This window comes from Corvus hawaiiensis, chromosome 23, assembly GCF_020740725.1.
Source record: "Corvus hawaiiensis isolate bCorHaw1 chromosome 23, bCorHaw1.pri.cur, whole genome shotgun sequence".
NCBI classification, from domain to species: domain Eukaryota; kingdom Metazoa; phylum Chordata; class Aves; order Passeriformes; family Corvidae; genus Corvus; species Corvus hawaiiensis.
Genome location: NC_063235.1, coordinates 3,944,654 through 4,001,385, shown reverse-complemented (window position 1 = coordinate 4,001,385; position 56,732 = coordinate 3,944,654). Strand labels below are relative to the sequence as shown.

The window sequence follows — 56,732 nt, the reverse complement described above, 5'->3', positions numbered from 1 at the left end:
TTGGCGTGACCTGGGCAGTGCCACCACTGGGGGATCTCCCCAAAAACAAAGTTAAGCTGGAAACTAGATGAGAGGATGGGCAGAGCCACTTATTTTCCATTGTTGGTCCCAGTCAGAGGAACACTGGACAGATCCCCTAATTTCTCCACACTGCTGCAGTTGGGAAAGTCCAAGCCAACAACCTGACACTTGGCTGGGTACAAGTGCAGCATGGAGTGTTTTCAAGACTCCATAGACAGCCCCGGAGCTGTCAGCTACGGGAAATAAACTTCTGTGCTATTTATGGACATCTGTTGTGCTCTGATTCAGGGGTGGAAGGCTGCAGCGGTGCCTAAAACATTTCACTGGGAGGCAGAAGCAGCTCCTGGGAAGCCACAATCAGTCTGAATTTTCAAATAATACTATTTGAAAAAATACGTTTGCTCTTTCAGAGAATGAATTAAGAACTTGAGCAAAACTGCTAAACATAAAAATTCCTGAACATCTGGAAAGAATTAGTCAGGAAGATGCTTGGGACAGGGAGCTCAGGCAAGTTCAGGAGACACCTACTGCAGATCTGTGTCCCCAGGAGGAGGGAAAGGGTTGGGGGGAAAAGCAGGAAGGGAGGATTGAAATAAAGCCTCTGCAGGACAGGCAATGAGAACAGGCTCTGTCCACATGCAGTACAGGCAGCCCTAGAGGGTCTGTGGGGGGTAGGGGTTTAGGGGCCAGTCCACATTGGCAAAGAGCTCACCAGGTAGCTGCTCGTGCCTGTCCTTGCAAGGGCAGACAAGGGCCCTGTGCTGAGCATATCCCACGTGGGAAAGCTCATCACTGCTGCAGGCCAGATGTGTCCCCGCTCACTGCACACCCATCAGATCAGCAGAATTTGCCCTGCTTTGGAGCTCAACTGCTCAACAGGGCAAAAGCTATGACAAAGTCAAAAGCACAAGAGAAACACTGAGCTGGAAGTGGGGAACAGAGCAAAACAGCCAGCTAACAGGGAGTGGAGAATGTCTGCTGTATTTCGGTGCAGGTAAGTACTCAGGCAGACCATCAGCAAAGTCACAAAGGAGTTCTGCTTCAGGCCAAGGTGAAAGTCTCAAAGAATAAGCACAAAAACCATAGGGACTTGTGAAACCCATGCTTGGTTTATTAAATGAATCACAAAGCTTTTTATCACATATTTCTGCCTCCAAGTCACTTTTTACACTTCAGTTCAGGTGCCAAATCTTTTGTCTTTTCCATAACTGTGAACTCTTGTAATACACTCAGTTTTGGAATCTGTTTCAAATCCATGAGCTTATGCTGAAGCAAAGCTTTTGCATTTGTTTTGGAAGTCTGGTGTTACCAACAGCAGGTCCCCATATCTGAGCAGAACTGCAAAGGTCCCACTGAACCAGAAGCCAACACTCACCCTTGTGGGAGAAAACAAAACAACCATATACAAGTCAGGTGCTCCTTATAAATGTTTGTGGGTATTTGAATTTAATAACTGAATTTAGTTTGTGTTTTTCCTGTAAGTGAAGAATAACTGTTTTCCAATGGAGTTAGCAGGAGGTAAAGCTGAAAATCAAAGCGTGAGCTTTGTGTTTCCTGACAATTTTCCTTTAACCTTTAAGGGAGCTCCAGCTGCACTTTATTGCATTCCTCAAAGACAGATCTCCATGCAAGAATACTTTAAGAGCTCTATTCCAAAAATAAAGGTACTTGGATTTATTTTTATGGTTACATATTTTTTACCAGTTGGTCTCAGAGCCCTTAGGGTTGCCTTACCCACAGCCCCACTACGGTGCAGCACAGCCTGGAGTCCCTGACCCCACATTTGGCTCCCCAGGCAGCTGGAGCAGCAGGTGCTGCTCTCACTCACCTGCCTCCTGTCCCGGTACCCAGGAAGGTGCTGAAATCCAGCACCCAGAGACATCCCCATGCTGCACACAGGTGTCTGACTCAGCCATGCAGGCTGCCAGGCAAGGAGGAGCAGGAGGGGCCTTTCCACCTGCCTGCTGACAAGTGCACCACTGAAAGACTGAATGCCCACCCTGGCTGTGTTCGTGGGGGAACCTTCAAATCCCCAGTGCCTCCCAGGCAAATGGCAACTGAAGGGAGCTCTGCGCATGCAAGGAACCATGTCCTTGTTAGCAATGGGGCCCCTGGCAGCCATCCTGACAGAACATCCAGATCTGGAATGGAACAAGCCCACAGCTGATCCCACTTAGAGCGCTCTGATGCAGAGACTCACTCGCACCCTGCAGAACACTGCAGGCAAATGCAACAGATGAGATGGCCCATCAACCAGGAACAGCACAGAGCAATTAATCACACCAAAACTTCAATGAGCACCTCCTTCACCCTATTTCAGTCAGTCAGAGTCAGGGCATAGCCACTTTCAATGCAGGAAGTTCCCTAAGCACTTTCATCTGTTGTCAGCACAAAGACAGATGTCAGGGGCCAAACATCTGGGAGAAGCAGAAGGGCCACCACTGAACTGTGCTGAACATCTTCCAGCATTTAAACCCATTTGTTCATTGTGCAGCTGTCCTGAAGAGAGGCTGACAGCAGAGGGGTGTTGAAGGGTTGTATAGCATGTGCACATGTAAAGACAATTCTGTATCCAAGCACACCGTGATCTGTTGGTTTGTGATGATACATCAAGGCCTGAGCAAGGATGACATCCCTGATTCACTCTGAGGCATCAGCCTTGGCACACTTCAAACCCTGTGTAAGGAGCACAAGGCTGTACAGCCACATGAGCCCCCACCAGGACCCTGAGCCCTGCCAGGAGCAGAACCCACCTCACCTCCACCCTGGGCAGAGCACCCAGCGCCAGGAGCAGGGCAGCAGTTTTCTCTGCAGGTGGTTTTCTTTACACTTAGAACTGTGCGTGAAGCCTTACCTCATGAAGCCCCTATCCATGATGGGAGCACTGGCAGCCTCAGCCCCAAGCCAGCACTTTCCCACCCCTGGCACCCCGATCTGCTCCCACCCCATCTGCTGCCCCCACCACCGCTCTTCGCAGGTCACGCAGTGCCCTCAGGTGGCCGCAGGGACAGCCCAGGTTGGAGACACAGAAACGTGAGCACAAACACACCCACAATGTGTCCAATGCAATTCTTTATTGGCTTTCTCTGAGAAGCTGCAGCTCCTTACCAAATACGTTATTTAGAGACAAACATCAATATCCCACTGCTTCCCGGGAACGTTCAGAGGATCAGTGCCATGGCCAACAAAAGGTGTCCCTGAACTGGCAGCAGCTGCTACCAGAGAGTGATGTTTTAAGACTGATTTCAGTGGGCTCTGGCAGAGGTAACAAAGCAGTGTACTGTTAACATCCTTGAAAACTGCCCATGTCAGAACTCAGGCATCCATGTACCTCCATAATTACATTTTCAAGCCAGATTTGCTCCTTTCTACTCCATGCCCAGGTGGGATGAATGCAAACACACTGCTCAAGGACATGAGGCGACTACTGTTTGTAAGCCCTAATCTGACATCTTTTCTTTATTTGTAAGAACGGACTCCAAATATCTTTCATGGCACCAGCCTGAAGGACTCTGTTACACATCTGCAGCATGTAAGTAAGTATCAATATTTTTTCCATGATACAAAACATCCATGTCAGGAGTAGGAAAGGACAAGTTCCACAGCTGGAGGTGACTTTCTTTTATTCTCATGGCTTTTTCAGCTCAGCCCCTTCTTCAGACACAAAGGCCATTTCCACTCGAAAATGGCACAATTCAAGCATTTCATGCTGAGGCCAAGAATCAACTCACTCAGCTTCCAAAAAGCACCAGAAGAGCTCCCTCAGTTCCTCATTCCCTTTGCAGCATCCCAGAGCACGCCAGAAGCTGGTTAGTGCCAGTCCCTGCTGCCCTGTCAGGAGCCAGGTGAGCAGCTCACCTCCCGATGGTTGTCCACAAACAGTGAGACCTTCAGGAGCGTATCTAAGTTGGAGAGAAAACAACAACCCTGTCAGCTTAATGTACTTTACCTGTATTCTGTACTCCCAAAAACCTAACTTGTTTCTAAAGGCAATAAAAAAAAGCGTAGGTAAAACTGACTGAGCAGTGAAATGGGTCACTGAGCCCTTGCTACACTGTGAGGGAGGATGGTGCTTCCAGCTGCGTCCAGGTGTGATGGTGAGTACTTTCAACTGAAGCTGACCAAGATTTCAGAGAAGGTCACAAAGATCAACCGAGTGGGGTCACCCACTGCTGCTGAGACCAGCACAGCCAGCACGGCCAGGTCTGTGTGCTGTTCCCAGGGGACATCAGCACGGAGCCCTGGGAAAGACTCCTCGGGTCTTTGTACACGGAGCTACCTTGAATGACGTCTTCTTTGTAGCGTTCCAAAATCCTCTCCCAGGACTGCGGGAGGGCTTCCATGTCTGCCAGGCTGCCCAAGCTGAGGCGCTGCAACAGCAGTTTGCTCTCCAAGTACCTTCGTGCCTGGTAAGGACCACAACGAGAAAATGGCCCCTCCAGCGCTGTCCTAACACCCCCCAGCGCTGCCCAGAGACCCCAGCAGGATACAGGTGCCGGTAGTAGCGCTCCACGTCCTGCAGCCCCTCCAACACGTCGGCCAGCGAGGGGCAGCGCGGGCCGCGTCGCAGAACCCCCGCCAGCCCGAGCTCGGCCGCCCGCTCCTCGTACAGCCGCAGCACAGCGGCCGCGGCGGCCCCCGCGGCGTCCCGCACGGCCCGGAGCTCCTCCCTGCCGGCACAGCGGGGTCAGCCGGGCCCTCGCCCCCTGCCCGCCCGGCCCCAGCCGCCACCTCACCGCCGCCCGCCGAGCTGCTCCATCAGCGCCTCGGCCGCGCCGCGCTGCTTCTGCCACAGCCGCGCCCGCAGCTCCGGGAAGGCGCCGAGCGGCGTCGCGACCCACGGCAGTCGCCGCACCGCCCGCATCTGCGCCGCCAGCGCGGCCAGCGCGCCCAGCAGCGGGGCCCAGGCGGCCAGAGCCGCCCTCGCCGCCGCCTCCGCCCGCGCCGCCGCCTCCGCCCAGGCCCGGAGCGCGGCCACCGCCGCCGCCATCGCCGTCATCGCCCGGCGGCGCTGCGCAGCCGCGTCACGGTCCCGCGCCGCGATTGGCCGGCCGGCGGCGGCGGTTGGTTCGAACGCGCGGCCGCGCCTCGGCCCCGGCACCGCCATGGCTCCCGCCAGGAAGAAGGGCGGCTCGAGCTCCCGCAGCAGGAAGCTGGCGGCCTTCCTGAAGGATTTCGACCGCGAAGGTAGGAGCGGGAGAGGGGGAAGGAGAGGAAAGCGGAACGGGAGCAGGAGAGGGAACGAGAGCGGCCCGGGCCCGCGGCCAGGGCTAACGCCGCGTGTCCCCGTAGTGAACCGGCGCCTGGAGCGGCTGCGGGCGGACGGGGAGTGCCTGGTGAAGGAGATAGAGAACCTGTACGATATGGCGATCCTGCGGCTGCCGGTGGAGCTCCGCCAGATGAACTGGCTCGAGTACTACGGTGCGGAGCGGAGCCGGGAGGTGCTGGGCTGGAGGGCGCGTTCCCCCGTGGATGATAAACCCCAATGGGAATAAGGGAAAAGCTGGGATCTACTGTGCCTGCAATCCTCAGGGAAGCAACTTACGAGCTGGTCGGGGGTGCTGCTCCTATTCTCTAAGGCTGGAAACTGGTTTGTGCTGGGTTTTGCACATCAGTGGTGACAGCCCTACTGTGCTGTGTGAGCTGTCCCGGACATGTACTGATTTCTCTGAAATGTTTTCTGTCTAGCTAAAGAAGGAAGTGGAAAGACGCTGGAGGAGGTGGCCATGGTAGGTTTCCAGCACAAACATAAAGCTCTGTAGAGCCATCACACTGCAGCAGAGGCTCCTCACGCTGGAATAACGTGCTGGAGCATTACAAGAGAAACAGTTACATCAATATTTTCACAAATGTTTCTTTAAAACTTAACAATAAGAGATGCCCGTTGTACCAAACGTGGGATTTACATGGTCCTGCTGCTCCATGTTGATCTTTTCTTACCTGCTAGATTGCACTCCCAAATCCCTGAGAGCACACACACTTAGCAGTAAATGAAAGCATTTCCAAACTGGTTGAGCGGCAGGGCGTAGACAAGGCACACCTGCAGCTGCCAACCAGGCACTGAGTCCTGAGGCTGTGCAGAGCTGGTGTGCTGTCATCCCCAGGATAGCATGAAAGGGCCCAGTTTGAGCACAACAGCAAACGTGGAGCTGATCTGGCTGTAAAATTATTGGGGATTTGCTCTACAACTTTGACTTACAAGAACTTTGTGCTGCCAAAAATCCTAATGGTGCCACAACTGTTTTTAATTTTAGGCAGACTTGGAAATAGCAGAAATAGACAAGCTGACAGCAGGAGTTATCAATGCCCCGTTTGAAATCGTCAAGAAAGGTCAGTTTAAGCATTGTGATGTGATTGGTGAGGTGGAAGCATGTTGCAGTTACTTAATGTGAATAATAATTCAGTTTTTGCTCACATCCCTCAGTATATTTAAACCAGGAAAATAATCCTACTTTTATCCCTAGTACCTGCAGTACCTCTAATTTTTATTAAAACATCAAAAATAATTTGAAGTAGTGCTCTGTCAGCCATTTGGATTGGATTGGAATTTGGATTTCTGAAGCAAATTGTTGCCAAAACCACTTGTAGTTGTTTGCTGTTTGCCTCCCCTGCTAAATAATAATTTAAAGTTACTATTTACTTAGATAACACTTTCTCCTTCTAGTGGAGAAATTCAAAAGGAGTGTTGAAGCCACTGAGGAAGCAGAGCCTCCATCGCTCCCTCTGCCAAAGAAATCCAGAGTTGACAGCCAGTGTCCTTCAGAGACAGAGGCTGAGAATGTGAATCCAAGAACTGCCAAGGTGAATAGCTGTTCTCTGGTATGACTTTATTTTCAGGACACAAATTCCTGACTAAGCTGATGACTAGGATGCTCTGAGGGGGACTTCAAACAGCTGTTGCTTCTCAGATAATTCTAGCAATGGGAGAAGGTCCGAAAGGCTTGAATGGTGTTTGTTATGGGCTCTTGTGCCATGAAAAGGGACTGAGTCAAACATTTTGTGTGGAATCATCTGTTTGTCCCACGAGAGGGAAGTAACTGATCTAGTGAGTGATATATCCTTCAGGTGAAGGCATCCACCAAAAAACCACCCATGGCCAGAAGACCCCCCTCAGCAAGAGTGAAGCGCATGAGCAAGAGGTAATGGGGATGTCTCTGTCCCATCTCTAGAAATGGAGAGTAAGAGTGTAAATATCTCTCTTTCCTGGGATGGACTTTGGTTCAGTAGAGCGGGGGGGAGAGTTGTGCCACACTATAGGGAAAAATTGATGTGAATGAAAGATGGACAACTGCCTTTCCTGTGAGGACCAGCTGTCCCCAGTTTTGGAGGTTACTGGTTAGTAATAACCCCTGGGTTTAGTGGTGATCACCTTCTTCAAGCCTTTGACAAGTGCCTGTACATTTGTTAATGTTAAAGATGTTAAAGATCATCTTATGAGCAGATGTTTATTTCCCTTTAACAGAGAAAGCAAAAATAGCTTTATCACTCCAGCTACTGGCAGAATGGTTGATATCTGTGCTCGGGGAGGCACTTCCATGGTTACACCCAGATTTGATTCCAGGTTTGTATTTTGTTAGATTTCTCTGTTAATTTGCTAACACTGAAAATAAATATATTTCCCTTCTGTTATAATCTGCTTTATGTCATCTGATTGCAACACAATCTTTAGTGGCTCTTTGAACCTAAAATGAAGGACTTTGACTAGAAGTGCTGTGAGCAAATATTACTCACTCATAACTTGTTGTTTCAGGGTGTTCAAGACACCGGGTTTGCGCACGCCTGCCCTCAATGAGCGCGTTTACACCATCTCTGCCAACGGCAGCCCCCTCGCCGACACCGGAGACGCCGTCCTCACCCTGCCCCTCGGCGGAGGGGAGGTAATTCCCCACCCTTCACCTGCACAGGCAGGGCTGGAGGGGTGTACAGGCTAGGCTGAAGCTTTGAACTTCCTGGTGCCTCACCAGCTTCAGTTCATCCACTCTTGTCTCTTTAGCTGTGTCACTGCAGTTTATCAGGGGAATGACTGAGCTTAAAAAGAACCTTAAGAGACTCTTAGCCAGAAGTGGGAGCTGCTCAAGCTGGTTGAAGCAGAATAGAAGGAAGTCTTGCTGTGCATTCACTTTAAAACACTTAAAGTGCATTAATGCACTGCAGGAAAGGTGTGAGATGAGCTTCTGGTCCAGCTGAATATAGTTCTCTGTCAGTCTATCTATTATGCTTAGATCTTAATTTCTTTTATTTTTAAATTTTTTTACTGCCTCCAGCTGCTGCAGCTTACCAAACAGAAAACCTGAGATTTGAGTTTGTTTCCACAGAGCATACGTTTGACAGCAAAGGATTTGACCAAGAAGAATTTTCTTCAGCTGAACCCCAAGGCCCGAGGGCTCATGAAGAAGCTGTCAGTAAGTCTGGGTGTTTTTGTCAGCCATGACCCGAAGCTGTAAGGCAGTGCTGTCCCTCTGTCATCAGTCAGGAGACTGTTAAGCTGCAATAGAAACTCCTTAGTTCCCCCCAGCCCCTTGTCTTGAATTTTGGCTCATGTCAGAGGTGAAGAAGCAGCACGGAGCAGGGAAGGAGAGGTAGGAGCTTTACATCACATCTGGCTGAATACACAGTGGGGAAAAGAGCTTTTGTCAATGCTCTGAAAAACACAGTTGTCCTTTAGGCTGGAGCTGCAGGTGGTTGTGGGCTGCACCAGTGTCTCTGAGTACTGACTGATTTCTCTTTCCTTTCAGGTTTGTCTCGCACAGGCTTGCAACGAGGCAAAAAAACCCCTAGAGGGAAGTCAGTGAGCAGTGACATCCCTCTGTAAATATATTTTATATTTAGGACTGCTACCTTCATTTAGTTCTTGCTCTAATTTGTATCTTCTTTCCATTGATATACAGAATGGAAGCTAAGAACTAGTTTTTCTACCTATAATATGTAATGGGATTAAAATAAATGGAATTTTTTTCTTAATTTGGAGAAAAAAAGTAGTCCTTATTTTTTATTTCCTTTAAGGTTGAAACCATGACACAGTTCTCTTGGGCTTGCAGATTAGCAAGTAGGCAGAAAGCCTGTTGATTGGCATGTTAAGAGCCGTGTTCAGAGTAAAGAACTCTGCTTCTCTTTGTCTAGAATTTTTTTTTCTAAAAATAAGCCTGTTTCTTTGTTAGCTGGTGCACTGTCCTTTCCAAAGATGCCCTTTGTCCTTGATTTAAGCTTCTTTATGGGGCTAATAAACGAGGATGTTGAGCCTTTGGAAGCTTTTCTGTATTTCAAAAGTTCTACTTTTGGCAAAACCAGGCCTGCAGCACGGTTAAAAGGGAGACAGACAAGCTGCAGTCAGAGCTCTTTGGTGCAGCTTGTGGCATGGGAGAAAGCTTGTAGAACAGCATTCATACATGAATTTCCTTTGGAGAGCAAACATTTTACTGTATGGAAGACCTCATGTATATACCATGGATTTGCAAATCTCTCTTAGAGGTTTTGGCAGGTTCTAACTGCAGGTGGCAATATTATATACCACTCAGCTACACATACACCTGCCTTGCTATTCTGTGAACATATTTATCGCTATCCTGAGCTCCACAGGCTCTGTGCCGGAGTGCGAGGTGCTGCGATCTCTCAAAAGCATCTCGTTAGCGAAGCCGCTCGGCAGGATCAGCCACACACACTCACACACGCATGCACGCACAAACGCACGGGTAGCGTCAGTAGTACGGGTCAACGGCAAAGAGGCAGGAAGGGTCACTGCATTGAGTTCCAAGTGATGCCTTTTCCTGGTCTTAAGAGTCATACACGGCTAGAAGGGGAAAAGGGATTTTACCTTGGTATTTATTGTAAGGATCCTTAGGTGCACATGTCCAGGTCATATGCACCGAAACGCACCCCACCGAGTCTCCCTCAAAGATCAGGTATAACATCATAGGTTTTACTAATTAGCAGATCTATCAAAGATTCCTCAAGGAGAGGCTCCAGTGAGCCCCCCTCCCCAAGGAACCTTCCCCTGGATGGTTCTATCTTGGTTTACAGAATGTGTTCTGGAGAGGACCTTGGCGTCTGGGGCACACTGATCCCTAGCTACGAAGCTTCTAAAATGTTGAGTCTCTCAGCTTGACAAGCAAGTCCAAGAATGGAGGCAAAAAGCACTAAGAATACAGAAGTTGTAAAAAGGTATAACAGGGGTATAAAAGAAAAGGCAAAAAATCTTCATGGCATCACAAGGACGGAGGTTTATTGCATCCACACCACAATGGGATCAAGAGGCAAAGACAAGAGACAACGGAGAGCTCAGGTTTAAGTACGGGAGCGGGGCGAGCGCCAGGGCCCAATGATCTGAGGGCACGGGGGCGGTGCACAGGCGGGACCAGGGAATGGGGACCAGTGGGAGAGCTCTGGGGCAGTGGCGAGGGGCAGAGGCCAAGGGGGGGAACCTGGTGTGGAGAACTTTCTGGGGCATGAAACAGCCAGCCAGGAACGCAGAAGTGGGGTACATTACCAGAACAGAACAAAGCATCCTGGCGGAGGCTTCTTTTCTCAACGTGAGCACGGCATAAGTCTCTGGTGCCAGGGACTGTCTTACCAGACAACTCTTTGTCCCTTGTACCACAGGCTAACCGGCCACCACACATACTAATTAAAAGTGTGAAAAACGAGGTTCACTCTCCTGTGAGAATTTAAAGGGTTTAATATAATGACAATAAGAGACACATAAAATAAAGCAAAGGGATAACGGCTGGGTGCCTTGGCGCTCTGCCAAGAGCACACCTGATGCCCGAGGTGAGTCCTTTTTATACCATTTTTACTGTCTGTTCTCTATTCATATTAAAACTTTTCCCGGAGCTGTTCTGCATGGCCACTCCTTGGGTCCGCCTTTTTAGAGCATGCGTAGTCTTCTGCCTTGCGGTTTTATTTCTTTTGATTCTTGGGGTTGGGCCCGCTAGGTAAGAGTCGATGGTAGGGTGGATCTCTTAATTCTCCAGACAGTCAGGGCTGATTGCAGCTTTGGGCCTCTTTGCCCCCCGGGCAGAGCGGTGATAGCGGCTCTCGGACTCTCCTGGCCACCCGTTCTCCAGGCGGAGCAGCCTTTGGGCCCTTTTGTTCCCTGGACAAAGTGTTGATCAGCAGCTTCTCGGGCCTCATCTTCTGCTTGATTGGAGGTTATCTTACTTGCTCACACTTGCTAACATTCTTGCTAAAAAGAGAGAAAACTACATCCACACAGCAAACAGCATTTCTAACATTATATAATATCTACCTTTATACTTTGTGAGAAGCCAATATTAAAATATATGTTTATAACAAAAGCATCAATTAGTTGAGCTGTAAATAAAAATGTACGTGTTTATGGATGTATAAGTTGAGATTCTGCTTTAAATACATCTTTACCAGGAAAATGAAATTAACTAGAATTTTTAGCCTGCCTAGAGAATTCTTCTTTTAAATTAACACTGTCTGATTTTAAAGGTCTAGTTAAAATCTTTAAGATCAGAGCTCCTGCCCTGAACCAAAGCTCTTCCAAAAGAAGTTTCCCTTGGGAGAGAGCAGGCTGCAGAGGGAGAGCTGCCAGCAGCACAGGGAGCAAGCATGTGGCCATTTCACCAGGGCTCATGTAGTGCTGGGTAACTGCAGCCTGGCAGGGAAAAAGCATTCCTGCTTCCCCTGGCTGTGCCAGAGCTCTGTCCTGCTCCAGGCAGGAGTGCCTGTGACCTGGGGAGCTTGGCATATGTGCTGAGCTGTGGCGTAAGAACTCCAAATTTCTGCCCCAATTCATAATGGAAATGTGGGACTATTAATCTGGAGAAATAATGAACCGAGCAGGAAGCCAGTGAGGCCCCTCCCTCGGGCTGTGCTGGTTCTGAGCTCCCCGCCAGGGGCTGTGTCAGGCCCTGACCAGCGGCTCCCAGCAGCCTGACAAACATGCACTGCCAGGTTTGTCATCCTCAACATCTTCCAGATGGCCATTGATTCAATGGCATTGAAAGACATAAAGAGATAGCAATTCCCTGCATGCTGATGGAAGGGAGGATGGTTTGGAACAAAACAGAGGTGTCTCCAGGCAATTTTTTTCATGCAGGAATTCTTGATTTGAAGGTGCAGAACGGCACACGCATCTCTCCCCCCTGACCTGTATAATTCCACCAAAAATCCATGTTTCCTGGGTCAGCTTGAAAGCATAAGGAGGGAAAATATCCCTTAGCATCACTGAAAGAGGTGTGGATGAATTCATGAGTCTTCTCCTTTTTCTAAATCAGTGACTGGGGAGCTGTACCTTCAAAGGTGAAATGAAATACATCTCTGGAAGTTGCATCCACACCTCTCCATACATATCTTCCAGGTGTATGTCAAGGATCTCCTTGAGTCCAGGAGGCAGGCTGGGTTGTGGCTTTCACAGCCTCACAACTTGAGCCTCTCAGGAGACCAAAATCACTTCATCCAATTTATTCATAGATGGGAGCTTGCTAAAGGCAGGATTTCTCTCTCAGCTGAGTTGCACCTCCAGTCCATGATGGCTGTGAATTTCATTTGCAGTGAGATAATATGGAAACTGTTGTAGCTGCGGAACTGGGGGGGGGGAGGTCCTGCTTGGCTGTCACCAGAGCTAGAGAAAGCAGGAATGTCCTCTTAAAATCCAGAGGGTGGAAGCAGAGCCTACAGGGTGCAGCTTCAGAGCGATTTCAGCCTGGTCTCTGATAAGAATAGGGAATAAATTGTCTAGCTCAGAAAATTACTGCCCATAAGCCACCGAGCTTTTCATTCCCCTCACCCAGAAGCATTATTACTCTGAAAAGCAGGATCAGACAGAATTGCTAATTTTAACATTGCACACGGACACCAAAATCCCAGGCACCCTCCCTTGTCTCTCCAGGGGAAGGTTCTGTGCTTGCTACACTGTAATGACACTAATTCCCTTTAATAAGGGTGAGACAGCAAAGCCATGTCCTCAAATTCAGGAGTGATTCCATGTGCTTGACACCCATTGGAGGATGCCAATGGGCTGGGGCTTCTGTGCAGGGTTCCCAGCAAGGGTCACAGCCCTGGATGTGCTCAGCAAGTCACAGTCACACTCCTGCAAGTCTGGGGAAGGGGGTGCTCAGGGGATGGGGTGGGAGATGTTCAGGGCATGAACAGCCCCAAACTCTGCTCCCAAGGCTGCTGGAGCAGAGGCCATCCCTCCGGAGGGCTCCCTGAGGGAGTGCCTGGAGCTGCAGCTGTAGTTCCTGTCAGTGCTCCTGTGCTCTGCTGCCGTACCGGTGTCTGTGGCTGCTCTGTCAGGGTCACACAGCCCCACAGCCACCAGACCAGAGCAGCTTTCCAGGGAAAGGTCAATAGTTATGGGTCAATCTTCCCTATAAAGTACAAACCCTGCTTATGGTGCAGAGTTCAGGGCTGGGCTGAGCAGGACAGCCAATGGGCTTCATACATAATTTGAATTTTATTCCTTTGCTGTGGGGGTAGTAGCTAGAAATGTCTATAAGGTCTCACCTGCTGTTGCTGAGTCCTGAGCTGGACTGGGACCTGATTACAGCCCCTGGGGGAAAGCTCTGTATCTGATGCTGTCACATGTTCCTGTGTATTACGCTATTTCCCAAAATAAAAAATTTGTGAATTTTCTTCCCTCTTATCCCTGAAATAGTCCGAGAGCCATGAAGCAGGATGGAGGAGACAGTGACCAACTGCAGCTTGCAGACCCAGGTCTCTTGCTGTCCACCCTGCAGCAGAGATGGGGCTGTGGTGGAAGAGGGGTAGGACCAGGGCTCTGCTTCAGCTGGAAAGCTGATCTCCCACAGAGGGTGACCTTGTGGCCCGCGAACCCAGGAAGCTGGATCCTGATGGCACTTGATTGATGGGATCTGAGGAGTCATTCTCTCTCAATGTCAGTCAGACGCCTCTGCTGACTGCAAATGAAGGCACAAGAGACTGGATAGTAATCAATGCCAAATGGAAGGCACAATTGGAAATGCCTTTGTCTGGAGCATGTGGCCAGCAGGGGCCCTGGCCAGTGCAGCACTGAGCGAACAGCTCAGGCCCACTCAGACACTCCTGCTTTGTCGTTCTGTTCCTTCATTATTGCTCAGAAAGGTGATGGGATGCAGCTCTATGGGAATCTGCTGGACAAAGAAACCCTGCCAAGAGCTGCCAGCACTGAGTTTGGTCTGGCGAAGCTGCTGCTGCAGATCAAAATGTCCTGCCACGCTTCCAGAACAGGACAGGGATCTGGAGCACAATGGCTTCACAGTTACAGCCCAGGGTGCAGAGACAAGAGTACATGGAAGCACAGTGGGGAGCAGAGCACTCAGAGACCACGTCGCAGCTGCCAGGTGTCAGGGAATGCCGAGGGCACGGGGCGGCAGCCAGGCCTTACTGTGCCTTGTTTTGCCTTGGCAGAATGGGAACCTCCAGGCTGGTTCAGCACGTTCCCCAGGCCAGCACATTCAGCTCTTGGGGCTCCATGAGGGGAGAGGCTGGGAGAACTGAGCATTGATCAGGGGCTGCAGCTCAGCCCTGAGCACCGGATTAATTTGTGCATGTGTGCCCAATTCCCTTGTACCTGAATGCCCAACTCAGGTGTGAGCACCCAAACAGGATCTGGGTGAGGGCCTAGGTGCAGTGTCTAGCAAAATGGGAATTTGATGGAGAAGTTTTTCTAAAGGAGCTGCTGTCCTGTGGTCCCTGACTGAGTTGGGGGCCCAGCGAGGTACCACTGATCCTGTCCCCATGGCTCCCCTTTGGTGTTACCAGGGCTTGGGAAGATGTGCCAGCACAGCCCCAGACATTGTCTCAGGCTTGCTGTGCCCAGTGAGCAAAGAGATCCTGGGCAGAAAAGGGGTTTTTGCTTCTACTCTTCCACCTGCCACCTTCCGAAGGTTTCTGGGGTGGGGGACAGTGAAGCGTCCTTCAACCGCCGTGTTTGAACGCGGCCATTCTATCCTGTCCCATGGCTCAAGGAGAGACAGTGGCTCTGCGAGGTGGGACTGGATCTGCCCACAGAGACCCAAGTGACAAATCACTAGTGACATTGTTGAGGGGAGCATGTACATGCAGTGATGGGGTTATAATGAATTACGTGCTGTTAAAATTGATGCAGGACTGCTGTAAGGAATGTGCATGCGTTGTGAGGAGTAAGACACGGGTGTGATGAATATTGTCCATCAGCTGTGATAAAAAGCCTATCATCCCAATACATATTTTCAAAAACTAATCTAAAGCTGAAAGAGATTATTAAAAATGAGGAGAGGAAATTGTCTGGTATATATTTAGACTCCCTTGCTAGGTAAGATGAATTCCAGAAGTCAAAATACTGCCTGTGGGGTGAAAGGGATCGATGCAGAAATTGTGGTGGCTCATGATAAGAAGATGAGGCTGAAGCAATTCTGCTGCCGGGGGAGAGTGTCTGGGGAAGGAGAGCCCTTGCCTGGGACTGGTGTGCTAGGGACAGGTGTGCTGGGGTCCAGGAAGGGACACAGTGCAGGGACTGCCCTAGAGCCGTCAGCCCTCCCCCAGAGAGTGGAGCAGGTCTCTGCCTCCAACCCGGGGTCTGGCTGGTCCCTTCTCTCCTCAGTTTCCTTCCTGATCCTGTGGCCACTTTGCAGCTGGGCAGTGGGGACATGAGCTGGTGAAGGATCCTGGGATCCCAAGAGGAAGAATGCTTGTGCAGAATGAAGTTTATGAGTGGCCATGCCTGGAGATGCTCAGGAGAGAAGCCTCCAGCGCTGGTGCTGGGTGGGCTTAGGCTCTGTCCCTCTGCATTTCATTCTCTGACATTAAGAGGATACTTGTCCCTGTATCCTGAGTGCTGTGCCAGCGTGGGTCTGAGGAGATGAGCATGGCCAGCCTGCAACCTGCTGTGCCCCAGACATCTGGAGATTTGAGTTTTGATCTTGGCTGTTCCCTCACTCTTTCATTTATCTCTCTATGCTGTTCTTGATGACAAGATCATTAGAAACCCAGTTGCTGTTGCTGAGCTCTTCCTCCCGAGCTGTGTGTAACCGTGGACGATGCCTGCAAGACAAGAGGTTTAATTGTGTTCTGCCAGCAGTCACGGGATGTCAGCCAGGCAAATTTAAAGCCAGGCTGGATGGGGGCGGGAGATGTACCTCCATTACTCACCAGCCTGGATGAGGTTTAGCTTTATTGTATCCTGAAATAGCCAGAGCCTGGGAGGTGCTGATTGAAGCCATTTGAAAACATGACAACATCCTCGGGACAAGAGGTGTCTAATCTAATGAAGCCAGAACGCATTAGCTAAGAGCTGTGCAAAGCGAGGAAAACACAATTAAAGCATTCCTGAGGACAGCTGTCGACCTGCATCAGGGACACTGGAACAGAGATATTGGTACAAGTCTAATGAAAATAAATGATCTGTTTGAAACATTCCTCAAGTCAATGACAGGGCCCCAGCCACTGCTGGGCTCAGCCTCGGAGGGTCCCACCAGCCATGAGCTGGTGCAGGCCTGTGCCTATGTGGGATTCCCTGGGCAGAGCCAGTGGCACCTGCCTGTGCTGAACTGGGGGCATGGCAGGATTTTGTCTTCGCAGCAAAACAGCCCCGGAGCATATCACCACCCCATCCCCTAGTGATGGAATAAGGGAGCCACTGGGATTAGTGCCCATGCATGGCACATGAGGGCTTTCTCCAGACAAATGCCCTTCCCGAGGCTGGCAGTCTGATACCTTTCTCGCAGTTTGTTAACCAGGCAGGATCCCTTCCGTCCCTGCAGAGTTTTGTAAGTTTTTGTCGCTAAATAACCCCTTAAAACCCTTCAGGATGGTGAGATGCAGGTGAGGCTCTGGCCAGGTGGGCAGTAGTCCTGCTCAGAGCCCTGCTGTGTCACCACCATGGTGTTGGGGAAGTGGAAATGGAGGAAACACTCCTTTTCCTTCAGTGCCCAGAGTGGATTGTGCTTTGTGCTCTCTCCTCCCAGCTCTGCTGTATCAGAGCTGCATTTAGGATCTGGGTTTCATGTTGGACCTTTGAATAGAGACACCTTCCGCTCTCCCTTTAGACTCTTGCTATTATAAATAGTGATTAAACCCACCCACTACTGTAAATCACTGGCAAGAGGAACTTGTATCAAATCACTCTTCTTTGGCAAGAGTTTAAATTGACAGTGACAAGCTTATTTCTAGAAGAAAGTTTTATTTTGGGGAGTTTAATTTATTGTGCCACTTCGCATTTTGATGCAGTGTGATGTGATACCTAACACATCCTGTTTCCCGTGAGGCAAAGCAGGGATTTGTGCATGGCTGTGAGACAGCGTGTGCCTCACAGATCCACCCGGCTCTCCTCAGGAGATACAACACTGCTAACAATTATTTTAACCAGATCAGGGAAACTCTCATCGTTTTGGGGGTCCCTGAGCCTGTTTTTCCCTAAGGATGTACAGCATTCCTGCTGTACATTCCATTACCCTGGAAGACTGTATTTACAGTCACAAACAGCCATTTATCCAACACACAATTGCCATCACCCAGGAACACCTAAATCTCACAAAAAGCTTTTTCATTGCCCTCTTAATCTTTTTGCCTCCTAGTGTTTAATAGAACTCACTTAAAAATATTTAACAGCATAAACCCCCAGGGCTGAGTTGCCATCGCTATGGCTGCCTGAAGGGACAGCCCCACTACCTCCATGCTCAGGACTCCAGGAGTGCATGTCTCCTCTATGCTCTAGTCCCTGGCCCTGCAGCCACAGGGCTTTGAGTCAGACAGGCCCTGGCAGCACTGGCTGCTGCCCCACTGCTGTTCCATCACACCTGAGCCGTATTAAGCTTCCAGCGAACTGAGACACAGTATTCCCCTGGGAACGTGTCAGCAGGAACAGGCTTCATTATACAGAAAGGACTTGCAAGAAAAACCTGAATTGCCCAGTCCTAAGTTCTTTCCAGACGTTTCCCCAGGATGCCTCTGGAACAGATGATTGAGGGCTACCACAGGGAGGAGATGCTGCTGCTTTATTTCAGCCCCATTATGGAATTTAAATCCTGTGGGAGTTAATGGAAATGTTTATGGCTGCACATGCACCAGTAAGCTGGGCTTCCACCACACAGGACAGAGCAAGGGCAGCTCCCCACATGCTGCAGGTGCCAGGGGTTTGTCACAGCACCCAAGGAGGTGCCCAGCAACAGAGCAGGCAGGGGGATAACCCTGGCTCTACATCACAGAGCTGGCACTGCCACTGTGGTGGGGACAGCACTGACAGCTGTGCAGCACCACCAGAAGTGACTGTTCTTCAGAGAGTTCTATGAACAGTGGTGCAACAGTCCTCCTGGCACGACCGACTCCTGAAAGTCTGGTCTGTCAATAAACCAGAGCTCATTAAAATGACTTTTTAATTACTGACATCCTCTAAGTTAGATATCATCCTTAAAAAAAAGGGTGTGGGAGCAGGTGCCTGGGGAGAACACTGTGTAAGTGCTCTTCATTGTTACAGAAACTCCAGACACCTCTGAACAATCTCCTGTCTCTCCTCCTTCCCCTTTGCTCCTGCTATTGGGGCTCTGAGGTAGCAGAAAAAAGGAAGCTCTAGCTCCCTCAGCAGTGGCTATGCCCATGCCGTGACTGACTCTGGGACACATCTAGACCTGTTGACACAGTACGGCTCCTCTGCTTTTGTCTGTGCCCCTTCTGGGGTGGCAGCTGCCCAGGAGTAGCACCGAGTGATAACAGCTGCTTTGTCTGACGCTGAAGGTGCTTTTCAGCCTCAGGAAGATAAAAAGGCTGAAGTTATTTATAATTGTGTAATTAAAAGGCTCCTGTGCCTTCCAGGTGGCTCTTGCCACTGTGCAGACGGCCCCACTCTAAGTGGCAAGCCGCAAGTGCAGGTGCAGCTGAGGTTACCTATGGCGGGGTTGGTGGGTGCTGCTGGCTGGCACCCAGCCCTGTGCCAATGTCACCCAGCCCTGTGAAAATTTCACCCAGCACTGTGCCGAGGCTCTGTGCCAAGGCTGCCTCAGCTGGGCCACAAACCCCAGCATCTCTGTCACCATGGGCACCCCTTGGCTGGCCAGTATGGGTGCACCCACCTTGTCCCGGCCGAGGTGGGTGGTGCACAGCACTGGGGACAGCCCAGTGTGGTACTGGGAACCTGTCCTTCCTGGGGCAGGAGGAGCAGCACAGGTCTGGCTGTGTCCCAGCCTGTGCAGTGCTCTTCAGGCACACCGAGACTGCGGGAGATGAATAGAAGGAGGAAAGAAGCACCCGTCCTGGTGACACTTGAACTGACAGATCGTTGATTACCATGTGTCATAGGTTAGCAAGGAGAGTCCCGGAAGGGATGTCCTTGCTGAAGGGTGCTTACAGCTTCCTCTGGGACCTGATAGAACCTATCAGCTGGCCAGTTTGAATATGGACAATTCTCTAAGCCACTTAAAAGTTGTGACCGCCTCTGTGATCCACACTTAAGAATAGATGAACTCCCCCCCAAGCTCTCTCTTGTTTCCGGCACTGGGACAGGTGGCTGCAGGCCCAATGCGGGGGCCAGCGGGCCCGGCCCAGGCCCTGCTCGGGCCAGGCCGGGCCGGGCCACGGCTCCAGGATGACCCCCCCAGCAGGGCTGTGGGCAGCCAGAGCGGCTCGGAACCACCCCCTCTCCACTGCGGCCAAGATTTCAGCAAAAGCCGAACCTCTGTCCGGCAGAGGTCAGGTAACCAACAGCGATAAGGGACATTCCAGCTGCAAGGCCGAGGTGAGATTAACCCTTTTAGTGCTGTGAAGAGCTGAAAACCTGAGGGAAGAGAGAGGAAATGCTTAAAGCTGAAAGTCTGTTGTGAAGCTATGCTATAGCAGAGTACCCGTTGTAATTTCATGAAGATATGGGGGGGGGAGTGTTCAACTCGTAAGCAAAAGCACCTGTGCCGAGATAGGCAGATGCTGACGCAGCTGTAATTTCATGAGAAGTTTGGACAGGGAGAGATGGACCAGATGAGGACTTTTGCTCCAAATGGGAAAGGAGAAAACCTCAGTCCCTAGAGATGCTCCCAGAGATAGTCCTAACGATGAAGATGATGAAGACCCTTTGCTCCCAGGGAAGGAGAAGGGCCTCTGTTTTTTGTTTCTGAACGGCTCAACCTTAAAATTGTACCCCAAAAAGCTTCAAGAGTGGATCCTCGAAAGCAGTTGTGGGAAAAGCTGCAAGTCGGGGGAAGGGACTCACACGCAGGCAGAGAAACTCCTCTTCCTAAATGGACTGAACAATATTTGGAAGTGGGCGGCTGGCTCATTGTGATAATGTTTTCATAGCATGAGCAAGAAGATACTTCTCTTTCTAAATGGACTGAAAAAGGTTATTATGGAAGTGGTAACAGACTGAACATCTTAAGGGTTGTCTTTTTACATTGTCAGTGGGAGAAGGGAGGAAGGTGGGGGGAGGAGGAGAGTTCTGAAGGTGGCATAATTTTTTTTTCCCCTTCTTTTAGGTCTGTTAATAAACTTCTTTATATTCTTTCAAGTTTGGTGCCTGCTTTGCATTTCTCCTAATTCTTATCTCACAGCAGATAAACAGTAATGAGTATTTTGGACCAAACCACTACACCATGATAGATGGCACTTGCTCTTCCTGATAATTAGAAATTATTCATATTCAAATCTTGCTCTTCCTCCAGACCCAGGTTCTTTCTAACATTCCCTGGGCATTGCCCTCCTCTCACCCATATCCTTCCTGTATGGGCAAGATGGGGACACGTGGCAGCAAGGCCGAGCTCATCTGACCCCAGCACTCTGCTCTCACAGCAGCAGTGGCTCATCCTGGCCTCCACAGAAGAGATGGGTCTGCGCAGCCTCTCTGCAGTGAATGTCCAGGAGAGGAAGGGGGAAGGTGATGGATTTCCTGTCTGAGGCTGCTGCATGGGAGTGAGGGGCAGGAGAAGGAGCCCTCACTCCTCCCTTGCTCTCCCCAAAACAGGGACCTGCTGGTGGTGCCAGCTGGATGTTGTGGCAGCTGCTTTCACCAGTACCATGCAACGAATGTTTTATTTTAAAAATTCCCCATATGATCAGCACCTGCCAAGTGCTGAGCCCGTCCTTGACAGCACTGCTGCACATTGGGGTTCCCTGTCTGAGCCATAATGGCTTATTGACTCCCCTTTCACCAGAGCCACATCCTCTGGTACAGTGTGGGGCTGAGCGGGGTGCAGGGCTGGTGCAGAGTGTGCAGGGCTGGCACAGGGGTGCCAGCCTCCAGTGCAGCCAGGACAGGAGGTGTCCCACAGCTTCCAGCAGAGACGGTGCCAGGAAGGTCACAGAAGAGAGACAAACCCATCTCCGCATCTTACAAGGAGGCACAACTGCCAATAACTTGGCAAAATCTGCCTCTGGTTGGCTGTGACTGGGAATCCACTGTTCATCACTCTGCTCCAGAACTCTAATTATTTCTTTATAGTGCCAGTACAGCCCCAGCCAGGCTCCAAGCGAAGGCTGCCTGAATTAATTGATTGACAGAAGGCAAATAGACTTCACCCATTCTAAGCACCCATTCAGTCCTTTCCCAGCAGCTGTCACTGCTGTCACCACACCAACCAGGGCGCCTGTGCCTGTTCCTGGGCATTGAACAGCCCGGAAAAAAGAGATGGGAACGAGTGAGAGTCACATCTAATCATTTTTAAATATCGTTGTTTGTGCTGAGTTTGCATTTAATGTGCTGGCCATACACAACTTTCATTTACTCAATAAAACAATTAATTACATGCTTTGAGTGCAGGAACTCTGCAGCATTTTCCCCCTGCTCAGCAACATCTCCACACTTACACACTAGCACCTGTATCAGACTGACCACTACACTGACAGCTCCACACTGCGAGCATGTCCAAGGTTATCCGGTCCCAGGGGTGATGGGAGGGATTCCCACCTGCCTGAACAGCACCTAGGCCCACAGGCCAGGCCATGCACCTTTCTGACCACACAACATACACCAGCAAAGATGCTTTTGTCCCCCCTATAAAGTGTCAGTAGCAAGAAACTACCCCCTCCAGCCACTCTACAGCCAGAGCACAGGCTCCCACCTTAGCATAGGTGTTATTTAACAAAACAAGGCATCACTTCACACCTTGATGCTACTACAACTGTCCATTACACTCCACATGGCACCCTTGATAAAGCAACATTTCCCCCTGAAATGACCCACATAGACAAACCAGGGCAGGATTACTGGTTGGTTTTACTCAGATATTTACTTATCTCTTTATTGCCAGCTTCAACTGTAGTTCAATAAATACAAAATTAACAAAAATGTCAATAAATTTTATTAGCATTTATAATAACTATTATTATTATAATTATTAAATATTCCAAACCAACTGATTCCCTGGAGATGTTTGACTATAGTTCAAACATGAGATGCACACAGAGTCCCTTATAATATTACATTTGTCTCAAGCTTATAAAAATATATATTGACTCCTCAAGTGTGTATTTACAGTACTTAACATGTGGCTAATGAATATAAAAGCATCTGGAGATGAACCAATTTGATTCCCACTTGATTTCTTGTGAGGGGAGTGTTGCAGATGCTGCTCCAACAGGACTGGGGCTCTCCCGGCCCTTGGAGGAGGCAAAAGCCTCATGACATTTCAGAGGCTGGATGGGAAGAGACCAGGGTCATTTTGAGGCATTTCCCTTGCAGATCCAAAACAGCATTGCTGATTAATTTAATTATACTACTTCCCCAAGGAGAGAAGCTGAGAGGATGCAAGTTAATTTTAATATCGTAAGAACAACCTATAGTTTAATCTACAAAGTTTGTTATCTCATATTGGTGAGGAGATCAATTAAAAGTGTTTATTGTTGCAAAAAGCTGGGCTAGAAGGCTGCTTCCATGGGGGGCTTTCCTTTCCTTTCTTGAAAGAGAGACCAGGAAAGCTGATGACTCCCATTTCTGCTGAGTTGGAGACCATCCCAGAGCTCAGCTCCTGTGGGACCCCTCCACACAGCCACAGCTACTTCACACAGGAGCAACAGCCCCTGGCCAGCTACCAGCCACCACAGCCCAGGGAAACAGCCATGACCATAGATAACTGTGTTAAGGTTTATCCCTTTTCAGCTGGGCAACATCCAGAGGGACAGAGGAGCAGATTCCAGTGGCCACAAGTGGCACCCAGAGCCAGCGCCTTGTCACATTCCTTATTTTGGAGACAGGGTCTGTTCTGGGGGACTCAAGGGAACATGTTGCTGCCTGCTCATGGCCAGGTCTGTGTTCCAAACTGAGGCACATTGTCATCTCATCACCAAGCCCTAGATGTCTCCAGACCTCCTTGAGAGCAGATGAACCAGCCTGGAGCCAGCTCCTCTAGTAGCAACTTCCCAGCATGGCTCCTGCATCCCAACAGACAGTACGATCAGGGAGAGGGGAGAGAAGATCCAGAATCAAGCTAGTTCAACCCCCTGCCTAGAGACCTGTAATATACTTTCTCTAGAGATAAAATGTAAACACAGAGAGTACACAAACTGCACTTGATCCTTGGGATCAGGCATTTCACTAAATGCAGGGCTCGGTTCACTGCTATTCCTCTTCAGGGTGGGAAACAGCGGGATGGCAAGTGACCAACCTGCCTGGACATGGGCCAAACTTAGAGAATTTATTTCTGCTAAAAATACTAACCAAGAGACATTGGGGAGGGAGCATAGCTTGAACTGCAGAGGGGGCAGGAAGGAGAGATCTCGTTTTCCCCAGAGAGCAACAAACTCCCCAGAGCATATGCAGCACTCACCTGGGCAGAGTGGTCACCATGCCAGCCCAAGGGGGCCCTTCACTCAATCCTCATTCAGATCCTAATCCTCTTGGAGCAGACTAACAGGAGGGTCTGACTGGAGCAGAGTTCCAACCAGATTCTGAGCATCTCCCACAGCCTTCATCCCCTATGTAAATCTTTGCCTTTCAGCTTTAATAACTCACTTGAGATACTTACAGATCATAATAAAAGCCTTACAAAACTCCACACAGAGCTGCAAAGACCCACTTAATTAACTAACTTCCAGGAAAGTTGTATTATTAAGATGCTATTTATGTCTTCTCAGGGATCAGGCTGCAGCTATGGGAGCTGCCGGCATGCCAGGCAGGCAGCACCATGCTCACAAAACAAAGTGCGGGTGTGCCCTGGGTTGCATGGATGCAGCACCATTTCCTCCACACTTTACTGGAGAATATTTAGTTTTGTTCACCAACTGAGGTGTCAACACTTGGCAAAGTAATTCACGGTGCAGAAGGGATGCGACTGGAAAGGGTTTCCTTCAGCACAGATGGGGAAAGTCACCTTCCAGGAGTTGGGCATTGGGTGAGATCTGCTCTCTAAATATAAAAGCAATAAAAACTCCTTGTGGGGTTGCTGTGATCTGTCAGGTTGCATAAAAGTACCCAAGGATTCACCAGCAGAATGCTAGATACAGAAATGTTGGCTCTGGATTAAGACAGTGCAAAAAGGTCCATCCCACCCTGTGAACTCAACTACCACATGAAATGGCATCAATACAGTTTGACTCATCTTACAAAACAGTGCTGGGGAGAGCCATGTCCACCCAGGCACGCTGCACCATCCCAGGAATCCTGGGCTGCCCCGGCACAGGGGACAGAAGCCCTGCTTTCTTGCCACGTGTTTGGCAGCACCCAGCTATTCCCACAGCCCATCTGAGACCACCAGGCTTCAGAGATGGGGCTGGTTGGGGCCAGCGGGCCGCTCCTCACCGGGAGTGCTGGGCCGGTGCTCTGCACCTTCGCAGGACATTGCTTCACACCTGCACGCCTCGGCCATGCATCTGGATGACCTGGGCCCGGAGGGTCTGGATCCCACTCAGGATGGTCTTCTGGTGTTCTGCCAGCGTGATCCCCAGGCTGAGGATGTCTCTGCAAAATGAGCCCCACATCAGCCAGGACAAACCAGCTCTAACCACCACATGCCCCAACACTGACTGCTTCCAGGCCAGACAGCACATGTTCCAGACATGCACAAGTAAGAAATCCCCAACCTTTTGTCCCAGCCGAAGCAATACTGACGCTGACCAGGCACTGCGGGCTAACAGGAGCCTGTAGCACACCATGCGTGGGACAGCTCTGACCCCGCCGCCCTGTGCTGCAGCACAACAGCTTATCAGTAAATCACACTGGATTTGGCTCTGCTGTCTGGCAGGGGCAGGGAACATTGCTCTCACTGCACCCACAACACAAGGCTACAGCCAGAAGAACAGGTCACTTACTGGGCCGTCATCCTGGCCACCGACTCCAGGTAGCAGTAGCCTGCAGCAGTGAAGTTGTCCTTGTACCTGCCCATTTCTATTGCTTCCAGCCACTCACCCACAGAGCTAAAAGATGGGAAGGCTGAGAAGGTTCTCTCGGAGAGGGGGATGGACATGCCATGGGACCTGCCAACAGAGAGGGTGGTGAAGAGGGAGTGGGGCATGGCACAGCAGAGGGGGGATGGGCAGGTGTGGCAAGAGGGTGGTCACCTGGGGCACATGGAGCTGGGACATGTGGAGCTGGGGCACTTCGGGGGCTCCAGGCTCTGCACCAACTTGCTCAGGACATTGTGGATTTGCGAGAACTTGGGCCGCTGGCTGCGGTCCTTCTGCCAGCAGTTGAGCATCAGTTGGTGGAGGAGTGGCTGGCAGTTTGCCGGGGCAGGCAGGCGGAACCCATCCTCCACAGCCTTCATCACCTGCAGGACGTGAGGCGCTGGGGTCAGGTGGTGCGATGCAAATCGAAGGCAAACCCTGGGGCGAACCCCTGGGGCAAGCCTCCCTCCTCACATCCCACCCAGGAGCAGTAACAGCTCCTCCACACATCACGGAGCCACCACACTCCATCAGCAATCATCCACCACGCAGCTGCAGGGGACTCACATCCTGGTGGGACATGTCCCAGTAGGGTCTCTCGCCATAGGACATGACCTCCCACATGACGATTCCGAAGCTCCACACGTCACTGGCAGGACTGAAGTGGTGATACTGGATGGCCTCAGGGGCTGACCACAGCACCAGGCTCTTCCCACCCTGGACAGGCAGAAGGGCAGGAATGATGTACTTGCCCAGCGGGATGTGGCCAATGCTGGCAATTCCCGGGCAGCCATTCACCATTCATCATGCCCTGCCTGGCATCACAGGGTGGACACTGAGCAAACCCATGTGCCATGAGCACATTTATGTCACTGCAACTGTATGCTACATGGAAGTGTGAGTCCTGAAATATTAATGGGAGAGGAGAATGTCCCCAGGAAGAGCTGATGGCATTTTGTACATTCATATTTAATGAAAACATCTCACAATTGTACAAACACAAGTCCCTCTGCAGCAGGGTTGTGGCCGGAGCAGGCATGGTGCCAGGCCACTGCTGTGCAATTCCCTGGCCAAACATATTGGATTTCTACCTGAGAAAGAAGTTCAAGTATGCAGAGTCCCTGTTCATACTTGAAGAAGGAAATGGGAGCCTAGGAAAAGTGTTGACAACAGAATGTGGAAATGCAGCTCACCATGGTGGAGAAGATGGTTTCCATCTTGTCTTCCTTTGGACGTCTGAACCCAGTGATCTTGCATGCCAGGCTGGTGCTCACAAGGACTTTGTGGGCAGCAAGGCTTTTATGTACGTAGCCCATCTCTGCCAGGTACGCCATGCCAGAGGCTATGCCCTGCAGCATGAAGATGAGCTGGGTGACTGTGAACTGCCCCTCGTGTTTCTGTGAAAGTGGAGGAGAAAAAGCCAAAGGTCAGCAATGGGAACATGGCCAAGAGAGCCCAAGCTGGGCAGACACCCCAGTACTCACTCTGAGAAAGGAGTCCAGCAGGCCGTTCCCCATGTACTCCATCACTATCATCATGGTGCTCCCTGCAAAGACAGACCAGCAACACCGCATGAGGGCTGCCATCACTCAGGCAGTTCAGACACCACAGGGGTTAGAAATCCAGGTGCCAAGCCCTGCACTGCCTGGCTTTTGGGGGAGATAAGGACATTATCTCAGCCAGGTTATAATGAGCACTGGGTCCAAGGCTTCCCTGTCATTCCCAGCTAGGAATGGATTCCAGTATCAGAAGTTCCTTTCATCAGGACTCTGAAGCACATTACAAAGGACAGCACAGCCCAGTGAAAGCAAAAGCAACCAGCTCAGCCAGAATACTTCCTTTCCCAATAAAAAGCCTAGTTAGAATCAGCTCACGTGCTCTGGTTTCTTTGGATTTATGTGAATATCCATTTAACTATCACATCTATAGCCTGGTTCCACACACACGCACATGGGAGAGAGCTGGAGCAGTCAGTCTCATCTGTTTTACTGTAGAATCTCACTTCAATTTACTTTTATTAAGAGCATACATGTTTGGCTGCTAAGCCAGTCCCACTACCTGCATTTATTAATCTAGCTGGAAGCTTTTTATTAATCACCAGAATGCAAACCCAGCTGATACACGTGGGAATAGCTGGTCTCCAGGTAGCCAACTGCACCGCTAGCACCAGGTCACCTCTCCAATGCAGCAGTTTAAGCCCATTCCTGCACAGGAGCCTCCCGGGACCCGCGTACCTCTGGTGATGACCCCCTCCAGGCGGATGACATTGGAGTGGTCAAACTGGCCCATGGTGCAGGCCTCAGCCAGAAAGGAGCGCTGCTGCTTCTCCGAGCAGCCTGCCCGCAGCGTCTGGATGGCCACCGGCAGCTCGCGCTTGCTGGGCAGCTTCAGGCACCCCCGGCAGATCTCCCCAAATTCTCCTGAGCAGCAGAGAAACGGGTTAAACAGATCCATGGCAGGACAGCTGCCACTCACACCACGCCATCCTGAGCACCTGCCCTGGATCGTGCCATTCCTCTGCATGGCCACTGACCCTCGGCCATCTCCAGAGCCTCTCAGCTGTTCTCTCCACCCTCTGCTTCAGTGCATAATCATGTTTTATCCCATGAGAGGAGGAGGAACCCCCCACCACTGAGCTCATGCTCTGGGCCTGCCTAGCTCTGCCTCCTGGCTTGGCAGTGCAGGGTCTACTTCCCACAGAGCTGGACACAGCAGGGCTGGAGGGTTCCTGCAGGAAGAACATCCCACTGCACAGCCATGCACTCCACAACAGGAGCTACGGAATTCCCAACATAAAAAAACTATTGGCTTTACAGCATGAAGTGTGTAGCTATGAACAGCTTTATTGATTTGAAAATCAGGTTCTTGTTATGTCAGCAGTGAGACAAACACAATCCCAAATTCCTTAGATTTAAATGTCTTCCTTACTAGTTTCTTTCTTGATTTTTCAAACACCAGTTTGCTCATGAAAGGTACACAGGACTCTTCTGAGCTGCTCCACGCTGCAGTTCAGAGGCAACCTTGTCCCCTCCTCTGTGTCCTCTCCCCTTCAACACTGTCCTTCAGCTGCAGGCAAAGCCCTTCCCTCCTCCCTTCCTCCACCTCTGCTGCTGCTACAGCTGAATTTATCTTTAGGAAAAGAAATGACAAAGAATGATCATGTTTCTCACATTCTGGCACACAGTAGCCATTAAGGCTCTAGGGTCCAGTCAGGGGATTTTAATTTGCTTTTAAGTTTTAGGCAGTGAAGTTGATGAAAATCGATAAATCATTAGGTTCACATATTTATAAATAGTTTTCATGCTGCTGTCAAACTGCCCAGATGCAGGTAATTGCGGATGCTTTCTGGTCCGTGTGGCATTTGCTTGGCTGTGTTCAGTGCCTCAGGAAAATACCAGGAATGTGGAACAAAGCTTCTGGACAAAATCCTCACCAGCCCCACTCCCATCCTCCACTGCAGGCAGGTACCCCCAAGACTGGAGCAATGTCATGGCACTGCCATTTGCTGGGAGCAAAAGGGGACCAGCACAGCCCATGGCACGGTCACCACCCTGTGGAACTTGCCTGTCCTGATAATCCTCTCTATTTTGATGCTGGCATTATCCAGCTCCTTGGCAAAGAGGTGCACAGCCTGCATGGGGTCTTCACAGGTGTCGGGGTCGATGTATGTCCTCCTGGTTGGTATTTTAACTGCAGGAAAGGCAAAAAGGGCAGATGAGAGGGGCTCATCAGAGCTTCCACCCACCCATCCTGGGAAACACTATCCCAGCTTATCCGTCTCCTGGTCTGTGGGCATGACCAATGTGCCACCTTTCAATAAGCAAAGCAAAAGACTCAGTTCTAAGGTTTCTAAGAATTTTTTTTAGGATTAAGTGAATCCAACTGCTCTACTCCACTACCACAACCCCTGGGTAAAGGAGAGCAGCCCCTTCGCTCCTTCACCCTCCAAAGCCAGGTGAAATGGTCAAGGCAGGGCCTTCTACTTCCGAGGTGCTTTGGGGAACAGAAGAGCATGTGTGCACTCCATGGGCATATGCCAGGAATCAAATAAACTCATCAATCCCGACATCTGGATTCCCTCTGACAACTGTTGTCTGTAAAATTATTGCTGCTCAATAATCCAGAGTAGCCCCAGAAAACAAAGCTCTTTGCTCATGTTCATGAGAAACTGACGGAATAATTTATACACCCCATGGAAAGCTGCAAGCATCCCCATTTCCTTTGGCACGCAGTGACCCACACACAGGAAGGACAGACATTGGCACATGAAGCTGTCAAGACCATGGTCCTTGGAGAGCCTTGCTGTGCTGGCCCCTGCTCTGGGATAACACAAGATGACAACACTTCAAAAGTGAGAACTCAGGGCTGCTTTGGTGGGTTATTAACAATGATAAATACAGGGATCCCCACAGTCACACCAGTCACGATGGCTGGGCCACTTACAGTGGAAGTACAGTTCCTCGTCCCCATCCTGGCTGGCTTTGCTGTACCCACACTGCCTGCAAAGAGAATGAAGATGCACACCAGCACCTGGGCAGCAGCCCCTTACCCCAGCTCAAACCCTCCTGGACCGTGCCTGGCCCTGCTCACCTCTTCCAGACCATCACACCAATCACCATGGACACCAGCACTGTCAGCCCCGCAATGGCCACCACTGCGATGATGAGGACAGGCTTCTGCTCACTGGAGGCCACTGTCACTGCCGGGAGGGAAGCAGAGCCAGTCATCAGCATGCTCTGGGGCAGGTTCAAAGAGAGGAGCTGCCTTGGTCACTGCTCCCATGGCCAGCCTGTGCCCTCCAGAAGGCCTGTGGGAGTAGCCACCCAGCTGCTTTTCACCATCCTCACAACAATTCACGTTCTGGTTCAGCTTTAAGAGCCCAAGCTGGTGGTATCAGCCCAACATGCTGGGCAGTGCTGCAGGCACAGACAGAGCAACCCAGCACTGCTGCACCAGCTCCTGGTTTTGTTAATCAGAGCTGAGGAAGATTCCTGTTTATCAGAGGAACATATCAAAATTTATGGCTTACAAATAGTTTTCTTTCATCACATTAATCCCTTTTCCTCCTGCTTTTGCAAACAGGGGTATTGGATAGCTACATTCTCTATAAAATCTTTATTGGCTTCAATTCATTCTGAAATGTCTTCTGTGTGGCAAATGAAGGCAATTTAAAGCCCTGTTAAACACAATCTGTGGGAGCTGTTCTGAGCCAGCCAGCTCAGCCTCACACTTCCAGCCAGCATGGGGGATTGTGCTGAAGCCCAACATCCCTCGAGCCCTCTTCTAGTGAAATAAGAAGCTTTTGGACCACAGTTACGAATGGGAATTTAAAAGAAGTCTCAGCAGATAACACTGATGCTGGCTGCCCTGAGCCAGCCAAGCAGTAGACAAGCCAAGTGCCTCCAGAGCCAGGACAGCAGCGGGAGGCAGGGAGCAGTCAAGAGCTAAGCATGTTTTTGGGCAATCTCAGCCAAACAGCAGAGACTGTCCCAGCCTCCTCATGAGAAAGAAGCCAGAGAGTAGCTGCCCTCATTGACTCTTCACTGGGAAGAGCCAGGACAGGCTCCCCCAGGACAGGAAGGGCAGCAGGACCAACCTCATCAAAATCTAGTGGGAAAATGCAAGGGAAAGTAAGCTCCTGGACAGTAGTGGCCCTTAGACCTGGAGAAGCAGAACCAGAGGAACAGATGCTGCTTCACGAAACCAGGAGCAGCTGGGGCACAAGCTGCAAGCACAGTGTCCCCAGGGCCCAGCTCAGAGCCCTGACAGGGACATGAGCCCTGCTGCACTTACACTCTGCCAGTGTCTCCACTTCAATGCCAGGGTTGTAGTTCCCGTAGTCTGGAGACGAAGATGTTCGTATTTGGAAAATATAGAGGGTACCAGGCTTCAGGTTATTGACCGTCACGGCCGTTGATGTGGTTTTCACAGTTGAGTAACTCTGATCTCTCTGATCCTGTGAAATAATGAGATACCTGAGATGGAGCTGGACTGACAGCTGTGCCATGGAGGCGGCACGGCACAGCCGTATCCTCAGCTTTGGGCCCCATCAGGACAGCTTGTCCAAAGAGCCAGCCTCTAAAAGAAACAATACATTCACTGGATGTCTCATGAACAGAAATTACATGGGAAGGTCACAGGAAATGGCAGATGGAGCTGGATCATGCTATGAAGACATGAAGGCAGAAGATGGGGTGATGGGGAGCAGCTGTGCCACCCTGCACAGCAACTTCTGCCTGTGCCAGGCTCAGCTGTGGCATCAGCCAGCCCTTTCCTGCTCCCCTGCTGCAGCCACTCGAGTACTGGAGCAAATCTGTGTGGATTGGCAAATGGCAGTGGAGCCCCAAGGAGCATCCCAGCCCCACAGTCCGGCACGGGCAGTGTCCCAGCCCCACAGTCCGGCACGGACAGTGTCCCGGCCCCACAGTCCAGCACGGGCAGTGTCCTGGCCCCACAGTCTGGCATAGACAGTGTCCTGGCCCCACAGTCCGGCACGGGCAGTGTCCCAGCCCCACAGTCTGGCATGGGCAGTGTCCCGGCCCCGCAGTCCGGCACGGGCAGTGTCCCGGCCCCGCAGTCTGGCATGAACAGTGTCCCAGCCCCACAGTCTGGCATGGACAGTGTCCCGGCCCCACAGTCCGGCACAGGCAGTGTCCCGGCCCCGCAGTCCGGCACGGGCAGTGTCCTGGCCCCACAGTCCGGCACGGGCAGTGTCCTGGCCCCACAGTCTGGCATGGACAGTGTCCTGGCCCCACAGTCCGGCACGGGCAGTGTCCTGGCCCCACAGTATGGCACGGGCAGTGTCCTGGCCCCACAGTCTGGCATGGGCAGTGTCCCGGCCCCACAGTCCGGCACGGGCAGTGTCCCAGCCCCACAGTCTGGCACGGGCAGTGTCCCGGCCCCACAGTCTGGCATGGGCAGTGTCCCGGCCCCACAGTCCGGCACGGGCAGTGTCCTGGTCCCACAGTATGGCATGGACAGTGTCCCAGCCCCACAGTTTGGCATGGACAGTGTCCCGGCCCCACAGTCCGGCACGGGCAGTGTCCCGGCCCCACAGTCTGGCACGGGCAGTGTCCTGGCCCCACAGTCCGGCACGGGCAGTGTCCCGGCCCCACAGTCCGGCACGGGCAGTGTCCCAGCCCCACAGTCTGGCACGGGCAGTGTCCCGGCCCCACAGTCCGGCACGGGCAGTGTCCCGGCCCCACAGTCTGGCATGGACAGTGTCCCGGCCCCACAGTATGGCATGGGCAGTGTCCTGGTCCCACAGTCCGGCACGGGCAGTGTCCTGGCCCCACAGTCCGGCACGGGCAGTGTCCTGGCCCCACAGTATGGCACAGGCATGGGCAGCAGCCACTCACTGCACTGCTCACATCACTACCGAATGTGTTTCCATTCTATACATTTTCCTCATTGAATCTTCGCTGTAAAAACAAAAGCTTTAAAAGCAAAGATGAAGAACTAAGTTGATATTCATGTCAGCATCAAAAGCCTCATTTCAGTGAATAACTGTGAAACTGAATTTAAATTCTCTATCCAAGGAGGAAGGTTCCTCATTTCATACCCCAAGTATCATGTTGCTGCAGCCCATTTGCACAGGAATTACTCCAGCATTTGCCCTCCTCCACAGATCCCTCCTCTCAAATCTATCAGATGCTGAAAATCACATTAATATGAATCAGCTTCTCGGTAGCTTGTTTCTAAATACAGAATGCTGACATGTCACCTGCACAGTGTGCCTGACATGCCGTCAGCTCCATAATGAGCCTGAGCACACGCAGATAAGGTAATTTGCAGAACTGTGTCATAAACTGCATTTATTTTGATTTAGAGCCTTGTCCCTGATCTGCCCACTGGTAATTCTCCTAAAATTCCCAACCTACTGCACCTGTCATACAGCAGCAATTTTTAAAATCAAGAAACTGTCATAAAAACATTTGCTGGGTCTCCTCCCATGTAGAAGGGCCAATCATAGCTCCCCATAGTCACAGGTTTGTGGCTCTCAGTCCTAAGCCAATGCAGACCACAAGGTCCAACACTCTCCTAGAGAGCAGGCTGGGAATACAAAGACCATCTCCTCAAGGATGTAGGAATCCACTGTGGTATCTCAGTCCCTGTCTAGCGGGAGTCACACAGTGGATGGGTGACTGGGATCAGACACACACAGCACCTGGCACTGTGCTCCTGAGCACAGACCTGGCCGGCAAGGGAAGGACACGGAGTCAAGCCAGGGCACAAGCAGAGCCCATGCCAGTGCCCAGAGCCTACCTTCTCAAAGTACTTGACCTCGTACTCGGTGCCATTGGGAGTCAGGAGGCCTGGCTCCTGCCACGACAAGGAGACGCTCTTCTGCTCCACTTTATCCATGCGGATGTCAGTGACAGGAGTTGGCACTGAAAATGCAGAGAGGAAATGGGCAGTGACTGAGGTGCTGCTTCAGTAAAACCTTTAACTTAAACAGCTGCAGAGTGTGTGGCTTCTGCAGACGCCAGTCCCCTCTCTCTGAATCAGGGCTGGAATAACTCCAAGCTGGTGACCGTCCAATGGGAGAAGATAGTGGTAGAACACAACAGCTCTGTAATCCATGGGCAGCCTGGAACACTCCAATGGAAAACTGGCAAAAATCCTAATGGCACCCTCTGCCCTTAGTGCTGCTGAGGGGTCTGAGAATGGACTTATGTCCTGGGCCCTGAACCCCTGTTGAGGATGTCTGGGAAAGGCAAAACACAATCTTTGATCAGGAGGGCTGGTGGGACATACCAGAACCTCCTGAACCACCTCACACTGGATCTACCCCATGCCACTGGACTGCTGGGAGTAACCGCCCTGCTCTGAGAGCAGTTTGTGCTTCATGAGCTGGCTGTGTATTTCTGGTCAGCACAAACTCTCTCCCTGACATGAGTGCATCCATTTAGTTCATCCACTGCAAGATGCACTTGCCAATATTCCCATTTTAACCAGGTTTGTCTCCAAACCAGTCTCCAGTCTGTGCAGGCAGCAGCTCACAGCCCTCAGGCACAGCAAAAGCTGCATGGGGACATTGACTGTTTCCGGCTTGTCCCACTTCCCATCAAATCAGGACATTCGCTGGACCCATCTCTGTCCCACCAAGACTCCTGTGGAGAGGAACAAGTCCCTAGAAAGTAAACTTAAGTATCTGTGAAATTTTGTATTTATTACTTAGCTCATTAATCTCTGCTGAAATAAAAAGCCCTCATGATGTTTTATTCATGGTGATTTGCTCCTTGATTCCCAGTCCCTTCGGCTTCTGAAGAGAGCATGAGAGGAGCCGAAGGGGCTCCTGTGCAGCTAGCTCCCAGTGCCCACACACGGTTCCCTCTGCTGTGACCCACCCCATGGTGTGGGACACAGTCAAACGTTATCCCCCAGTGAATTCACTGGCCCCAGAGACGGCCTTTAAGGGGACATCAAAGTTTCACCCTATAAGGAACAGGAGTAAGCTCAATCCTGGCATGAAGCATGGCAGGAAGGTCAGTAGCACTCTGTCTGTGTGGTGGGAAAGGGCCAGTGCTGGCAGTACCTGCCTGAGGTGAAGGTTCCCCCAATACTTGCCTTGGGTCCTGCTCCTGTAAGATAAGCTAAGTGCTCCTTACTGTGTTATATGATTCCCATCAATAAAATATCACACAGCTGCCCTCCTGTATCTCTGAATCCAGGAAATGGACTGTAGAGACCTGAACGCATGGTCCTGACTGTTAACAAAGTCATCAAGAAAAATCCTTCTCGCTCAGGGATGTGCTTTAGAGCAGAGCCCATGGTACATGACAGAAAAGCAGGTGCCAGCCTCACATGTTGAAAAAGCATTAAAGAAAATCACACAAGTTATAAATCATTTCACACTGTGAAAAAAATGTTTCCCATCAATATTTTAAGCTCTCCTAACATTGCCTCTATTCGAAAATGCAAACATTAAATTATTCACCACTCTGCCTGATTTTATAAACTCCATTCCCCTGTACGTGTGTTTTCTCCTCTTGATTAACCAGCGTAGCAGCAGAACAGGCATAAAACTAGATGTGGCACTGTGTCCCTCCCCAGAATGATTTGCTGCATCCAACACCTGCACTCGGCAAGGGACACCAAATGCCCCTGCACCCTGCCCCACTTGTGCCAGATAGAGCCACCTCTCCCCTCCCTCACCAGTTACTAACATCCCAACACAGAACATGCCCTGGGCACCATCCCAGGCAGCTCCTGCCTAAGAGATCTCCATTCCAAAGCAGAGAAGCCGCCTCACCAGTCAGCAGGCAGTCGTTTCAGGGCAAAGACCCCAGGAGCTCAGACACTTGCCCCAGAGCCAGCTCATCCTGCGGCCCCACTGTCCCATGGTCACTGCATCAGCCCTGGGCACACACAGGCAAATCTACTTTGGAAGACCAAATCCAGCTCAAACCCCTTCTCTGGCATCAGGAAGGAGGATGCATTCTGGCACTGGTTGCATTATTAATCAGCAGCAGATTTAAAAGCTCTTTAAGGCAGGAGCCTTGTATTCCTGCCGGGAATACAAATGACATGGGCCTGGAGTGCACATTTACATGGCTAATGCAGCTCCGCTCCTGCAGGTGAACAGCTTCCCTCACTCCTCAAACACTTTTATTTAGTCCCATGCTGGGGACAGATTAGAAAAAACACAGTATTAATTTTGCCACCTGCAGACTAAATTGCATCTCTTCTTTTCCCTGCAAATACAAGGAACGATGGACAATTCCTTCCAGTGACTGCTGGAGGGGAAGGACAGCATGGAGCTGCACTTGGAGCTGGATTAGAAGAGCTAGATCTGACAGCTAAATAGGGTCTTGTTTCTTGTTTAATTTTTCCTCTGAACCTGCATAGCAGCAGACAGAGCTCCCCTGCTGCTGCAAACAACTTCCGAGACCACAGCATGACAGCCACAATGGAAGTCACCACTGCTTGGGCATCCCTGGAGTCTTCTTCCTCCTGACCTCTGGCCATATCCAGCACTTCTGTGGTGGGCTCTAGTGACAAGCGGCTGCAGAGTCAGGACTCCAAGAGACAATGTGCTCTGAGGAGCACCTCCCCACACACTGTCCCTGCCAGCTGTGGCTCCGCGTCCTGCCCACACAGGGTCCCCTCCTTGCAGTGGGGTCTTACAAATTCAGCTGTGCAGCCACCCCTCCAGGAAACTACATTCTCCTCACCTTCTCCCCTTCTTTGCTGATAGGCATGGGTTAACCATCACTGTCGCTTCTTGCTGACGGTGCAAAGGCAAGAGGAACCAGGGCACCGGGTGCCTGCGGACAGGGCAGCCCTGGCCTGGCACTGCAGGGGAGGGAACACTTTCAGCAATAAAAAACTGCCAGGGTTCCAAGAAACTTCTGAGCCTCAGCTGCTTGGGTAATTCCGAGCCACCATCTGCATCCAGAGACTTGACAGCTCAACAAGAGACATTGATTTTGAACAGATTACAGGATTAATTATCCACATTCTTTATGTGCATTTCTGTTCCCTTGGGAGTACACAGCATCGAGTAAAGGGCTGAGATTTCCCCCTTCCCCAGGGGAAAAGCTGCTCTTAGCAGCCAAGGCATGAACTAGCATCACCGACTCGCTGCTTCACTCTCAAAGAGAATGGGGCACTCCCACACCTGCCCTCTTGTGCCCAGCTCAGACCTGGGGGCCCAGGCAAGGTGAGAGCTCCAGAGCACTGGCCCCTCTGTCTGCACCAGACTGGAAGAATGGCTTTTTATTAGACCTCTCTAAGCTCAAACCACCCCAGCCTGTCCTCTGTCCCCCTGGCCTGAGCTCAGGAGGCAGAAGATCTTCCCAGAGCTAAATCCATCCTTGAACAGCAAAGATCCTAATGAGGAATGACACCTCCGCTGAGGAGCCGTCTGCAGCACAGCATCCCCCAATGGAGCCACAGGGATTATGGTATGAGGGAAGAGAGAGCAACAACATGCACAAAAACATTTGATCAAGTGGTGGGAAAATTATTTATAACAAGATCAAAGTTTAATATCTTCAGATGAAATTGTTGGCCAATTCCTGCCAAGAGGTACATGAGGATCATCTGTCTCCATTACCTGTGGCTTGGAAAAGGGTTTTCATGCAAATTAATAACGTAACCGCAGAGGAACAGACAAGGACACAACAAGCCAGAGCCGACTGTCCTTCAGCATAGTCAACTGAGGAGGGACAGACCCCTCTGGTCAGGGACCTGTCCACAGGCATGGGCACTTGCTTCCCCTTGCCTGAGGGAACAGAAATGCCAAACTGGAAATGGAAGGGGACAATTACAGTAAAAAATAGTGTCACAGACTAGCGCAGAATAGAGAAAGGAAATCAATTTTTTTGTTTCTGAAGGATAGCCAACATTTGAATTATCTGTTTTAAGAAGGGTTTTTTATGAATGGCCTGAAAATGTTGCTTCATCAAAGGTATTTTTTTGTGATTTGTAAATTCAAACTGCAGCCAGATTACAGAGCAGACTTGTCCCTTCACAGCCCAGGTTGTCACCACGCTTACTCCTTGCCTCCCAGTGGCACCAACTGGAACCCTCTGAGAGTGCCATGGGCCAGTCTTCATCTGCCCCTCTGTCACATCTAAGCATCATGTCTGCGCCACCAGGACAAACCGAGCAGAAACGGGGCACTGCCATGGCACAGGCATGTGGAGCCCCAGGACAGTGACCACACCACCCCCAGACTCCATGTTCTCCCAGCAGCAAAGCCACCAACCTGGCTCCAGAGCAGACCCCAACACCCCAGAGCTGACGTGCCAGAGCAAGACAGCAAAAGCAACTGCCCCCTTGGTGCAATGGGGGCAAAGCACCAAGCCCTGTCCACGTGTGCCACGCCGCAGCCGTACCTGCACGGCTGGTGGAGACGTTGACCTCGGCATACTGCTGGCCTGACAGTGGGCTCATGGCTGAGACGCCGTTGAGGGCCGCCACGCGGATGGTGTAGTTGACGTGAGGCAGCAGGTTCACCAGGGTGACGGTGCGGTCCACCAGCCCCGTCTGCTGAGGCACAAAGCCCACGCTGCTGCCGCACTGCTCACAGCGGCCCCGCAGCGCCGCCGGGCACCGGCCACACCACAGGCTGTAGGTCAGGTCGCTGCGGCCACCTGCGTCGGCAGGGGCACTCCACTCCAGCACCAGTGACGACTGCCGCAGGCTGTAGACCAGGTTCCTTGGGGCAGAGGGTGGACCTGGAAGCAAAAGTCTGTGCACAGGTGTTGGGACAAACCTAAAGGTCCTCTGGGAGCAGCAGCAAAGGCACTGGGGGTAGAGCACAAGAACACAGTCCTGCACAGCCACATTGAGGGGTGGCATGAGGGTACATGGAGGCATTGGTGCATGCAACGCAGAGGGACATGGGACAGCGGATCCCAGCCGTAGGGATGTGTGTGCACCACAAGCCACAGCGCACACTGTGCATGAGAAGCACCTGGCTGGACCCAGCATTTTCCTGAGCACGACTGGTGCCCAGGAGCCTGCTGCCAGTCAGACACTGCCTGGCCATGCTCAGCAGAGATGGAGGGTTCCTCCTGCCTGTGCTGGCAGCTGGACAGCATCCATCACCAGAGCAGCTGGAGTCCAGTCCAATTAACTAGAGGCCATTTAATTAAAACCTGTGAACTACAGTGACTAAATGAGTGTGCCCCAGTTTTACCAGGGAGTCTGCAAGCCTGACTGCGCGTCTGCCTCATCAGCCTGCAGCCTCAGCCTGCAAGCTCTGGGTTGTAGGGACAGCCCCTCCATCCCCTCCCCACTGCAGCTTCACCCCAGCGCAGACGGGACCCCCAGCAACACGCTCCCACAGGTGAGCACACAGTGCAGGCAGTGGGAGCCTGAGACAGCCCTGGGCACCACCCAGCTCTGTGCTGCAGGACAGACAAAGTGCCTGGACACTGTTCCCTCGCCACAAAGAGCCGCTGTTCCAGCAAGACATACGTGTGCAGGAGGCAGATGGTGGGTCTGAAGGAGACCTGGAGTAATTCTTCTGGCACAAACAGAACGTGGAGGCTTCTTCATGTGTGAAGCTGTGCTCAGGGCATGGAGAGCAGAGAGGGAGACGGAGGGAGAGCTTGTAAAACCCTGGAAGGCAAGCTGAAAGAGAGAGAGGGTGTTAAGGGGAGAGCAGCACAGGATGAATGGGGGGGACATGTCTGGTGACTGCATTTCCCTGTTTCCTGGGAACTCCTTTGCTGCCACTGGCCAGCAGACACCACCCTCTAAGCTGTTTTCCCTGAGCACCTACATGATCCTGGCACCAAGAGAGATGTCCCTTAGCTTTACCCAGAAGAGACATTTGGGTGCTGTCGCTCTGCACTGACTTTCATAGTAAACATCATTCCCTATCTAGGGTGCTAGATAAACCAGGAAAAAATAGCAAATGTTAAAATTGCTCCCAAAACTTCCAGTTCCCTCTTTACATTTGAGAAAACAAATAAAAAGTAGTAGTATATTCATAGAACGGAGACAGAGTTTGCTTTTTCCTTTAGTTAGGCAGCACTGACCACAATACGGGGCAGAAATATCACTGCATCAGACAGGACAGGAAAATCAATCCTCTTTACAAACATGATGGGATCCAAGCACTAAGCCCAGAACCTCCATCCCTCAGATGTGCCTGTCACACAAATCTGACATGTCATCATAGGAAACGGAACATTTCCAATTAGAAGTGTCTTTCAGACTATTCCTCCCTGTTTTCTAACAGCCAGATGTAAGTTTACAGAAGTGTCTGTCATTATTAATAGCACAAAATACCCCAATTTGCGTGTCCCAGAAGCAGGCACCACAACCCCATGTGAGTGTGTCCCATGAGGAGCCGTGGGCTTTACTTGCTAATTTTTTTCTTGGCTGTCCAAAACTTGCCCTTGAGAAGAACAGAAGTGCCCAGCACATGTGATGTATCATATGTGTGTCACTGTTTCTTTTTTCAGACAAACTCCCACCCTCTTCTGCCTCATCCTACGAGTTTTTCTTGGTCTCCAGCTGGTTTAGGTTTCCCTGCCATTTCACAGCGCTTATTTCTACAGTGGGTATGTGACAGCTCTTGGGAGATCAGGTCATCAATTTATAGAATGAAATTATCTTTTTTGTACACTGCTTTCTATCCTGTTCCTGGTCCTCTGGTACTATCACAACTAAATTAGCAAACAATAAAATTCAATAATTCATTGTCCCAGTCGGATGGGTCAGATGGATCAACTGCCTCTCTCCAGCTCCACCACTGCTGACCACAGAAGCTCCTCAAGCATGCCTGATCCATGTCACTGACAGAGAGAGCACATTCCCTCCTCAATGTAACACTGTCTGCACGCTGTCAAACCAGCAGCAGAACAAGCTACACTGACTTGTGCTGCAGGTTGGCTGATTACCCAGCATGAAGTAACCATGGGAAAGGCTTCTCTTACCACCTCATCTGACACGGCTCCTCAGAAAGGAGTGGGTGTCTCAGCTGAGAGAGAGCAACATCCTCTCTCATTCCCAGCCTGTGCCATAGGGAAAGCAGGGGCAGTTGAGGATGCAGACCTAGAAAATGCATGGTTTCCTACTCCAGTGGCATGGGACAGCTTTCATTTTCCCTTCCCAGTGAAGTCCTACCAGCAGCAGTGTCATGTGTGCCAGTGTGAATCAATAACAGCCACAGCCTCACTCAAAACCCTTATACAGGCATTTATAATTAATACTACAACGCGGTTGTCTTCCAAAATCGATTCCTTTCCAGTTTTGGTCATGGAATTGTATTTGACAAAGTTCATCTGCTTTAATGTGTGTTAATTTTCTCTGTTGAAGCAGACATTCATAAAAATGCTCTTTAGGAAAGCCACAGCTGGGGAAACACACAGCTGGCACTGGGGGTGCCACAGCAAGAAGCAGGACAGCACCATGGGTTGAGGCACCCCAGCAGCCTGACAGTCCCTCCCAGCAAAGGACAGACTGGGAGCACTGGGCCCCTCAAGCCCTTAGACATGCATCCAGCCCTCCCTGAGCAACACTCAAACCAGCAATCTCATCACCGTCATCCAAGCTGTTACCAGTGCATCTTTCCCAGGAGCTCTTGCTCCTTCTGACCCCCCACTGGACTTCGCCGGCACAGCCATACCCCATCTATCTTAATCCCATTATCAAGCCAAGAAAAGTCACTGTTTATGATGTTCCAAACATTTCATCAGTGCTTCCAAGGCAAAGTGCCTCAGGCCAGCGCAGTGGGAAAGAAGGGGGCAGCAGCCCCACGGAGAGACAGACGCTGCCAGCAGTGCCCATGGACAAGGATGCACTGCCCAAACCAGACAGGGCACCTTGTGTAAATCATCGATGGAATAGAGTTTCAGTGGTGTACTGAGGTGGCCAAAGAGCCTTGTCAACAAATGTCCTCGGGTAGCAGAGAGGCTAGGCTCCTGCCCCCTCCACACTGAGGTTGCGATCTCGCCTTGCCTTACCGCACCAGCTCTAATCAATACTGCAGGCAGAGAGAAGGGACAGCAATCGTGTCCAGTCTCCGTGACAGTGTGAAAGGGACAAAGTCAGCATGAGGAGTGATCAGTGCAAGCACTGAGTAGGGCTGTGGCTCCTCTCACCTTGGTTCCATGTCTGCCAGGATGGGAACTCTGGGCTGCACCACTTGAGAGAATTCAAAAGCACCTTGCCTTCCACACAGTTTGGAGTGTTTTAATAACTGGTTTTTAACAAGCAGCCTATGATCCAACACATTCCCAGCAATTCCGACACCTCTAGACAATGCTACTCTGTCATTTCTGTCCTTGTTAAATAATTTGAAGAGTACTAAAACAAAAACCTGTGTCTAAGGGCAAGATCTTTGTGCATCCCCAACAATGAGCTCTTAACAGCTGAAATTAAATTTAGTGATTTAGTCCAGAAGAAAGACAGTCATGAAATATCTAACAGAGTGCATTTGATGAATCCAGCCAGGACTGACAGAACCTCATTGCTATTTATGCCAGAATGTTCCTCAAGGACACACTGAAGCAGGCACATCCGCTGAGCCAACTGCAATTTACTGTTGTCTCTCTCAGTTCCCTAATGGATCCACCAAACAGTTCCCGGTGAAGGACTGGCTGACCGGCCTCTCCAGGGCACCCCGTGCCTGCTGAGCACTTCAGTTCACACAAACCCCCTTAGCTGTGGGCAAGACACGTCCTCTCCGCATTTCAACAGCCTATCCAACACGTTCATCCAGCAGCCAGATATCCATGACCTTAACCTCACAGGAATTCTCCAAACAACTTGTGATGCTTGTAATTGTCAGAGTAGTTTGCTCTGAAATTAAATGTCATGGAGCGATTTGTGTCTGAATCTGTCACAACTTCCATAGCCATAATTATTTCAGACACACTGTGAACCAGCAATGTAACATGCAATCCCAAATGATAAATACCTCCAAGCCTGGTCATTACTCCAGAGAGACTGAAAAGAGAGCTCATTTTACATGGGTGCTCTATGTGCACAGCTGATGGGAAGCAGCACCCACCATCCAGCACTATGGCCGATCGCACCTCACAACCCCCCTGCAATGTCCCCAGCTCCAGCCCTACCAAGGGTCAATTCCACACAGCAGTGCTGGCCCCATGAGTGCAGGGCCTGACTGTGGGATGCCTGTGGCTGCATCTGTGATGAAAGTAAAACCTGGTGCTTTGTGCAACTTACAGAGTCCCAGGAGGAAAAATAAACGTATGCATAATCCTCCAGCATCAGTCAGCACATAAAACACACTCCGGGAGCACTTACAGGTTTGTAAGCTAATGTATAAAAGATTAAACAAATCAAAAGCTCCAAGTGCTGTACATTTGGATCCATCTTTTTTGTATTTAAACAGAAAAGCAGACCTCGGGCTTCAGGAAGTATCTTTGCAGTAAATGACAAAATACTGTAATTTATTATTTTAAATTTCTCTAACTTTCAATTGAACTATTTCTTTTCCACCCAAGGAGACTGCAGTGACCCAATGATGTGGTGGGACATACCCAATGGACAGAAGAGCATCTTACTCACCCCACATCCCACCCCCACCTTAAACCTTTGCTTTTTCCCAAAGAGAGATACAAAAAAATCTTCCTTGTGTCTTGTCCATAGCAGGTTGAATTCAACATGCTGCTCAAAAATCCATCCAGTAATGCAGAAAAGGAGGGGGAATTTCTGTTATTCCCCATTTCAAACAGCAACCGTGGACACCAGCAGCTGCTCCCCATGCTGCCACAAGGCTGTCACTGAAGCCACCTCCTGTGCGAGGTTTTCCTCCCCAGAAAAGCAGCAACACTTGTCTCTTTAAAAGGTCATTTAAAAATCCTGACAAAGCACTAGAAACTATTTCAACTCTAAAACTGTTTTCAGACAAAGGACATGGCCACTAATTAGACCATCACTGACCAGACCGAGCAGGGCTCCAGGTGCTGGTGAGGGAGAGCAGAGCATGGGACACAGCAGCAGTGCAGAGCTGGCTCTTGCCACTGCTGTCAGAAGTGGAGGAAAATGAATTGAGGAGGAAACTTCATCAGAGCACAAATTTACGTTTCTGTCAAAGAAGAGTGGCTGGCAGCTATTTTTGGTAACTGGTCTCCATCATATTAGTTCAATGTCTGGTTTAAGTTGTCTCATTTGCAGCAAATCTGGCGGGTAAATATTAACCTTGAGCTTTGTTGAAATTCTCCTTGCAGATATTACTAGGGATTGGATAGAAAAGATGAAGCAGGAGACACCTTTGAAGGAAAATGTCAGGCAGATCCCCCTTACCATGGCTTCATTTACACAAAAGCTATTGCTACACATCACAAAACAAATGGCACAAAGGGGCTACAGCTCACGCCTGACAAAATTAATGGTAAAAAGACATCAAAGGTGAGAAGCCAAGTGAAAACAAAACAGAGAGGGGCAAGGGATCATCCACAGAGCACAGGACTGCCCACCTGCCGGCCGTGCATCTTCTGGGAATGGGTTTTATGGTCAGAGTAAGCACAGAGCAGCATCTGGCTACAGAGATACATCAGACAAGACAAGCAGTCTGAGTGCATTTTCAGTGACAAACTCTTCTGTTCTTTGTGAGTGGATGTTAAACAGAACTAAAGTTGTGCAGTCCCACCCCAGAGATGGCTGCACTCCACCAAACACTAAAGCGATTCATCAGAAACATGCAAAGTTATCAGGAGTGCTGGGGTGCCTCTGGAGCAGTGGTGCAAGACAGGAGGATGGACATGGAAAGACTTAGCTTTCCTGCAGCCAGAATTAGCAGAGTCATAAGTCCTGTTGGCCTTTTTCATCTCTCCTAATTTCAGAGGACACAAACCTTCTCTTGGCACAGGATGCTTTCAGTAGCTAAATCAGGGTTACAGGGACAACAGCTCTGCAACGAAGTTTAAACACCTTTGCCAGTTCATCTCCTGCATCCTCCAGCTGTGCTGCAGCTGTCGCCAGTGCCACAGTCCTGCTGCCACCACCACCCGCAAGCACGACCCTGGCCCCCATGCCACCCCACAGGCACCAGCAGCAGAGCCCCCACCACCCCAAGTCCACCACCTGGACCTCTCAGGCCCACAAGAGCTGCAACAGAGACTGTGGCCAAGAAGTTTCATGGGCCAGCAGGATCCCACAGATTCACACCCACTGAGCCCTCCAAAGCCACCACCACAGGATCATAGTGGTGGAGCCAGGTGTGTTGTGCCATCACCTGGCTGGTTTAGCATCCCCAAACTCCTAAAGTATCCACCTGCCTCCAGCTCAAGGGCTTTTGTCCTCACTGAAGAATTTCCACAGCCCTGGCTGCTTTCATCAGAAATCTTTTAAAGCTATTCACTTAGCACTATGCTAATGCAGGGCTGCAAACAAACCCAAAACTTTCAACCCTTAAAAACTATTTTCTGATATTTGACCAGACATCAGACGCTGCTCCACAGAGAATGACTAATGACCGGCTTTCTGTGAGAGGGGAAAAAAACTTAATTATGTCCATTAAATTACTTCAAATATTTTTCCTCAGAGAATATGAACTATTTAAACTCAGCACAGAGAAACCTGAAACATTAGCAAAAGCCTTCTGGGACTCACTATGTAAATCCCTACTCCAAACAGATGTGGAAAGCATGGCAAGCTGCCATGCAGCCACTGAAGCAATCAACAGCACTGAGATTTCAATTTGATAGCTTTAATAAGGTCTTCTTAAGGAGAAGCCACTGCCCAGAGCACCTGGAAGGGCATCCCACCACCTGGAGGAAGGCAGCACCATCAGCACAGTGTAAAACTGAAAAGCCTGGAGGGCAGATCCAATTCCGTGGGAAAAGCTCACTCGTCCTACTGCACCGCTTGCCTCCAGTGTGGGGGAAATCTACCTGCCTGGGAGTTATTTAGCTGTTTTCCTGTCAATCTGTTTTTGAGGTGAAAAGGGAGAGAACCAAGGCATCATCTGGACACCAGGCATGCGTAGCAAAGGGTCTTTTCAGATGTGTTTTACTGAAGAATGCATCCCCTTTCCCAGGTCTTGGCTGGCAAGAAGGTGCCCAGGGGTGGCATTAGCCCAGCAACTCTCTCCATTCGGAGGGTCACACACTCTGAGGAAGAGCATGACAGCCAGCATCCCACATCTGGGTCTCACCTGCCTTTGAAAGCGAGATAGAAGTGGTCCCAGCCCCAGGTTCATTAGTGGGATGGATACCTGTTAAGGCAGAGGGTACATCCGTTTTTGCAGCTGTCCTTAAATATAACCTTGTGAGCTGTAAAGCCACCGAATTATTAAACTGTGTCCAAAGCATATCAACAGGGATATTAATGTTCTAGAGTAATTTTAACATTACAGATAAAGCTGTGGGAAATGCCTGCCAGCATCCAGAGCTCTGACATGTCTGCCCAACAAGCACCACGCTGCAGAGCAGCCCCATGCCCTCCAACTGCCACCCTCCAAACAAAGGTCTGGTGGTTCACTGGGGAGCTGCCATCACCTAAAGAAACATATTGCTGACAAAAGACAATTCCATTTGTCCAAACTGTGCTCAGGCACCAGAGAGCTCCGGCAGCAGCACGGACTGACACAGACAAAAACTGCCAGGACACCAATGGCCACTTTTACCTCTGCATCCCCCGTCCTTCTCCTCAAAGCCAGGGCCGCACATGCATTTCCCTATGGGGACCAGCCACTCGCCCTCTGCGCTGCAATGCATCCGGGGGGGATTATCCACATCCACTTCAGCATGAGCGACACAAGTGCCCTTAACTTCCACCAACGTCACAAAGGCCGTCTCCGCCACTGTGTCTGGGAACATGGCCAAGTTCTGCACAGTGGTGAGACACTTCTTGTAATAGACCCGCACGGAGACCAGCGCCACACAGGCGCCTACGTCCTGAAAGACCAGGTGGAAGCCTCTCTTGCTCAGGTGCCCAATCTCCCTCAGCTCAGTGTTCAGCTTCATCTTGCGCTCGCCCAGGTCCCCCTGGGTGAAGCTCTCATCAGCAGCAATGGTGTCGATCTTGGTGTGCTTGCTCTCACGGACACTCTGGCCCAAGTCAGAGTCAGATTCAACATAGTACAAGTTGAAAGTCTCCTTGCAAGTGCTCGTCACACCAGGGATGCTGTTGCAGTCCCTCAGGGTGAACTTCAGCTCAATGAAGATCCTCTGACCGTCACGCCTGGCGATCCAGCCTGTCTGCAGCCAGTTGTTCTGGTTCGGCTCCATGACGTTGCAGACCTGGTATGTGCGTATTGGCTTGTAGGTTTCATCCACGCCACTGATCTCTTCCCACTGGGGAGAGAACACAAAGGGCTGTAACAGCTCAGGAGCTGCCCCAGCAGAGACACACCAACCAGTATAAATGTCACTACCACAAGCCTCCCCACCACAGGGCATTATGTCGTAGGCACCGGAGTCCTCAGACCACCAAACCACCAGCTGCAGTAACCCTGCTCCTGGACCACCTAACACCTGAGCTCTCTGCAGAGGTGCAAACATGAAGATGCAACCAGAAAGGCAGCACTGGCAGCAGATCTTGGAAAACAAAGCCTGACTCTGGACACATCATCCGCTCAGGAGCCAGAGCCTTCGTCTCCCACATACTCCTCAGATTTTCTATCCCCGGGAAGATGCATCCACACAGTGTTACCACACAGTGTAATGCTGGATGGGGTTCGGCCACCCAGAGAAATCCAAGATGTCTAAGGAGATGTGACACCAGTCACACCATTGCACAAGGACATCAAATGCCTTCACGAACAGCAGCAGCAGCTTCTCTGCCAGGAGAAGTTTTAGCTGCAACAGGACAAATCCTCTGACTGCAAGTGAAACAGCGTTTCCCCAAAGCTATCAGCAGAGATTCTGATCAGTGAAATGATGATTCAACCCTCACAGCCTGAATGACAACCTGGCAATTTCCCAAAGCAATTCTTTCTGGGGGTAAATTTATGCAAAATAGTCAAAACATACTGAAAACAGGGTTTCTTCTGCAAACAAACAGCTGTGCCACACAGATGACTCTAGGACCTATCTCTCTTCCCCCTGAATGCTTTGTTTCCATTCAGGAAAATGAACCCAAAGCTGAAAGGAGCACAACTCCAAGCTTTCTGAAGGCAGCTTTAGACCAACACCAGCAGCAAAGCCAGGGGCTGATCAAACAGTGCTACATGACGCAGCTCCCAATGACTTCCCCAGCCACAGCCCTCGGATTTTAAGGGCTTGACTGACCCTTGGTGCGCATGCTGGTGTGCAAACCACAACACAAAGCCTTAACTACCCAGTGTTTATTTGCTTGTTTTAGTAGTGTAAAATCATTTTGAGGAGGGACTCCACACCAGTCACAGTGCTCACATAGCCAATGCCTCACTTCCCGCTCTGCTCCCAGCGGCTCCCGGCACTGATCATGCCAAGCTACTCACCAACCTTGAATGAGGAGGTCCTGTGGCTGCCAGCCCCCACCCCAGTTCCGTGGTAAGCAAAGCACTCATACCGCAGGACTTCAAATGCTGCTGAGCACCAAGAGGCTGACAGACCCTTTCACCCTTTCCAGTGGTGCAGAGGGACAGTCCCACCTCCATGCTTACCCCGTTCGATGGGTGTGAGGTCCATCCCAGCTCCGCCTGCGATTCCTTTGAGTCCAGCAGGACAACTGCAGGGAAGATAGCATGTTAGGAAAACCACTGACACAGCAAATGCTAGTAAAACCCACACAGTCCCTGCATTGGGAAGCTTAGTGCCACGCTGTGCCAGCTGCCAGGGCGTGGGAGCAGCTCCCACCCTGGCTCCACCAGCCATGGCATCACCGTGTGAGCACCATGCACCACGAAGCTCTCACTGCACACCCAGAACAACCTCGCAGGTACCTGATCAGTGCCCTAACGACTGTGCCATCCCAGGGACGATCCCTCTGACACCACAGGCAACACTGCCACTGTACCATGCCCATAGCGTCCGGATACTGGAAATGAAAGGTACCAGCAGCTGCTTTGAAAGAGGGATTTCCCTGGCAAACGACGCCCTTTTTCCACAAAACAGCCAATTCTATCTTTGACAGGAAGAGCTATTTCGCTCAGTTCACAGCTTCACGATCCTTCCACAACCAGCAAACAGCCACAGCTCCCGACCGGCAGGTTGAGCCTCCTCTCGGGCTCAAACACCGGTAACAAGGGGCGCGGCGGCGCATCCCCGGCGGGCACATCCCTGACGACCGTTCCGCTCGGAGCGCTCCGGGATGCTCCGAGACCAGTCGGATCCGTCCGTGGCAGCGCATACTCCACGAACACGGACCCCACGGCTCGAACCGTCTCCCTGTCGTGGTACCGGCAGCGCGCTGCCTAGTGCCTCCGGTGATCGCGGGGACCGGGACACCCCGGGCTGACTCGGTCACTCCACAAGGACCCGTCCCTCCTCTCCCGCTCCTCCGGCAGGGCGCGCCCTGGAGAGCGGCACATCCGCCTCACAACCGGTCCGGCCAGCCCCGCAGCGACCCGCCGAGCCGGCCGCTCCCGGTACCGCAACGCGCAGCCCGACCCGCCGCGGGCAACCAACGTCGGGACCGATGCGGCGACACCGCGCGCCGAGGCAGCCGGGCACGGGGGACACGGCGGTGCCGGAGCACCGGGGACACGGCGCGGCTGGGGGCGCGGGGGCGCCGAAGAACCGGGAGCTGCCGGAGCACCGGGAGCAGTCGCCGCCGCCCCACCCGGCTCACCCTGCTCGGCGGCAGCGCGGGGCAGCAGAGGCAGCAGCACCGGCGGCAGCAGCAGCAGCAGCAGCGGCGGCTGCGCCGTCTCCATGGCGCCCCGACTCCGCGCCCCGCGCCGCCGCCGCGCTCCGGCTCCGCGCCCCGCCCCCGCCACGGCGCGCCAACCGCTACCGCCGGGGCGTGGCCTCGGCCCGCGCAGCCAATCGGCGGCAGGGGCGGGGCGAGCCGGGCGGGGCGAGCGGGGGCGGGCGGTCACTCTGGAGCCGACTGAGGGCGGCCCCGGGCCGGCGAGGGCCGGGCTCGGGGACGGGGCTGGCTCCTGAGGGAAGCGGCTGCACGCGGCGGTGCAGCCCTTTGGGCTGCCTGGAACTGCTGCCCTCCCCATGGAAGCCAAAGGGCTGCTGGGGCACGGGCAGCCCTCGGTGTTGCCGAGATGCTGCGGCCATAATCAGCAGTGCTGTGCCGCCCCCATGCCCAGATGATGTTTGCTTCCTGCTGCCGATAGCGAGCAAGAGTGTTGGGTTAGAGCCTCCTTCCCGCAGCACAGGGCCCAGGACAGGAGTGGGGCAGGTCTCATCCCTGCCCTGGCCTGCAAGTGATGCCCAGGAATGTCAGTTTTGTCGAGCCCTCTGTCCTGCCTTTCTGGGTCGAAATTTTATTCCCAGCTTCATGTCGAGGTCCTCCAAGCCCAGCAACTGCTGTGAAAGCAAAAATGCCCAGACAGAAACCCCAGGAAAAGGCAGCCCCAGGTAGGGTGGGTCCTGCCAGACCCACTGTCAGAGACTGAAATAGTTCATGCCTCAAATATTGATACAAAGTTTTGCTCATTATAGCAAAAACTGTATAAAGAAGCTACAACCACATAAACCTCCTTGAAGAACTTCGGACTTTAAGTCAAACTACTGAGATTAGATAAAGGGAAAACTCTTCTTTAATCAACCTCAGGCTCGGGGAGAAACAAGTAAACAAGGAAGAGAATGTGAGCCAAACCCGGCAGCCGTGCCAAGAATCATCTCTGGCTTTCTTCACGGTGGGGGAGGCCATAGCCCACAGACCCATTTGCTGGGAGCAGGTTTGCAGATTTCCCCCAGCCGAGGTGGGGGGAGGAAGTTTCAGTCTGCCATAACCTCTGCTCAGGGACAGTGAACACCCATCCTCCCTTACACAAAGTGGCCCAGCTGTGGAACCCCCAACCCCAGGGGCCACATCCAGGGGACATTCACGTGAGAGGCAGCAGAGGGGGTGTCATAATCCATCAAGGACCTCCCGAAGTGCCCCCCAGAGCTATTCCTGAGGCCTTGCACTGCAGGACTGCATGTGATGCAACAAACCTGGAGTCTGTTGTATGAGACAATGGCAAACTCGCCCCCCAAGAAAGTGCCTGAGTTTTCCTACCTAGCCTGAGCGTATATTAAGCCTTCAGATTCTATGCCTTCCAGGGGGACCTTCACCACTAAGAAGACCAGCTGGAGAGGATCAATGGAACACCATTGGGATCCACGGAGTGGTGATATTCTCTGTCGCCCTCTTTGTCCCCCCCACCTATTTTCTATTTCTTTCTCTTCTTTCCTCACTCTCTTTCATATTTACTATCAAATAAAACCCATACTATTGACATTGGCATATAGTCTTGTTTGCACCTTAATTTGGGCAGAGGCATTTCTAATAGCCTTTTAATAACTGGATCATGACACCCACACTCAGGACAGTGCTGTGGCAGCAGGCACAGCACCATGAGGCTGCAGGGGGGCTGCCTGGGCTGGGGGAGGCAATTCTTGGCTCACTGAAGCTGAGGTATTTGCCACCAGGCCCACAGCCTCCTGCATCGGGGGAGAAACTCAACAAGGTTTGATGATTACTAATTTTAGGTGTTGCTGGTACCTGCAAAGTTTAGTCAGGCTGAACGCCCGCCAGTTTTCCCGCAGCGGCGGATACCATGATACCAAAGCAAACATTTGTTCCTGTGGGATGTTCCCTTTGCTGTGATTATGTGTCAAATGTAAAATATTGCAAGTCTGAAGTAAAAACATTGAGCCTCCATCTAGCACAGCCCAGCCAGGCTATGGTACCCCATGGCCAGCCCCTGCTCGTAGGGGTTGGTGCTTGGTCCACAGACCAAGCCCAGCTGGGCACTTGGAGCTAGAGGATGTTTCCAACTCTCCCTTCATTTCTCAGCTCTTTTGCAAACATGGTCATTGCCTTTTCTCTCTGTGTTAACTTTACTAGTGAGGAAGTTCCCATCCATTTAACAATGTTCTTCCCATCCAGGAGAGCTCAGCATGGGTCAGTGCTTTGTGTGCTGCTGCACCAGCACTGGAGCCCGGCTGCCCCTCCTGCCATACACCTGCAGCTCAGGAGCTCCCAGTGAGACCAGGAACAGCCACGCTGACTGGGGGCACAAGTTCATACAGTCAAAACCCTCCCTCCATCATGTTACGGAGCAGGGAAGCAAAAGACAGGGTTTATTTATAATCTTCCTCAAGTGGAAACCAAAAGAAGTGACCCGTTGTTACTGAAGATTTCTCAAGCCACGCAGGAAGAAAAGTGATATTTAGTTGTCGTTAAAGGCTCAGAACTGCATAACAATTTCATGCTATGTTAACTTCTAGGTTTTCTTTCGCATAGAAAATAGAAAAACCCAGGCACTTGACCTTTAATCACAGTTATTTGTGTGATCAGTCAAGTGTGGGAAAAAGCTAGCTTGTGCTTGAAAGATGCCCATTAAAGCCAGATTGCTCTAATATGACACACAACTCTCACAGTGTAATATACAGGATCTCGCTTGCCTGCCTCCAGGCACAGCAGCTTCCTTTTAGTATCCACGCACTGGGTCTCACTGCTGGGACAGTAGAAGGTATCAATGTCATGAAGCAAATCAGTCCAGACCCCTGGGACAGCTCCATTCACCACCAAGCTCCACAGGCGTGTACACTTTCCTGTCACTGAGGAGCCAAGCAGGGAAGAGGATTTTGGAAGTATATGGAGGATTTGATGTTAGGTATGTTTTACTAGAAGAAGGGTCTGTCATGTTAAAAGTACACAGCTTTTCCATTTATCTGAAATATTATTCCAAGCACTTATAAAATCTTGGTACTAGAACAGCCAGAGGTATTTTAATTAAGATTTTAAGTATCAGGTTTTGGGGAAATAATCTCATGAATTTTGTTTCAGCAACAGCAGATAACTAAAAGCCATTGCTGGAGTGAAGAAAACAGAGCAGCCTTTAATGGACACTACTGGATTTCTTCACGAGCCCAAGGCCAAGCCAGGGACAGGACAGAGGGATGCTGTCCCTGGGATGGTACAGCCGACCAGCTCCTTGAGCAGCACAACAAGGGACCAGTATCTGCAGGTGGAGGAAGAGGAATACCCAGTTTGTCTGGTCACCTTTGCTGTTCACATCCAGCTCTGGGGCTGCTGCCCTTACCTACTCCTGACTGCTGCCGCAGCTGCAGAAGGTGCCTATAGAGACAACAGCAAAGGGAAAGCAAAGACGTCAGGTCATCCAGGCTCCAGGCTGTCAGGTGAACTTGTACAAAGAGTGGGGCCAGCCCAGAAAATGTATAATTGGCTGAGCTGAGCTATTACCTGCTGTAAGTGGAGACAGAAATACAGTTTTGACACCACAGTGAAAATAACCCTCCTGGAAAAAAAAAAATCAATACAAACACCAAGGAAAGAGAATCAGAAACCAAGACCATCAATTCCTGAGATAAAGAGTTGAAAGTCTCAGCGGGAAGACAGCCAGATCTGTACTGAAAAACAAAACTTTTCTTCTTTTGCTGACAAATTACTTTTTATGCTAAAGGACAAAGGAGCCATGAGAATGCAGGCCTCAATGTACACCTGAAAGAGCAACCCTTAACAAAAGATGGAGTAGGCAGAAACCTCATGGAAGTTTTTGCATTTCTCTTTCTCTTCCACACGTGAAACTATTTTCATACAATGAAAAACAAAGGATTTCTGCAATTTTGTACTGTTTTGGGCATGTCACACAAACATGCTCCGGGACTTCTGCTGTGACAAGGGCAGAGCCAGAGCAGAGGAAGTCGCAGCAATACACCACAAGTGTGCCTGGCATTAGGGAATATCCCACAGAGAAAAGCGGCTCAGGCAATCCCGTCCCAATGGCACCTCACCAGTCTGCCACCCCTAGCTGATCGCAGGGCTCAGACACCACTTCCCAGGGGCACAACACTCCATCACAGCCAGTGCTGGCCCATCCCTGCTCATCCCCTCCTGCTAACTGGCAGAAATCACAGTGAAAATGAAAGTTACTGTAAAGCTTCCCCATAAATCTCATGCTCAAAGCTGCATAGCCCAGCCTCAGTGCTGCAAAGAGAAAACCCTTCTACCTTCTGGGTTGTTTGTCTGCAAATACAAAGCAACCAGAGCTGTACACTTGCTTTTTAACAGCTCTATCTTTCTGTCAGATCTGTACTCTTTGCTTCAGGATGTCTGCACTATAAATGTTTTGCAGCAGTTCTTTAGCTTTTAAGGTAATCACATAAAAGACCCTTGACTGCATAAACGCAGCTAATCTGGGTAAATGCCTTCAAGCATCTTTACATTTCTTGCTAATGGATTTCCAGAGAGCCCACAGATATCCACGTTCTAGCAAACAATGTAAAATAGAGTGTCTAATTTTTTTAAACGCCTCACATTCATCATATACTGAGAAAATCCTGAGCTCCAGGCAGCATAGTAGCATTACACTTACATAAGTCATACCCCGTTCTGTCATCACCAGTATGAACCCTGCCTCTGGCTGGGGCATGGATCCACTTGGTGTTAAGCTCCAACTCAACCAGAGACAAATTACCACATACTATTAATTAGAACCAGACAGGAGGGATCCAGGTGTCGCAATCTGTTGACAGAGCCTGAAGGACACGTGGAAGCACACACGGAGCTCAGGAGTCAGAGTGTGTGGGATCTGCTCCCCGGATTGCACCCTGGGAGCAGTGGGAAGGCTCGTGGAGGAGGCAGGTCCTGCCCCTCAGAGATGCTTTGCTGGTGGTGCTGAGTACAGGGCAGGATGCCAGCACCCGTGTTTGTACACACAGTCTTCTTCCCCCTCAGCCTGCCCCTCTGCTGTGGTTTCACTTGCTCTGCTTGAAAGGCAGATGTGCAGAGTGAGAGCTCAGGTGTGTGAGCCTCTGAGAACTGAGGGAGTAATGAGGATGTACCTCAAGTATAATGGTGCAAACAACCACTAATGTAATTTTGATACCAATTACAGTAATTTGAACAAAGGAGTTGTCCTACCTTTGATTTGCTCTCCTTCTTCCTGGCTGGTTTCATTAAAACCACTTATAGAGATTTGCAGCAGTTCTGTTTGAAGTGCTGTCATCAGGATTTTCATTTTCAGTCACATCAGAAATGGTCGTACAGCAGGCTGGTTATGTTTCACAAATGGATCTGAAGCATGTGGCCATCATTCATTGTGAGAGGCATTTCAGACAGGCTGGTCCTGCTGGTCGTGTGGCTTCTGAGGTGAGTGTCCAGCATTGAGTGCCAGGGAAGAAGCTCCAGAGTGGCCACAGCAATGGCCAGTGCCTGCCCTGGTGCCAAGCTCCCTCCACAGCTTAAGGTCTTCCCAGACCTCCTTCAGCAGCTCCGAGCTGCACTGCACTGAATCCGCAACCCAAACCTTGGTTAATTTGAAGACTAAGTATGTGCCAGTCTGGTTCACACTGCTCCTGAGGAGAGCATCCCTGCACCCCAAATGGGGACCCCAAAGTGCCAATGCACCTTGTGCCTGGATTCCCAGTTTCATGGTGTTTCCTCTATTTATTAAGAGCTTTTTTTATGTTTATATCTTTGTGCTGATCACCATTTAAAATGCATTACCAAGATTTCTAACTTTCTTGGTCCTTCAATAAAAAGGCAGTAAATGCCCTTTAACAATAACAAGGGCACTGAATTGCTGTGGATTTCCATGGAGTGATGCTGCTCTGACTCTTATTCATCAGGCAAATAAGAGATGCAACTTGCATGACACACTGATGAGGAAAGACACTTCAGGACTTACTTGGTAACTCAATCACCACAAGACATTCACCAATTATCCCCCTGTCAAGGGGTGAGGGTGACAGGGAGGTCATGCAGGGTGAGTCTTTTTCATTTGTCCATGATAGAAGAGGGGAATACACTTTGCAAATTATAATTAGCAATTTAATCCAGCTGTGGCTAATTCATAGATGCATTTTGCACTCCAGGACTCAGCACTCGGGCAGACTCTAAATAAGGCACCAGCATGGTGTGTCCTGTTCCCTGAAAGCTCTCCAGTAATTACAGATTACTCACTGCTCAGCAGAGAGCAGGACAGCTTTCCATGCCTGCAGGTGCCTCTGCTCCTCCTGCCACTCTGCCAGGGCAAGATGCAGCCCTGGAGAGAGAGACTGCCAGCTGCCGGCCACACCATCCCCCAGGATAGCTGCCATGGGGGTCCTGCCAGCCCTGTCCCAATGATGGAGAGAGGGATCCTCCTCAGTGGTACATCCCAGCCCTGTTCCCATCCCGGCTCAGCATTGGCCAGTGGTGGAAGGGGGCTGGGGAAAGGGCTGCAGCTCAGGGAAGCAATAAATTCTGCTCCATTCTAATGGGGCAGTCCGGGCCCAGAAAGAAATTGGTGTATACATTCACAAAAATCCTGCTTGAATAAACAGAAAGGGAGGGAATGCTGGAGAGAGCATCCAATCTGCATCATAATTAGGGAAAAAAATAACAAATGGCAGAAACAACCTGTTCCCATATGCAGCTGCAGTTTGTTCCCCCTGTATCGAACAGCCATGCACCAAGCCTACTAGGAATCTTCTCTGGAAATGTATGAGTGTTTCATGCAATAAGAGCAGGAAAAGAGCCTCTTTTTATGTGTATTGCAGAATCTGCTGTAATGAAGCATCAGAGAGAATTTTGTCAACCAGACACTTACTGCTATCTCCAGCCTGGTACCAGAAGTGGGGGGCTCACTCCTGGAAGAGTCTCAATGAAGAGAGGCCACGTGGGGACAGCAATTAGGCTCTGGATCTGGGGGTTACCCTGGTGTGGGGCTGGGCCTCTGCCCTGTGCAGCGGTTCAGGTCACTGTCACATTTGGCTACCCAGAGCAGGAAAGTGCACATTCTCAGTGTATGCATTTCAGACATTATTCAATCCCAGACTGACTAATTTATCCATAAACCTTCCTAATGAGTCTGATAGTGTAGGAATGAGAGAAAGCAGCATTGTTATCTGTAAACAGCAGCAGCTGACAGCATGTTTAATCACAGGCTGCACAACAGTGACATCGGTGGAGAACAGGATTAGATACTTCTCCAATTA

General features: G+C 50.9%; 3 protein-coding genes across 6 annotated transcripts; 1 reads left to right on the top strand and 2 right to left on the bottom strand.

Moving 5' to 3' along the window:
- Window positions 1-3,075: 3,075 nt before the first annotated feature.
- C23H1orf109 (chromosome 23 C1orf109 homolog) lies at window positions 3,076-5,128 on the bottom strand. Its single transcript, XM_048326750.1, has 4 exons — window positions 4,758-5,128; window positions 4,512-4,691; window positions 4,301-4,419; window positions 3,076-3,923 (listed from the first exon to the last, which is right to left on the bottom strand). The coding sequence occupies exons 1-4, from the start codon at window positions 5,126-5,128 to the stop codon at window positions 3,856-3,858; spliced, it is 738 nt and encodes a 245-aa protein (XP_048182707.1). The 3' UTR covers window positions 3,076-3,855.
- On the top strand, window positions 5,085-8,982 carry CDCA8 (cell division cycle associated 8). Its single transcript, XM_048327109.1, has 10 exons — window positions 5,085-5,208; window positions 5,314-5,442; window positions 5,710-5,750; window positions 6,276-6,351; window positions 6,686-6,822; window positions 7,087-7,160; window positions 7,484-7,582; window positions 7,772-7,898; window positions 8,337-8,423; window positions 8,757-8,982. Exons 1-10 carry the CDS (start codon window positions 5,127-5,129, stop codon window positions 8,811-8,813), a joined length of 909 nt encoding a protein of 302 aa, XP_048183066.1. The 5' UTR covers window positions 5,085-5,126; the 3' UTR covers window positions 8,814-8,982.
- Window positions 8,983-22,153: 13,171 nt separating this feature from the next.
- Window positions 22,154-55,209, bottom strand: EPHA10 (EPH receptor A10). 4 transcript variants are annotated; one of them, XM_048327188.1, is made up of 18 exons: window positions 54,676-55,166; window positions 48,287-48,351; window positions 46,325-46,994; window positions 45,854-45,913; window positions 39,196-39,351; window positions 38,109-38,450; window positions 33,529-33,653; window positions 31,057-31,219; window positions 29,854-29,962; window positions 29,707-29,762; window positions 28,828-28,953; window positions 27,498-27,683; window positions 26,748-26,809; window positions 26,457-26,660; window positions 25,831-25,980; window positions 25,438-25,646; window positions 25,189-25,353; window positions 22,154-24,838 (listed from the first exon to the last, which is right to left on the bottom strand). In XM_048327188.1, the coding sequence occupies exons 1-18, from the start codon at window positions 54,770-54,772 to the stop codon at window positions 24,724-24,726; spliced, it is 3,060 nt and encodes a 1,019-aa protein (XP_048183145.1). In that variant the 5' UTR covers window positions 54,773-55,166; the 3' UTR covers window positions 22,154-24,723. The 4 variants fall into 4 exon arrangements, with proteins under 4 accessions (XP_048183145.1, XP_048183146.1, XP_048183147.1 ...); XM_048327189.1 differs by lacking the exon at window positions 45,854-45,913 and having other exon boundaries at window positions 54,676-55,164; XM_048327190.1 differs by lacking the exons at window positions 45,854-45,913; window positions 54,676-55,166 and adding an exon at window positions 49,414-49,475.
- Window positions 55,210-56,732: the final 1,523 nt, after the last annotated feature.

What these genes read in the sequence shown, in the direction of transcription:
- CDCA8 (XM_048327109.1), top strand. Translation starts at nt 5,127, where the DNA reads ATGGCTCCCGCCAGGAAGAAGGGCGGCTCGAGCTCCCGCAGCAGGAAG. An exon ending in GTGAAGCGCATGAGCAAGAG is followed by an intron (nt 7,161 to 7,483) that starts GTAATGGGGATG and finishes TCCCTTTAACAG; the next exon opens with AGAAAGCAAAAATAGCTTTA. An exon ending in ACACCCAGATTTGATTCCAG is followed by an intron (nt 7,583 to 7,771) that starts GTTTGTATTTTG and finishes TTGTTGTTTCAG; the next exon opens with GGTGTTCAAGACACCGGGTT.
- C23H1orf109 (XM_048326750.1), bottom strand. Translation starts at nt 5,128, where the DNA reads ATGGCGGTGCCGGGGCCGAGGCGCGGCCGCGCGTTCGAACCAACCGCC. An exon ending in GAGCGCTACTACCGGCACCT is followed by an intron (nt 4,420 to 4,511) that starts GTATCCTGCTGG and finishes CCAGGCACGAAG; the next exon opens with GTACTTGGAGAGCAAACTGC. An exon ending in CAAAGAAGACGTCATTCAAG is followed by an intron (nt 3,924 to 4,300) that starts GTAGCTCCGTGT and finishes TCTCCAACTTAG; the next exon opens with ATACGCTCCTGAAGGTCTCA.
- EPHA10 (XM_048327188.1), bottom strand. Translation starts at nt 54,772, where the DNA reads ATGAAAATCCTGATGACAGCACTTCAAACAGAACTGCTGCAAATCTCT. An exon ending in AGTGGAGACACTGGCAGAGT is followed by an intron (nt 29,963 to 31,056) that starts GTAAGTGCAGCA and finishes CCCTCCCGGCAG; the next exon opens with TGACAGTGGCCTCCAGTGAG. An exon ending in CCCAGCTCCATGTGCCCCAG is followed by an intron (nt 25,354 to 25,437) that starts GTGACCACCCTC and finishes CTCTGTTGGCAG; the next exon opens with GTCCCATGGCATGTCCATCC.